Source organism: Mastigoproctus giganteus, chromosome 14 (assembly GCF_048544385.1).
Source record: "Mastigoproctus giganteus isolate SK-2022 chromosome 14, ASM4854438v1, whole genome shotgun sequence".
Classification (NCBI taxonomy): domain Eukaryota; kingdom Metazoa; phylum Arthropoda; class Arachnida; order Uropygi; family Thelyphonidae; genus Mastigoproctus; species Mastigoproctus giganteus.
Window position 1 is genome coordinate 92515306 of NC_143588.1, and position 72089 is coordinate 92587394.

The 72089-nt window shown below is 37.0% G+C and overlaps 1 protein-coding gene across 1 annotated transcript; it reads left to right on the forward strand.

The window, feature by feature from the left end:
- The first annotated feature begins 2337 nt into the window (after positions 1-2337).
- LOC150075362 (nose resistant to fluoxetine protein 6-like) lies at positions 2338-51909 on the forward strand. The gene is made up of 15 exons (XM_090388302.1): positions 2338-2830; positions 18411-18664; positions 21002-21116; positions 21656-21743; positions 21873-21982; positions 22497-22682; positions 26025-26118; positions 27202-27288; positions 32426-32591; positions 32705-32784; positions 36189-36311; positions 42172-42295; positions 42584-42776; positions 42939-43081; positions 51471-51909. Exons 1-15 carry the CDS (start codon positions 2521-2523, stop codon positions 51699-51701), a joined length of 2304 nt encoding a protein of 767 aa, XP_090244428.1. The 5' UTR covers positions 2338-2520; the 3' UTR covers positions 51702-51909.
- Positions 51910-72089: the final 20180 nt, after the last annotated feature.

Sequence of the window (72089 nt, forward strand, 5' to 3'; positions counted from 1 at the left end):
AAACAGTAATAAATTGTGTTTATTAATCGGTATTTCGTCTCTGACGTTTGTCACAGACATTCTCCAAATTATAACATCTTGGGATTGCTATTTGGGAGTCTAAAACATTGATGGAACTGTCAGGTCCCATTTGTGATTCAAATGGATCCAATTTTGACGAAGTCCGGTCAATCCACTACAAACATATCTCCCGCTTCCACCATGTGTGTAGTATCTCTTCTCCATGCAAGATCTGAACTCACCTACAGTACTAGATGATATTCTGTCCTGTTCTGTTTCATCTTCTACACTTTCTTATTCCGTTGGTATTTACCCTTCTGTTTCGAAATTTATTTATGTCCAGCTAGTTCCTAAAAAGGTGGACAAGCGCTCCCCCTAAAATTATCGTTCATTGCACTTACATCTATTCTATTCAAAGTTATAAAGAAATACTTAACCGCCAACTCTTAAACTATCTCGGAACTTTCCATTTGATCAACGATTGCCAATATGGATTCCTTCAGGGTCGCTCCAATATTGATAAATGGCATATGCCATTCATCTTTGGACAAATTCGATGGAAAAGTTCGATGAAACTCAATCAGCTGCTCTTGATATTTTAAAGGCGTCCATCTTATGGATTGACGATTGTTTTTTGTAATTGGGTATCCAGTTTTCTCTCTGATCGCTCACTGAGGGTGATGGTAGATGGCTCTATGTCTTCTAACTTCTTCACTAATACTGGTGTTCTCCAAGGTTCAGTTCTTTCTCTCACTCTTTTCCTCTTGTATATTAATGACCTTCTTCCATTGACCAGAAATGCTATCAATATTTTTTCTGATGACTCCAGTCAGAAGAGGGCAGTGGTTAATTAAGGATCCAACTCATACAAAGACTCTCCACTCTCTGTCTCATAGACGTCCAGTTTCTACTACATGCCTTTCTACAGATATTTCCATGAGCACTGTTCTTCTGAATTGGCATCTGTAATTCCCCCATTCTTTTCCTCATTTATCCCTTACACTTATGTTTTTTGGAACAACCGTCCTTCCCACATACTTTTCGTGTTCGGGGTTTTCATGAAAAAAATAAAATTCAAGCCAAAATGTGTTTGTCTAATCGGATGTGTCAACTACTTGTGTTCTAAATGTTAGTTTGTCTGTTTCGTTTCTTAGGATCTGGTCTCTACAGAAGGACAGTGGCTACATCTCTTACAGTGGGTATAAAAATGTCGGGATTCGAACCAGGGTTGAAAATCTTCCTACTTTTTCATTTCAGATAGACTGAATAGCCTTAAAACGCACCATTTAGAGAAATAATACACTAACGAATTGCTCTCCATATAATTACTCCACCCCTTGACATGACTGCAACATTTCTTGAATTAGCATTCAGCCCTCTACCTGATCGGATCATTAAGCCCCCTTCCTCTGCACCGCCCCCTTCATTTTGATTCTCTATATCTGGAAGAATAAAATTAGTCCACCAGAAAACCATTTTAGAATTCTTTCTTAGCACCTTAGCACACGACAGTATTTAAAATGTACATTAAAATCTCTTGTATTTCAAAATAAATGGAAAAAGTCAGCGAAATGACTGAAATATGTTGTATTTTTTTGATTGAGTTGGGTTGTTTCAGAGTAAGTTCTAAGACAACAGAGGAACCATGTATGTAAAGATTGTACGTATTCTTTAATCGGTTTTCGACTTTGCTGGATGAAAAACACAGTTTCGAGACCATCAGAACTCGGTCTTCATGTTTTTGGAGGAAGGGGTTAATAATAGGAAGTAAATATTTAAGAACGTGCCTCTTGGAACGTTCTTGTGTGGGTGTGGGGGAGGAAACGGCACTAAATACACCCCGTGGGTCAGTCCTTATTCCGGGAGAGTGGAGGATTGCCAAGTAAGCCTCTACTAACCCGGCCATAGTGTGAAAATCCCCTCAATAGTCCCGGACTTTGAACCCGGTTTCGAATTCTTGACGGGATTCGAATCCGGGCTTTTATCACCGGTGTTGAAACGCAATTATAAGACATATTGCTACATACCATTACACTCTTTGGCGGATTTTCTTTCTTAATTTCATTCTACGTTGCTGGGTTGGTTTTCTGCTCCTGCATTGTTTTCTTTCCACGTATTACAAATTAAAGTGGTCCGATGGTTTCACCACAGTCAGTTGAATTAAAACAACTCACGTCCAATGCCTACTCACGTCATTTTTTCTTTGATTTTCCTCTTACACCTTGTAATCTGTTGCTTAAGCCAGCTATTTTCTTCATTTGCATTTGTCTGAGTTTCTCTAGCTCCTTTCGAGCAGATGCGATGTTCTCTTCTCAAGCACTGCTTGGACGTAAGAAATTAGACTCAGGACCAGATGTTCGTGGATGCTCGGATTATCGGCGAGCTAATAAAATATCTATGAATGAGCACGCATGCGTAAAAGAGAACGAGACAGTGTGGCCTTGGAGAATAAGTGCAAGAGGTAATATAAAGCGTTCGTAAGAGGTGGAATTTAACAAGTGATCCTTGACTGGAAAGAAAATGTGTGCGAGGAAGGTGTACTGGTTGTTTCTATGCTTAGCGTGCTTCGGACTGGGACTCAGCTACGATGACAGCAATTTCACCCAAGATGTTGAAGATGAAATGGAGACTTTCCGAAGGAAACCACCCCCTCTTGATTCTCTGGCTGCAGTGGAAAAGAGAATGAAAACGTCAATAGAACGGCTTATTAAATTAGCCCTACCGCATATTATTCGGGGTTCGGCTAGGGTCAACATCTCGGACAGATGCATGGACTCACTTTTTCGAGTGGTTATTGGGCTTCAGCAGCTGCAAGACTGGGCTGTGGCGTGTAAGTAAAACAAACCTTTTTTTATTTATTTGTTTTAGTTTTGATGTTGATAGTGTTCCAATTCTGGCCGCGAAACAGGTTTCCTATTAAAAGTGGGACAAAAAGGAAAGTAATTTTCATTGAGTAGATATTTACTTTTATTTTCACAAGTACTGGTTCTTGTTGGTTTTTTTCAGCAACTTAGGCCATATTGCACCGTATATAATTATATATCTGTAAATTGCTTGTGTTTTGTGGTCGTTTTGCTGTTTATTTGATGAAAAACTCGAGTTTCCAGAAGAAGAAGAAACAACTCTATTCTCGCCTGAGACCGACTAACTCGGCCATGCTGTGAAAAAATACCCGTAAAAATTTCTCAGGTTATTGAGAGGATTCGAACTCAGGTCTTTTCCACCCCGTGTGGGTGGGACGGTGTTTATACCAGCTGTGCCACCTACGAGGGCGTCTCAAAATATATTTGATTCAAAATGTTTAGCCTTCAGGTGTTTTACAATCATAACATTAGGAAGAGTTCCATCTATCTCATCTAAAGAATGATACAAATATAATTTATAATATTGTTATTAAAGATCTTTGTTATACGAACAAAATTATACAGACACGTAAGTTCTTGTCCTTTACATAACATGAGAAAAATTTCCACGAGGATATCCATCCAGCTATGTGATATACTTGTTTTGTACAAGAAGTTCAAAGGTTGCTCAAAAAGTAGTAGAGCACTGCCAGGTACAGTCTCTAGTGAACCGGTATCACGTTGCTAGTTATAAAAGAAGACATCACTTGCGCAGCAATGATGTCTTCTTAAGAAATTTAGATCCCTGAACTCTAAATCCAACATGATGCGCCTCTTATAGCCGATGAAATACATATTTTTATCTCTCAATTCTCCATTAACAGACTTTGACACTTGATATTTTGTGCATTTGCCATCATCATCTATCATCGTTTGCATGTTCCACAGGTCGACGTAAGAATCCTCTCCACCGTACCCTGTCCATGAGTTTCTCTACATTGATTTCGCTCCAGTTTGCTCATCTCGTAATAACATCGGTCTTTATTATGTCTTTCCACCTCATTCTTGGTCTCCCTCTTGGTCTTTTGTCATTTAATTGCAATTCGAAAGGAACTATCTATTGTAGGTGTCCAAAAATTTTGCAGCTGAGATGATGTTAATGATTTGGTGGATTATTAAAGCCAGTGTTTTTCGTGTGAGTGTTAAATGCCAAAGAAACAGGCTATGAGACGTCAATATGTTGTGTCTGTAAGTCGCATGTATTGTGTGGTCGATTTGATGGAATAAAAACCAAACCTTGCTTCTGGGAACAAACTATCGCTTAAAAATGACTAACCCAGCTACTCTGTCTAGGCCATAAAAGTTCCTGATTCGAACCTGGGCCTTTTCCATCCGTTGTGGAGAAGACGGTGATCGTATCTACTCTGCTACCAGCAAGGGCCTTAAATTCAGTAGAGTATAGCATAGTGTGTATCCTTGCAGTGGGAAGTTCTTTGGGACAGTGGCGTTTATAGAAGATTTTCCAGACGAGTCAATATTTACTTGATAAGATGGGCTTTATTGCTGATAGTGAAACAGAAGGGCATAGTTTTTATGCTGGTAAACATTGATAATGGATCATTTACTAGACTTAATTATTCCAAAGTTCTTGTGAAATAAAATACTGTTTTGCAATCTATTACACATAAATTTCGAGTTTTGTATCATCGATTTAGTGATGGAATTGTCATTTTTGCATCGAATTTTACTGGAAGGCGAGAATGTATTTGAACTGTGGTGGGTTTAACTCTGAACATATCTTGTTGGATATCAGCTGGATTATGTTTTAAACAAAAAAGCATTTATGTATGTTTTAAAGAATTTGTGGCGTGAGAACTGTTGATAGTAATTGGCAAGGTGAATTGGTAGTTTCCGCAACTTAATATTGTCTGTATTCCTAATAATGAGGAGCAGAAGGTCAGTGAAGAGGTGGCCAGAAAGACCACCTCCTTTGAGAATTCTCTTTTCGTATGTTACAAAAAGGTGTTGAGGTCTATTGAAGTTGGTTCAATCTTTCAGGAAGCAGTGATGTATGTAATTCGGAAATGATACCTTTTATAAAGTAGTAAGATTTAAATAGGTGCACGATTACATAGATGTTAGCGGTATCAGTTTTAAGATCTTCATAGATAATTGTCATATCAGTATAGACGCGAAACCTCTTTATTAGGAAGGTTGGTAATAGTTGAGTTGTTCTTTAAAGCATAGTCGATCCTGGTAGGCTATTGGGGAATCAGGGGATGGCAGTGCTTTCACTTTTAGAAGGCATGATAATTCTGTAGTAAATAGAAAATCTGTGATTATTGTAGGCATGAACTTTTGGCGCTTTGTACTCTATATGCTTTCCACTATGTTTGAAATAATTTTCTTGAACCATTTTTACAAAAATTGTGGAACTTGATTCAATCCAGTAGAGCTTTCGGGAGGAATAGTATAGCTAAAACAAAATACTAGTATACGTATCACTGCGGGTAGGTGAATTCAGTTAGCTCTTGAGGTCATCAAGATCTCTTAAGGTAGTCTAAAGAGGGTAGAAGGCTATTGTAGTCCTGTCGTTGAACCTTCTAATGAAGGCAAGCTACTCGTCAGGCTTCAGATTTTGAGGTTCTGTGTGAATGGTTGGTTATGACAAGTGACCTCTGTTAAGAGTGAAATTCGGATAATTTTTAATTGCAAAGGCATTGGCCTATTCAAGCTCTAGAGGATGCCATTCTGTCTTATTATACAGAGGCTAGCACCACTGCATAGACGTTTTTGTTTGTTTTTTTTAGAACAAGATTGTCTATGAGACTTTGAGTCCCGGCTATGGTGCTAAACCAGTATATCAAGAGATGAACTGACGACCCTATGTTGCAGTCATCAAGCATATTCCATGAGATCATTGATGCTGTAAACATATTTTTGGAACTTCAGATATTATGGACCGATAATTGTTTTTGTTGAAGCATTCCTTTGTATGTCATTAAGTCAGGATTAGGGATAATGAAAACGAAATTTATTTGGGTGCAATCAGAATCAAAGGCTGCATCATGATGAGCAGAAAGTCACATAAAGTAAATGAGATCTAGACAATTCTGATTTTCATTCATGCTCTTGCTATTTATATTCGGCACTTAATTTTTAGGCGCATTCACAAATCTGTAAAACGCTATTACCATAGGTCCTCACAATGAAGGGATTTTAATGAAATTTTATATTTGAATCTGTTCGAAAGATTTTTAGAGCTGTCCCAAATTTAATTAAAATTGGGCCAATAGAAATTTATCATTTATATTCTTACATAACTCGAGTTGTCTATGTATAGACTATATCAGGGGTGGACACAATAATAAAAATGCATTAATAAAAAGTATAAAATTTAACGAAGACCTTTGGTCAAATCTTTGAAATTTGGCGTAAAATTTGTTAAAGCCGTTCGCAGCAATTCAGTGAGATGATGATGATTGGTCAACTGTGAACGATATTTCGACTTCATTGTGGAGTACAAAGATTCACAGCAATATGTTGTACCAAAAATTGAAGACGGCAAGCAGCTTTCTTTAAATGTGGATATTTTTATTCTGGCACGAGTTTCCAAAATTCAATTATAGAAGTAGATTTGTGCTGCATTTGCAATGCCTGATCCTCTTTCATCTCTAATAACTCCAATTCCCCAGCCGCTTTTTCAACAAGTATTATTTCAGAAATTGGAAATCCATCTTCTTCTTCTTCAATTCTTCTTCAATAATATCACAAATAAATGGGTTCACAAAATATGCAAATGTAGGTTTCCAATCTTCAAACCTATGTTTGAAATCTGCTCGCAATTCTTCCAATTTTTCTTTGTATTCGTCTAACTTTTCTTCTTTGATATTAATTATATTTGCTTTTACTCGTGGAAAATGATTAAATATTTTGTTCTTAAGATCGTACACAAAAAGCCAAAGTTTAGCTTCAAAACTAAATACTGTACAGTTTGTGACAAATCAATAATAATTTTTTCATTTCCTTGTAAAGCCAAATTAAATGTTTGCAAATGTTCTATAATGTCTGTAAGGAACATTAAGTCAGAAAGCCATGTTTCATTTTCTAATTCTGGGTATTTTTTTCCTTTTTCTTTTGTAAATGTTATGATAGGATTTAGGAGTTCGACAAAACGGCTGAAAACATTGTAAGTTGACAGCCATCTTACAACACACCATAGGGATAAATCACTGGGCAATTCATCTGCTTCGTCATTCACTCGCAACTCTTCTAAAAAGTTCTTAAATTGACGATGTGTTTTGGCATTTGTTCTAATTAAATTCACAATCTGCAAAACAATCTTCCACACATTTTCGTATTTGAAGTACTTCGCTATGAGATGCTCGCGGTGAATTATTCAGTGAAGAGGTAAGAAACGTGGAGTTTTAGGATCGTTGTTTAAAAGACCAATGAGACCTTGGTTTTTCCCTATCATTGCAGGCGCTCCGTCAGTCGCAACACAAGTTTATCACGAGGCAATTCAAACCTGTTCATTACTTCATCAAGCGCATTTCTAACATTGAGTTGTTTCGATAAGAGCTACTAGGTCTAACATTTCTTCCTTCACATTTACGTCTGCAGATACATAGAGGACAAAAACGGCCAATTGTGGAACATCCTGAATGTCTGTAGACTCGTCGAGAGCTAAACTAAAAGCTGTACAATTTTTCAAATCACACATCAAACTATTTTCAACATTTTTACTAATTGCACCAATACGACGCTCAGTTGTAGGCGTGACATAGGAACCTGTGCGATCAATTTATGCAGTTTTGTATTATCTGGATCCAAAACTTTAACCACTTCTTCCAAGTTTCTTTTAATAAATTCTCCTTCTCCATATGGACGTTTGGCACCAGCAATATTCCAAGCTATCAAAAAACCAGCTTCGTTTGCTCTGTCATCTTCGCGACTAAAAGAAGACAAGAGTCCTCGTTGCTTATGGAGACCAGATTGCAAGGACTTAAGTTTCTCTGTTCGCAATTTTGAATTGAGTGAATATTGAGTTGAAAAGTGGAGATGACTTACTTCGTAATGTCGACGTAAATTGCTTACTTTGTAGTTTGCAATTGTAACTTTACAAATAAGACACAACGACTTTCCATTATCTCAATAAAAGCAAAATTTTCTACCCATTCTTCTTGAAAGATTCTATTTTCTTGTTCGTATTTTCGTTTTTTGATATTTTCTGAGGTTATGTTATCAAAAAATTTAAATAAATTTAATTCCAAAGTCTGAAATTGAAACTTTTATGGGAGGTTTGGTCACATTTTCTACCCACTCCCGGTGTAGCGCAAGTCCGCTGATGGTGTAAATGCGCGCGGATTTATTTATAATCAAAATAAAAATAGCAAAATATCTAGACATAAAAAAAAAATAAACACAACATAAAATCCGTATAACAAAATATTAGTTACTTAGTTAATTCAACAAGATTCAGTGAAAAAAGTTCTGAAATAATAAAAAAAAAAAGGATTTAAATTTTCAATGGGAGCCGCACTTAACTCAACGAAGAGCCGCATTTGCCCACCGTTGGACTATATAAAAATGAAAGTTTGTTTCGGAAGTTCAGGTCTGACCGGTGAAGAGTTGGCAAGAAGATACCGCCTAATTCAAAAACAGATATAAAATGTACAAAACTCGACAGTGACTATATCGGATTAAGTTTATCAATTCTTTTTTGGAAAACTTGATCCGATCTTAAATGCAAGAAGCATTTGCTTTTTTCTGACTGATATTAGCATTGCTACTATCAGAATGCTTCTCAATCCCACTAGACAGGCTTTCTCCCGGTTTCCACATTACGGTGGAGCATTCGTTAAGGCAAAATGACAGACTAGAATTTCATGTATACGTTAAAATACTAAGAAATCACACCATATCGTGGACGGTGTTGAATGGAGAAATTGTTTGGATTGGAAAAAATGAAACCCAATATTACTTCTTTGGCCTGATGAAATATAAATAAAAAAGGGGAAAAAATTAAAAATATGTAACGATTAACAAAGAAAATTTGGGGGAAAATCCAAAGAAAAATGGCTGACTGAAAGGAACATATCTCATTGGCCTCGGAGAGCCTTATTCGAGAATCTGATTTTGTTGCTACCAACTTTTTATTCTTCGAGGTCTCTTCCTAGTATGTATCACAGATATTAATAGCAATTAGTAAAAAATCTCCTTGCATTTTAAATCCTGCACATAGCCCCTCTTAATGTGTTGGCCTTAATGATGGCAACCTTGCTGATAAGGCAGAAGTAGCCTTGTATTAAGAAAAAAAAAAAAAAAACCACTTTCAGTGGATTTTATTCATGATGGCCATTCTAGTGTATGATGGAGTATAATACCATATATTTTTTTTGTCATTGCATATCTAGTTAATGATCTTAAGCACCCTAATTATTACTTACAGGACGAATTCAGTAGACTGGTTTCCATTTGGAGCCAGAAATGACATTCTGTTTAAGTGTGTCAGGGCGATGACTTTTGTTGGTTTTGTTTATTGCCACGGCTACTAAGGTTACAAGACATTCTGTACTCTAAATTGTGTTGTTTATACGAGGGATAAAAATGTGCAAAATATGTTACACTCAGCCTTCTACCTACTATTATTCTACTTTACTTGAAAAAGCCACAATAAATTTTCTGTATTTTTCTTCATAGTAGGATCAGACTGGAAGGAAAAATTCCCCTGGCCCTCCAGGACAGAAAAAATATTGTAATAGCATTATTTATAATCTGTCATTTTAAAACTATTGCTATAATGCACCCACTAGTGCATCACTGACGTCTAAAGATCCGCCATAAGCTAGATAATCACACGGGGTATGCAAGAAAAGGAGGGAATTCCTCATAAATTAAAGTGAGTCATTTGTTTTATGTTTAATGATCCCTCTGATCTCCCCCCCTTCTGACTTATGCAATTTGTGAATGTATTTTTGCCGTACATTCATTCTAAAACTTCCAACATTTTAAATTACATATAGAAGCATAAAGTTAAGTTGTACATAATAATTTCTCTGCTGTATTTGTGACTCTGATGTCAAAACCTTAGTGTAACATAACGAGATATATTTCTCAACTATAGCACGGTATTGACACGTGATCTTAGAAAGGTTACACGAGCATTTATTATTTTTTTCTCTTACTTTTTTTTTCTTCTTTATTTCAACACGATAAAACTGGTAATACTTAGTTTCCAAAACCATAATTTTAAAATAAAGAGTTGGATGAATACCTAGATGACACAGACCCTGACCGTAATGTAGATTTAGGCTTACAAGCAATGAGGTCAGTAGTATAAACAAACAGCACGAAGACAGCACAGCAAATCAAAAAAACTTCTAGTTTAGCCTTGGTGCTTTGAAAGGTGTGGGCAAGATGATTGAGCAAACATTATTCTTGGGTTCTTTTTAATTATGCCCTAACACACAGTTTAATCCAGTAAAAATATACTTAATATCATTTGGATATACACCATAATACGTATAGTTCTATTATTCTTAAAAGAAACAAATTTGTCATTAAAAATAATTGATGCTTTTATTAATAATTAATATTAAATAGTAAGGAATATTATTAAATATTACTTAAAATTAAGCCCGCATTTTTAGAGAATCGCGCATAAATTATTTAATATAAATAGTAATAGTAGGTTTTAATACGATATAATATTTTAATTTTATTATTATTATTATTGCATTGTATGGTCTGTAAACGTGGCTACTATTGGGCTATAAAAGATAAACAAATATAATTTCCGTGCACATTACACAAGCAGATGAAATATTTATTGACGTCACGGTCATGCGCAGATCTCTACGTTGCTAATGTTTATTCTTTCATCTGAATAAATTTTAAATTTTCCTTAACCAGAATTGCGTTATGCATTACGTGGGCTTATTAACCAAAATAGAAACAAATCCGAAGGATAAATATTATCAAATGCTTAAGTATTCAAATATTTTACAGTTCAATTTTCCTTTTCTATTAATAAACGCATCCATTATTTATATTTTTAACTAAATAATTCTTTAAGTATAATAACTGCTTTATATGGTTTCTTAGTTATTTATCTTCTTATATAGAAAGAATCTTGTCACTAATACTACAAATATGACCTTCTTTGGTCATATTTGAAGTATTAGTATTACAATATTATTTGTAAAATATTCTTCGCTGCATGCATTCTATATCTACGATGACAAATTTGTTTGCATATTAAATGATATATAAGACCAGAAAAAAGAAAGTAGTTTTAACCATAAAAAAAGAAAGAAAGAAAGGAAAGTGGTTGAACAGCAAGATATCAGATTGGACTCTTTTCTATTTTTACTTACAAGGTCAGTCAGGTAAAATGCTATTTTTGAGTTGTTTGTTTGTTTATTAAAAAATATTTATCCTTCTTTTAAGGCCCTTAGGCATTAAAGTAAACTTTAATTTCATAGTTACCATCGTATTCTTTCAGATGTGAGGCAGTTTGCTAATTAAAAGGAATACATTACATTAATAATCTAAAAGCGTTTTCGTGAAGTGCTGAAAGTAGTCGAGTATTCTCCTTACCTTCAGAATGGCTGACAGGGATAAACAAATTCAAGTTTGTGACATCATGCTACTGCCCAGTACCACGTGACTGAAGACACCAACTTCCTGCTTATACTGTATATAAGAAACTGTGTATATATTTTTAGACCAGGTAAAAAAGAAGTTCAAGTTGATTGTTTTATTGAAAGCAACGTTAATCAGTCTCAGGCGAGGGTAGCATGGTTTTTTTCTCCCGGAAACTCGAGTTTTTCGTCCTGCAAACAGAAAATATACCACAGAACACGCAATTTACAGACAGCATATATGGAGCAATATGGCCTTAGTCGCTGATACTCCTAAAATCCTACAACAACAGTCTCACTGTCACGATCTGCTCATCCATACTTCCTCTGCAGTGACATACAGTTCTCGACTTACACCTTTTCCAAAAGCCAATGAATTTCTGCTGGATATATCCCTTCCTTCGTTGTCAGAAATTGAATTAACTCTGCATTGGGCTGGCTCGGACGCACTAGTTACGTATTTGGGTATAGGGGAAACCCTGGAGCCCGCAGAAAATAATAAAATACTTTGAATACTTTGTAATGGGGGAAATCCTGGGGTCCACCATCAACAAATGAATGTATGTTGTGCAAGTAAGTGCTTAACTCTTGATCACAGGCTCCATGTTGTTCGTTTTTTGCAGCAAAATACTAACTGTCCTATTGCAAAATCTATCCCATTCTTCGAATAATATCAAGTAGCCTTTCAAGGGATTTTTGAATATACTGTTAAACCCTCTGTACTGCCAACTATTTTTAGTACTGTATTTACTAGAAAATATATAACACTTTTTTTTAAGTGCATTAATAGTGTACATTTAAACTTATAAGTTAGTGTTACCACACTTTAATTGTACTATGTTTCACGCTAACTATGATATTTTGGTATTAGCTTTAGCCCTTGAGGCTGTCACCAAATTTTCTCTCAAGTATGTCAAGCTGGGCTTGCTACCTGGGAGTCTAAAATGCTGATGGAACTGACATTCAGGTGGCACTCGAGTCAAGTGGACCAAATTTCGGCAAAATCCGGTCATTCTGCAACAATCAGATCCTCTGCTGCTAACAGTCCCACTATCACGATAGTGGAACTGTTAGTAATCCTGTGTATTACCCCCGTGTGCAAGTCATGAAGTAGACTAGAGGTGAAAACCTAGGTGCGAACCAACGTAAGCAGGGATTGAGGTGCGGTGTACACATCATACGGAGGAATGCCGCCCTTCTGTGTTACCAGGCAATACTAGGTGGTTGTTGACTCTTATCAACCGATGAAATACCACCACTTTGCTTAGTGGAAGCTTGAAGTGGTGGAACCCATGTTTAGTCTCCAGAGCAAAGCTTGAACAATCCGTCCCATTTCTTCCATCTTCAGAATGTTTGATGTCTTTTGAAGTTATGGTGGACATCATGGCGAGGTCAAATCTTCCTTACATTTCGAGGGTACAGCTCTAAAACGGCGTTCGTAGGCCGGCCTCTAGCTAGTCCACCGGATTAAACCTAACAGCAGAGGCTTCCGGAGCAACTAATGTGAAATCTCTCTCTCTGCCTCTACTTTGTCAGATCGGGACCAGAGGGAATCCGAATAGTGTGAATGCGCGGCGGGGGGGGGATATTGACGAGGCCACGTTATGCCAAGGAACTGGATATATTTTTACCATGTGTACGCCATTTCCAAAAACTTCATTACTTCATACAACATATCCTCCCCACCTTTTCTTACTACCGAATACATCATGATAGTCCAACTATTAGAAAAAAACATCTGCAAAAAAATCTAAACCTCCCAAACACTTCCTCGTTTATTGCGCAGATATACGTAGTATCAGTTCTAATCTGAACGATGTCCATTCCCACTTGCAGTCTGCCAAACCACATGTACTTTTTCTGACAGAATCTCAGTTATCGGTTGATTCAACTACTGCTCATTTCAGTTGTCCTAATTATTCACTGTATGAATCCTTTCGTTTCAAAGGTGGCACTTGTACATATGTCCATTCTGATATTCCTTGTGAGAGACTTGGTAATGTGGAATCTCCTCTTTTCGATCTTCTCTGGCTTAAAATCTCTCTAGCACATTCTGTCCAATTCATCTGTTGCCTCTATCGTTCTCCCAACTGCACTAATCACTTCCAACGCTTTGACTTCCTCTTTGAAACTTGACTTTCTCCAGTTCAACTTTCCTAACAGTGAAGTCATTTTCCTTGGTGATTTTAATGTTCACAACTCCACCTGGCTTCTGATTTCTAGTCACATGGACGCAACTGTTCGAGATGTTGAGGCTTTTGATATGACTAATGCCCTCGCACAGACTGTTTATTTACCTACCAAAATAACAGACAATCCTCACTACCCAGCCAACAGTCTGGATCTTTTTTCTAACAGATAACCGTTCTAATTACACGGTCGAGGTGAGTGGTCCAGTAGGCACCTCAAACCACAGCTTGGTGATGGTCCCAGTCCCTTCTCCAATGGAGCCTTTCTCTTGTGGCCATTCTCAACCACTTGTTGTTTGGCATTATAAGAATGCAAAATGGGATGATCTGCGAGATTACTTTCTTCTTTTCCTAGGTCGGATTACTGTTTCAAATCTTCTGATGTCATTGCTCAGATCGTGTCACTGAAATTATTCTCGTAGGGTTGAAATCCTTTATTCCGCATTGCAATTTAAAATCTCATCCGTTATCTAAACATTGGCTTTCCAATAAATGCCCTAAGGCTGTTGAAGATAAGAATTTTGCAAATCCCAATTGGCTTGCGTCCAAATCTCCAGGTTCATTTTCTGCTTACACGAAAGCTCGCAACAATTATAATAAACCAATTGTTAATCAATCAGTACAAACTAGATTTTGAACAGGCTAAGAGTAGAAAACTTGCTTCTTGTTCAAATGGTAGTCGAGAATTATAGTGTCATGCCAAAGTTATTGGCCGCAATTTTTGCTCTTCTCTGTTCTCACCTCTGTCAAAACGAGATAGTTCTATTGCTACCTCAGCTAATGATAAAGCTGATCTGCTAATATCCTACTTTTTTTTCTAACTTGTGTCTTGATGGTCTTGGTTAAACGCCTCCTGCTATTGCCAGTACACCCCATTCAATGCCTTTCGTGGCCTTCCATCAAAAGATGTCAGGAGAATTTTGAACAGTCTTGATGCCAAGATAGCACCAGATCCTGATGGTATTTCTCCACTTTTTCTCAAAACCTGTGCTCTTGAGCTTACCTCCATTCTGCTTTGCCTTTTTACCCTTTATTATTCCATAGGTGTTTTCCCTTCTGCTTGGAAATTGGCTCATATTCAGCCAGTTCTTAAAAAGGATGACAAATATCATTCATCCAATTATCTTCCCATTGCACTTACTTCTACTCTTTCTTAAGCTATTATATTAGAGTCACCTGGAATGTTATTTCAACTATCCGTGTCTGTAGATTGCGGGTGTTCTCTGGTCGATTTGCCTGCTTTGCTGGACGAAAAACCCCAGTTTTTTGCAGGGGAAAAACCATGCTATCTACGCCTAAGACCGGATAACTCAGCCACGGAGTGAAAAAAGCCCATAAAAGTTCCTCGCAACATTGACGGATTCTACTCTTTCTTAGATCACCATTTACACATTGTAATACTTTAATCGTATTCACCATCAGCGGCTATTTATTGTTGTTATTGTGTTTAAGGACCATCAGCGACTAAAGCCATATTGCTCCGTGTATATTATCTGTAAATTGCGTGTTTTCTGTGGTCGATTTTCTGATTGCTGGACGAAAAACCCGAGTTTCCGGGAGAAAAAAACTATTCTACCCTCGCCTGAGACCGACTAGTTCAGTCACGTTGTGAAAAAGGCCTTGAAAATTCTTCACATCATCAACAGGACTTGAACTCAGATCTCTTCCACCCGTTGTAGGGAGGACGGTGATCCTACCAACTGTGCTACCCACCCTCGTGGGTAGCGCAGTTGGTAGGATTGTATTTATGGCTTTGGCTTCATATTGACGTATTGTTTATGCATGACATTCATAACATCACTAGGAAGCGAATACCCTTTGTCTCGTATTGCCTATCTTATAAAATTACTTCTTGAAATTGCATTTATAGAGAATTCATCAACGGCAACAAGTTTGCTAACAGTTTCTTCTAGGATATCTTTTTCCTTGTTAGCATAATACGTTAATAATGTTTGCTTTCGCTTGTCAGTAGAAGTGTTTTCTTCACTGTCTGTTTACTCAGTCAATTTACTTATTGAGTGCCCCTTTTGTAAATTCTCAATTAACTCACCTCGGCGCAGTAATGTGGAACCACACATTGCCAAACAAAAAGCTTTGGATCAGATATTGAGGAATTCAAAATAAAAAAATAATAATAAAGCAGTGAATATACCTTACAATATGGATGATAGGTGGCAACTGAGAAATGAATCCGTGGGAAGTGTTGCCAGAATATCAAAGCTTAAATATTGTACCATGATAGTAAAAAATATTATTCTTTATTCAAAAATATCTTACTCAGGAAATAAGTATGATTTTAATGATTCAATGAGTAACATTATCATGCCTTCTTATTTGGACACACAAAAAAAATTAAAATTCAAGGATTTCCCGGGATATTGAAATTCATTAAAGCAGTCGGGATCCCGGGAAAGAAACCTTGCTTCATATGCATTTTCTGAAAATTACAGTCTACAGAAATCCAAGTCTAATGTCAGAGTATCTTCTCCAATCTTCTCAAACTTCAGCCCATGCACGGTATTAAATGTATATGTTCTAATACGTCTCGTGCTTGGGGTTTTCATAAAAGAAATAAATATATATATATATATTTATGTATATATATATATATATACAGTGCGCTGTAATAAACTTCGTGGTCAATGTCTCCTGGCTATGTCGTGTGCTTATTTCATCTCTTTAAGACTTACGGCACACCAGAATACCTCTACTCCATTGTCTTGACAATATCTGTGGTCATGGTACTCAGAAACAATAAGAGCAGAAACAGGACGAGTGTTTTGGTCAATCTAGGTTTGTAAAATTGAAGGAATCGCTGTCAAGACTCCATTGGCTTTCGAGCTGCCTTTTGGCAATTGCTTCGTCGCAATTGCCTTCGAGAATTTAAAGAAATATACTGAGAAATTCTTGCCCATATTACGAAATTTGTTGACGTACATACCAAGGAAATGGCAACTAAAAATTAGCCAAGGATTTTTCCTCTAAGGAATAATGGACCCGAATAACCTTCACGTCTCTCTTTAATGGCTTAGGGAGCAGCAGGAAAAAAAAAAAAAAAAAAAATTCGTGCTTTTACTTATGGCAGCGATGTCTCTGTAGATTACCGCAGAGTCTTTATTCCACAAGAAGAGTTTCTAATATGAGAAAATTCAAAAAACTATTTAAAGGACGAAAAAAAAACGAAGTAGATGGTATAAACACCATACAAACAACAACTTTAATTATCAACATTACTGAAACGTTTATTCTTTTCAATTTAAAGTATTCTTGTGTTGTAAATTATAATACTCTGTGTGAGTCGAACATTGAGAGGACAGAAGATACTCATTGATATCTAGGCTCCAAAATCTGTAGATCGTTGTTTAATGGATACAGGAGGAAAAGTTGGTTCTGTGAGTGTAGTTGGACATTGAATAGAGGTTGGCTAATTTAGGCACGTGTTCGAGCTTGTTTGGAAGAAAAGCGGAATTACCTACCAGGTCAGAAGAAACTGTCCCACAGAAATATCTGTAGAAAAGGCATCAGTAGAACTTGAACTGTATGATAAAGAGTGGAGAAGCTGGGTCATTGATTCAAACAGGTCTTTTGAACAGGGGCTAGGAACTTAAGTAAGGCACTCATTATATTATCCCAAAATCAAAAATCTAAGAATTTAAGATGAATTTAAGGTACGGGTCCTTTTCTTGGTTTACTGAACGAATTGGTTTTATCATCAGCCGAAGAAATTACAAACAAAAATTGGACAAATAATATATCCAATTCTTCTTTAAAGTTATTCAAATTATCTACTTCCACAACACAGTAAAATTTATTCGAACAATCAGTTATCCTCTGGCTGAATGCAAATTTCCGCACATCTATTCTGTAGCTATCTTTTCCCAATTTAAATATATGCCCCCTCATTTCTAAAAAAGTAAAGATATCATTAGTTAGTTTACGTAATCCTTTTAATGCCTTGTACACTTCAATGAGGTCACCATGCAGATGCTTGGTTTGCAGAAACACAATTTACAGATACCCACTTTTTTTTTTGGTAAAAAATTCTTTTGTGCCCTAAACTAATCTCAATGCCCTTCTCTGCACTGGTTCCAACAGATCCACATCCTTCCTAAAATAAGGTTTTTCCAAACCTGTCTGGTTCTGGCGCATTACAGCCTTAGTCGCGAAATATAAAATCCATTGTGCCAAATATAAAAGTTCCATTGTTGGTGAAAGATGAATCTGCCCCCATTGAACACCAATATTAGGTGACATACACGTTCGAAAGGTTGGCAATTGAGGCCCACATTTTTGCTTCACACAGTATGGCAGGGTAGATTGTAGGGAAGATGAATCTTTCAAAAATGGTAGAGCCTCTAACTTGTAGTTAGGTAATGTTAAACGCCAAGACAACTAAGACTATGGCATCGGCAATATATTGTGGTTGTAATTGCGTGTATTTCTTCGATCGGATCGTTTGTTGGACAAAAAACCCCATTGAGGATCTTGGGGTGGACTAACTAATATAAGGTCACCATTTGAAGACCCTGAGCCTCTTCTTTACTTGTGGGCATATTTTTGTCTTTAAATTCGATAGGATTTAAAGACATTAACTCCACACTGCCGAATTCCAAACAAGTTTTTAGATGTGCAAAAATCCTTCTCAATCAATATCAATTTTCATAAACAACTCCTAACTTTGTTGATGATGCATATACAGCGTTTTAATGTGTATATTCTTTTATATTTTCTAGTGATTGATGCTACTGGCAAGCCTCCAGCGGGTCTTTTGACCGGTACTGTCATGGCTCTTGGATCGTACGATCAATGTCTGGATATCACCGTCTTCAAGAAAAATCTCTTTCAGCTGTCAGTAAAAGAAGAGATATTTCGAGGTCAGTACTGTACCTTGGAACTGAAGTTGCCAGAGATACTAATTAACGCCACTAAAGAATATTACAACAATCCAAAAAACCGGAGTGAACTGGCATTAGGGAAGACAGAAAGCGTAAGTAGATTCTCGAATCAGAAATCGAATCATACTCCATTAAGTTAGTGTACAATATGTAACTGAATCAACTCTTTTTTCTTCTTATATCCGGAAACCTGTCTGTTGACCTGATTTGTTCTCCAAGGACGCGATAAAACTTAAACGAACAGGGTCGTTTTAGTACATGCCATCCGGCGCAAATTACTTTTTGTCAATTCTGACCAATATATAAATGGTATGAATGACCTGGGAGCATGATATAAAGGATAATGATGATTTTTCTATTGTGATTATTTGTACATCGCATTGGGAGGCCAAGGCAAGCAACACTTAGTTGTAAATGTTGCAAAAAAACCCGTTTTCAAATTTCATTTGTGACCACTAGACAGATACGTGACCTGGGGTAAATGCCCAGTACCTTGGCCAAATCTTCTCCAAAACCGAAATAATCAAGTGTTCACCCTTCTTCTCTTTGTTGTTGGCATCAGTTGTCGAGGTCGTGAATACAAGGTCATAAGCTGTGTCGGAGACCGCTTACACGTGCGGCTTCGAGCAAGGTAATCTAGTACGATGAGGCACCCAAAAGGATCTCGAAAACTACATCAGCAGCCATTGGACACAAGGCGGAAGACAACCTTGCCTGGATTGAATAGTTTGATGGTATTTTTCTTATGAATAACCCACCGACTTTTACGGCATCTCCAAGGTGACATCATAAAAATCGAAATTGCCAGTCACGTGATCAGTAGAGTAAATGAAATTAAATGAAAATAGCTGATGGAGCAAAAAATCTTTTTAAATGTCCAGTTATATCTCAAGAAAACCACCAATTGTTTTAATTTTAAGAAAATTCATTCAATTTACAGAACCAGCAGTATTGTGTTCTATTAGAATTTAAGTCCATTGAGGGGTTGTCTTTATCATAATTCTTTGCTTATTCAAAACATAAAACTTCTTCACAGACGCAATATAACCAGACTCAACAAGTCAAGGACGACACTCTTTGACTGTTTGGTTTAAGTCGCATGATCCTGTACCATGTGGTTTCACTTCAATAACTGGTTTGCATTCGTGTTTTATTCATTAGATTTTATTTTCCTCTTTCATCAACGGTTTATTCAACAGCATTTTTCCTGTTGTTTGTCGAACTGGTGATTCACGTTTTTAAAGTAAATGCGCCTCTAGTCAGAGAGGAGGGAAGGAACTCTACTCAAAACGCGAAGTCAAAGGTCGATTCATAAACATTTATGTACTGTAATGCTATTTGAAATGAGTGTAGCCTTTCGGTAGCAGAAACTTTCGAAAAAATGACAAAACTTCGTCTTGAAACAAGGAAGTAAACATTGTTGATCATAAAAGTTAAATCCGATAAAAAAAAAATATAATGAAATGTGGTGTTTTCGTAGAGGAGGAATATCCCTTTGGAGATAGTTTTAGATTATGTTTAAAACTTAATTGCTAAAACAAATTGCCACAATTGCTAAAACAAATGAAATCATTGGTGTGTCGAAAGCAACCATCTAAACGGGCAAAGTGTGGCGTGAGCCTCATGAAGCCCTGCATCCAGACTATGTCGTGTCCAGCTGGAGGCAGTTAGAAGGTCGTGTTACATGCAATGAATATCTTTCTGTCACATCGGGCAAACTTCACATTGCAAAGCTTCATTTTTACCCGGATTGTGATGGATTCTTTCAAGAAGACAACGCAACTATCCACAGTGCAAATATTGTTGAATAATTCGAGGAACATTCCCAATATTTCCAACATCTACCGTGGCCGCCTAATTCTTCAGATCTGAATCCAATTGAGTGAGATGTGTTGGAAATGGCTGTTCGGCTTCGTAGTTTCCCACAGACCACAATACAGCAGCTGAAAAATATCCTGAAGGAAAAATGATCAAATCTGCAGCTAGACACCCAGTGGAATCTACTGTACGAAGGGTACGCGCTGTACTTTGGGCATCTTACCAAAAGTCATGGGATACTTGTCCCTAGTGTCTCATGACATTTAGTAGGATAGTATATTTGATCAAAGCAAAAGTATTTGGTCTCCAAATTTGTAAAAACGCGAGTTTTAATGAAGAAATTGTTTGCTTTCTGAAGTCTGTTACTGCTGAATTCTATCCCTACTTTTGTACCTGTGTCCTTCGTACCTTTCACTAAATTAGGAGTAATTTCAGTAGGGAAGTGTATTATAATTAAGCTCGATCTGTGACAAATTAATAATTAAAGGATGCTTTAAAGCCACTTGACAAATACGCTTTTAAAAACTACGTAAAAACTGAATAAATCATTTGCATCTGAATAACAGTTTTACATTATTATATGAATAATTTCTTTTCTTATTGTCTTTTAGTTTCTGAAATTTTTAAGAAAACTTGGTCCCACTATTGACATAGCAGCCTTCCGATATGGCATATGCATACCATCTTTGTGTTCGAAGGAAGATATGCAGCAGATAACAAATATATGTAAGTGTTGTTGTTGTTGTTGTAGGGATTTACGAAATCAGAAACTTAAGACATATTGCACCGTATATAATATGTCTGTAAATTGTGTGCGTATTCTGTGGTCTGTGCTGGATGAAAAACCCGAGTTTCCAGGAGAAAAAACCATGCTACCTTACCTGAGACCGACTAACTCAGCCACTGAAAGAGAGACCCATAAAACTTCCTCGCGTCATCGACCGAATTCAAATCTTTTTCACCCGATGTGGGGTGGAAAAGGTGAAAAAATATAAATGTAATAAAATATAAAGTAAATATAATTTGAATCTCATTTTTTGTAGGATTTTTCATCCTGAAATTTGGGTTTTTCATCCAGTTTACTTCGCAAAAACTCGACCGAAAAATACACGCAATTAAAGCTACTTTGTGTTTTAGATCTTTTATTTAAAAATTTTTAGATTTTTATATTTTTATCTACATTCAGTTTATCTTATATCCTGTATTTTATATTAAATTTAAATTACATTATGTTTTAATTGCTTGATCTTTCCACATATTTGCAGTTACAGACATAATTCTTCTGCCAGCTACTGTACTCAGATGTGAGAAGAAAACAAAAACGAAATTAGGACCGGAACATAAAGTGATAATGTAGGTAAATATTGTGATTAAAATATGAATGATTTTTTTTTAGAATCTCTGTATTTTTTTATATACTTTGATATTCGATATATTTACATTTTATCTGAAAAAACCATAACTGAATATCCTTTTTTTTAGAGCTTTTTCAGTGGCTTTAATAATTTGTGTAATATCAGGGACCATCATCGATGCTTTGCTGAGAATACAGGGTGGAGTCACAGATGACATCGAATATCTCAAGAATCAAAGTAAGAAAATGAAAGTAATTTTGTTCTAAAAATATACTGATAGTTTTTTTTAAAAAAAGCAATAGATTGAAACAAATTTAATAATGACATTAAATTATTTTAATTTAAAACTGAATTTGTAAAAATCCGTTCTAATTAAATAAAAAAAAATTATTTTAATAAACTGATTTAAACTAATTTAAGAGTACGTTTTAATAATAATTAAAAGATTAATCATCTTTTAATTATTATTAAATATTTAAAATGTTTTAATTTATTTTAATATTGTTTTAATTTTAGTGTAATTTAATTAATTAAATTAAATTTAAAAAAAATAGAGCTTTAATTTATTTTTTTATAAAAATTACGTTTGGTAATTTTTGTAATTTTTGCCTCACTGCACATGCGCAGTAAATCAGTTCTGGCTACTTGCAACTTTTAGCAACTTCATTAATAGCTTCTTCTTTTTAGGTATAATAATAATAATAATTATGATGGAATAATAAAGTATTACAGAGATTTCGTCTCTTTTCAGATGAATTCATGAGACTCATTCTATCCTTCTCTATATACACTAACACCAAAAAACTTATGTATGTTAGTCCTGAGGAAGAAAGGAGTGAAGCAGCCCCACTGAAGGGGTTTTTGGTAATCAGCTTGTTGTGTGGAATTCTGGGATCCACTTACGTCATATACCATCCTCTCCACTTTCTGAGATACAGTAAGTTCTTGATGATATCGAATGTACATACGGGCTACTACACACGAAGTTTATTCTGTATTTTCGCTTAACTGCGCATGCGTAGTAAATTAGGTTCTTTTGCAACGAGTTGGCTTGATATTGCACTGCTTTCAAACGGATTGCTTCCCCAAAAGGCCGTTTGTTTAAAATATGAGACACAGCTAGGACAGCACCTTTCAGGACCAACTGGTGCCTCATCAAAGAGCAGGTGATTTCTAATGACAACACGCAGACATTTGTAACAAAGTTGTTTATTGTGAGCTGCCATGCGGTATACCAAATCAAAGTTGCAATATGGCTAAAGATATTTATTTTGTCTGGGTTTTGTTGCTAGATACTACCTTCCATCTGATGAGGACCTTAAATAGTCTCATCTGTTCTAAAGTAGTGCAATACAGGGCAACTCTTTGCAAAGACAAGTTTGTTCTGCTATTAAAATCAAGACCATTTGCATTATTAATGCAGTTTAAATACTTCTTTGGGCAAAAGCATAAGAAAGGACAAGATAATCGTGCAAAACATCTTACAATTTCTTTGAGGCATGGAGCTTTTTAACTACACTGCTGGACAAAATTAATGTAGAAAATGTAACAATCGGTGTAACTCGTGCAAGATGCGATGAAGCGAGATGAAATTTGACGTGGTGTACCACAGAATACCGATGAATTGAGGAGACATCGAGAAACTTGAAAAAAGTATAAGGGACATTTATATAGGAGTTGTGTACGAATTGCCAAAAGGTCACATTACAGAAGTAGATACAAGATGCTCGAAACTTTGGTCACATGACATAAGTACGGCGTATGATTCTTCCAATGGCTACACAGGCCCGACAACGATGAACCATGGTCGATATAAGGGTGTCCATATGATTATGTGGCAACAAATTCCATTCATCCACCAGCGCAAACCTTAGCCCACCAAGTGACTGAGGAGTTGGCTGTCGGCGTGCAATGCGACGCCCAAGGACGTCCCACACATGTTCGATAGGATTTAAGTGTGATGATCGTGCTGGCCACGGCAGTCATTGGATATCCTCAATTTCAAGATATATTCGTCCACCACTTGAGCTCTACGTGCAGTGGCGTTGTTGTGCATGAAAAGAAAATCTGGCCAACCGTACCCCTAAAAAACTATTATATTAGGGCCACCCTTTATTTCTAATATATACCCACATATGTATTTTTTCTGTGAATTGCGTGTGTTCGCTGGTCGATTTGCCTGTTTTGCTGGACGAAAAAAAATCCAGTTTCTGGGGGGAAACCTTTCTAAGCCTGAGACCGACTAACTCAGTCACGGAGTGAAAAAAGCCCATTAAAGTTCCTCGCGTCATCGACGGGATTTGAACCCGGGCCTTTTCCAACTGGTGTGGGGAGGACGGTGACGATATCACTGTGCTACCCGCGCAGACTTCCCCTCCCCCTAAAACGTCTCACATAGGGTTCGAGATCTGTTCTCGATACCTGCGCAGCTACGGTACCCTACCAAAAACATGAAGAGGTGCTCCAGTGATCATTAGATCATTATTCCGCCTCACACGAGAACACCGCCTCCAATGTCAGTGATGTTGGTGGGATGGTACCGTACTCCTTTGTCTCCAGATGAAAAACATCTCGAATCTGTTTGTAGGCTAAAACGGGACTCATCAGAAACAGAACTGTACCCCATTTGTCCTAAAAACCAAAACAACAACAACAACAACCCCATTTGTCAGGGCTCCAAGTTCACGGCACCAGTTTCGACCAGCTCTGCGGAGGGTTGGGGTTAGTGGGATACAAACCACTGGCCACCTTGCGTAGAGTCCACTTGAATTGAACCTTCTTAGCGCAGTCCGGTAGAAATGTTTTCACATGCTTTCACCATAGCAACCACAAGAGTCATTTGATGACAGTATCGTAGGATTCCATCTTGCTGTTAAAGCCAGATAGCAGTCCGGTCTGGATGGTGTAGCCGCAGGCGACCTTGACCAGCTCTTTTTGTAATGGTTCCTGTCTCCTGAAACTGCTTCCATAGTGCCGAGATGACACTGCGTGACATATTAAGCCAACGTTCAACCTCCATCTGTAAATGCCCTGCTTCAAGTCGTCCAACAGTCTGCGATCACAAAGCATCATCCTGGGTACTGAAGATGTGGCTATCCCACTGAGCAAGCCAAAAAAAACAGGAATGAAGTGATGTGGTCACAATCCGTGTTTTTATAAGCATGACTAATTTGCATAATATGCGTAGTATTTTGTAAATATTTTAAATATCTGTATAGTTTGCAAATATTTTAGTACTGCTCTTTCAGATGCAACAATATTGCTCATGCATTACATAGGTCATTTCCTGATTAGATATCGATCAGTGCGTTTCGACAGGTGTGTCTGGAATCCGTGACGTTTGATTTGCTAATTATGCGTACTAACGTAAGTAATTAACACAATGCCGTGACCTAGATTTGACAATCACCAATTCCAAGAGAAAATGACGCTGTCATGAGTCTTCACGGAAATATAGAGAGAAACATGCCGAAAGGTTACGAACTAATCATAGAATAAGTTCAATGACGACGAGGAAAGTGGAAAATCAACGCTACAGGAAGCCAGTATCTAAAATGGACACAATAAAACTCAATGAAGTATCATATTACGATTTTGGCGATATGGTAGATGAATTGAGGTGGATTATCTTTTCATGGCGCACTCAGAAAAGCCGCACATTTGTGTTGTCACGGGGGGGCAAGGCATGTTTGCCTACAGCAGATACCTATCCAGACGCTTTAAAGACTTTGTTGTTTCAGAACACCGAAAAAGGCAGACACTTCCCAGAAAACGTTTGAGTCTACATCAGCGGGGGTTGGCGAGCGAAGCGAGCAGGGGGCTGAGACCCCTAGTAAATATTATAACGATATTAAGTTATAATAGTATAACTTAATAGATTCATTAGCGTTCTCTCTGAAATTGCTTCACATGCATTTGCATCCACGTGACATTTTCTGTAAATTAGTTTAAATTTTGCAAATTGAACTACTACACTTGTGGCTGAACCTCTCGTTTTCACTCTTATAATTTACAGTTGTAAAATCCATTTTTAACTATTACGTTTCGCTGATATTTTTTTTCGCAGCCTGTACATTGACAAAGTCCTTGAATTCTTGGAACACCTCGCTAATCCGTACTGTCAAAGCATAGTGCAACAACGTATAAATTAAATAAGTCAGAAAATAAAGATTTTACATTTTATAAATTTAATGCCTCTAACACTCTTTTAATCAAAGTTATTTGCATAAATTAGTAACACATTCCTACTGCGCATTACAGATACTCCTTTGATTTCTAGGTAATCTGGTGAATATGTACAAGCTGTTAGATAACTTCATGTTTGCGGTCATGATGAATGGCTCTGTAGGAGTCGAGAATTTCTTCTTTTTAATGTAAGTACTTTCTTCAAGTGATTAACTAGATATAGAAATAAATACAAGCGTGATTTTATGGTTGGGGAAGGAGTTAGAAGGAACTTTATTTTTTCCTAATTTTTCTTTCATCAAAAGAGATGAATTTACTTTCAAATTTTATTGGTGGTAGGTTTTAGGACCATCAGCGACCAATTTTCTGTTTGCTAGTCGAAAAACCCGAATTTTCGGGAGAAAAAACCATGCTATCCTCGCCTGAGACTGACTAACTCAGCCACGTTGTGAAAAAGGCCCATAAAAATTCCTTGAGTTCGAGTCATCGACAGGACTCGAACTCAAGTCTTTTCCACCAGGTGTGAGGAGGACAACGATCCTACCAATCTATGAGGATGGATTTTATTGAATTAATTAATGTTAAACCTGATTGATAATATTAAACTAATATAAATAAATAATTTACACGTTAAGATTTTTAATTTATTTAATTTATACTTTATTGAACTATTTTTTTTTCTTATTTTCTTATAGCTGCTTTAAGTTTCGAAACAAAATTGAAATTTATATTTATATATTTATCTTTCTATCTATTATATCTCTTTATATGTTTTTTCTAATTTTTGTTTGAAGTCTCTTGATAAAATATATATTAACAAAAGTAAGATGTGAAACTGAAAGAAATAAAATATAATTTAAAATTATTTATCTAATTTTTATATATTAATTTTTACATAAATACGTGCGTTTTTAGAAAATATGTTTATTTTATTTACTATATATTTTTATACACATTTTTTTCTCCCTTTAAGGATTATAATTATAAAAAAGGCATGTTTATATAAATTTGGTCCTTGTATTTTCCTGAGAAAGGGATTAGGAATCCATTTAATAAAACTAATTCTTTCTTCGACTTGATCTTCTGGCTCAATTTGACTGTAAAGAATAATTTTCAAATTTTTAAATTATTCCTTCCTGATTTATTTAAATATATTTAGTTAAATTTATATCTTAAAAGCTATTAATTAAATTTATTTTTGAATGATGAAACGTGTATTTTTTAATTAAACTATCATCAGAAGTCTTTTTTTTCTTTTTTTTTTTGTATAGTGGAATGTGGATAACTTATACTCGGTGGAGGAAAACGGACAAGCCACGAATAAACATGGCCGAACTAATTCTGCGTCCATTTATCAGGTAAAATGTTGTAGAATTAATGTGAAATAAGAATGATAATTAATTAATTAAACCACATGAGTTGTTATAAAGCGAATTTTACTGTAGAGAAGTGGCCTAAGTGACCTAATAATTATCAGAGCATCCTTCGATTCAGGGGAGGTCCCTACGGACTGCAGATGTGTAAATGTATCCCCAATTCACGAAGGGATCAAAGTCAAATCAAAGGGTGATGCAAACAATTACAGACCAGTTAGTTTAACTTTTGTTCCGGGTTAAATAATGGAGTCACTGGTTAAAGATGCATTGCAGGATCATCTAGACAAGATTGCAGCAATAATTCAGACACAGCATGGGTTTGTTAAGGGAAAGTCTTGTCTGACAAAAGTATTTAAAAAATAATTGATATCATATACTGTACTTGGATTTCAGGAAAGCTTTTGACACTGTTGCGCATGAAAGATTACTGTACAAATTGGAGGAGAAAGGTGTTAAGGATAAATTGCTACAATGGATAAAGGGATGGTTGAGTGGGAGAAGACAGAGGGTGGTAATTAATGAGTGCTGCTCTTCGTGGACTAATGTTATTGGTGGAGTCCCACAGGGTTCGGTGTTGGGCCCATCGTTGTTTTGTATATTTATCAATGATATTGATGAAGGTATATCAGGCTTAGTGTCGAAGTTTGCAGATGATAGAAAGGTTGGCAGGGCTGTTAATGACAGTACTGGCAGTGTGCTACTGCAACAGGATCTAGATAATTTGGGCATATGGGCTGAGAAGTGGCAACTGAAGTTTCACCTTGACAAATGCAAAGTACTGCATATGGGTAGAAGTAACCCCAGAGAAACGTACCAACTGTGTGGTACTACACTCAAGGCGGTAGAAAATGAAAAAGACCTGGGAGTAATTGCGCAGTCAGATATGAAATTTTTCTGAGAAATGCGGCAGGCTGCTAGGGCAGGTCATGGGTTTTGTCAATGATATACAGGAACTTTGCTAGCAGGGAAAAGGAGGTGATTATCCCTCTGTATAAGGCAATGGTCAGGCCACGCCTTGAGTACTGCGTACAGGTCTGGAGGCCTCATTTTAGGAAGGATGTAGATTTGCTTGAGAGTGTACAGAGAAGGGCAACAAATTGGTGAGGGGAATGAAGGGATCCTCTTACCAAGAGAGGCTTAAGTTCTGCAAATTGCAGCGGCTGGAGACTAGGCACCTGCGAGGTGATATGATTGAAGTGTAAAAGCCCTTGAATGGGTTGAGCACACTGAATTCTGATGGGATCCTTCCACTTGTTCAGATTAAGAACCTAAGGGGGTATAAATTGAAATTAAGGAAAGATGTAGAATAGATGTTCGGAAATTTGCCTTTAGCCAGCGGGTGGTAAATTTCTGGAACAAACTTCCATCTGTCGTTGTGGAAGTTGATAGGTTGAATAAATTTAAGGAGGAACTGAAGAGGCATTTGGAGAGAATGGTGTTTTTTTTTTTTTTTAGCTGATGCTGCATAAGCTCATACACTTGCTTTCTTGCATCACATGCCACTACTACTACTACTACCAACCTCATGCACGTGAGTCACTTTCTAACATTAGGTGGTTCCATTGTAACGCTTTTTGTATATATTAATGAATATTGTATATTTGTAAATATTACAGTTTAATATTTTGTAAATATTTTAAATATTTGTGTAGTTTGTAAATATTTCAGTTAAATGTTTTAGTCCTGCTCTTTTGGATGCAACAATATTCTTCATGTATTATGGAACCCGAAGCAAAAGACCTTTTCCTAAGTGACCTAAGTGACGCAGGTAAATAATTACATTGTGATATTGGCTGAAGTCCAGTATAGTATACATCGGCAGGTACTTCGGTGAAAGGGAAGAAGACGGCGATAATTGACAGGTAAGGCAGCTCCCTTTTCTGATTATTTTGTATCATCGAGGAGGAGGGGCTTAGCTTAGGTAGGGTGCTTATCCCTCCATCCCGCTGTTTTAAAATGAGAAAAGGAGTTCCCGATTGAAAAACAGTGGCAAATGTGTGGAAAAACACCTTAGGCATATCAACCTAGGAGGGCAGTGGGCAAGGAAAGCAGTGGCATCTGCAAATCACTCCTTTGTTCCTCTCTGTTTGTCGAAATATTGGAGTCACAACTTGTCTATCACTGCTTTCCCACTGTTTTGCTTGCCGCCATGGTGGAGAGTGTACACTGTTCTGGATTTTACAGTAATATTTATTCGACCTTGAGAATGCTCCGCTCTACAAATGCACAGGTAAATAATTACATAGGTCATTTCCTCATTAGATATTGACCAGTGCGTTTCGACAGGTGTGTCTTTTACATAGAAAAGATTAGACTTACTCCGTATACCTCTACATTTTACGCAGAAAAGCGTGCACAGGAGTGGGCGAAGTCCCCTAGTTATTATTATTTTTATTAGCGTATAGTGCAAGGAAGCCTGAGGCTTATGCAGCACCAGAGAAAAATGATGATATGCAGCTCAGCACTCTGGGCGTCCCAAGCCCATAATCACCAGATGTGAGCCCCTGCTGGTGTACACATTGAGCAATATTATTTTTATTAAAACAACACATTTATAACGAAATCGGTATAATAACTTTCTTTGTAATTGAAAGTGGAATTTGAATCGACACATAGTTCCTTAAAACTAGATTGAAATGTGACTAATTACCGTAAAATGCTGTCGATTCAGTCCTACTGATCTCGCATTCAAACCCCATGATGGTTGAGTGAAAAAGACATAACCAAGAGTATTTTTCACACTTTGTAGTAGTAGTAATAGTGACATGTGATGCCAGAAAGCAACAGTATGAGCTTATGCAGCATCAGAAAAAAATTAACAAAACAATTCCCTCTAAATGTTTGTCCAGTTCCTCCTTAAATTTATTCAACCTATCAACTTCCACAACGACAGATGGAAGTTTGTTCCAGCAATTAACCACCCGCTGGCTAAAGGCAAATTTCCGTACATCTATTCTACATCTGTCTTTTCTTAATTTGAATTTATGCCCCCTTAGGTTCGTAATCTGAACAAGTGGAAGGATCCCATCAGAATTCAGCGTGCTCAACCCATTTAAGGCCTTATACACCTCAGTCAGATCACCGCACAGGTGCCTAGTCTCCAGCCACTGCAATTTGCAGAACTTAAGCCTCCCTTGGTAAGAAGAACCCTTCATTCTCCTCACCAATTTTGTTGCCCTTCAAGCAAATCTACATCTTTTCTAAAACGAGGCCTCCAGATCTGTACAGAGTACTCAAGGCGTGTTCTGACTGCCTTATACAGAGGGACAATCACCTCCTTTTCCCTGCTAGCAAAATTCCTGTATATCATTGACAAAACCCCATGACCTGCCCTGGCAACCTGTCTGCATTGCTCAAAAAAACTTTATATCTGCCTGCACAATTACTCCCAGGTCTTTTTCATTTTCTACCACTTTAAGTGTAGTACCACACAGTTGGTACGTTTCTCTGGAGTTACTTCTAACCATATGCAGTACTTTGCATTTGTCAATGTTAAACTTCAGTTGCCACCTCTCAGCCCATCTTCGCAAATTTTATAGATCCTGTTGCAGTAGCACACTGCCATTACTGTCATTAACAACCCTGCCAACCTTTGTATCATCTGCAAACTTCGACACTAAGCCTGGTATACCTTCATCAATATCATTGATAAATATACAAAACAACAGTGGACCCAACACCGAACCCTGTGATACTCCACTAATAACATTAGTCCACGAAGAGCAGCACCCATTAATTACCACTCTCTGTCTTCTCCCACTCAACCATCCTTTTATCTATTGTAGTAACTTACCCTTAATACCATTCTGCTTCAATTTGTACAGTAGTCTTCCATGCGCAGCAGTGTCAAAAGTTTTCCTGAAATCCAAGTATATGATATCAAAACTATTTTTTGCATCCAGTTCCTTTGTAACCACATCATAATATCCAATCAAAATCTCGCATTCAAACCCCATGATGGTTGAGTAAAAAAGGCATAACCAAGAGTATTTTTCACACTTTGTATAAAGGAAGAAATTGATTTTCTTCTAACTCATCCACTACAGGGGCAAGTTGCGGTTAAATATTAATGAGATAAGATGTATGTGTACCTATGTGAAGAAAACGATTTCCATGAGTCAAAAATTTTCGTCTGTGATGGAAAAAATAATAATAGGAAACTCTTTACTCTTCCGCCAGTTCTGTTCAAAGGGTCAGCACTTTAACTAACTAAAGAAGGCAGTTTTTATTTTGACCAGTGATGCTCAGAAGGCAAAGGATATCGAATTGAAAAATGCGAAAAGATAGCAATTGTTTACACTTAATTTTCAAGTTTAACCAGTAGTATCATAGTACACTTTAAGTTCGCTCCCCCTTCCCCGGGAAGAAGTGAGCCTTGGGAACTACCTCGGTTGCACCCCTCCCCCCTTGCTCCACTACTGGGACCAGATGAACTGTACTGGATAAATCAGACGTCGCAAATTCATGTAGAGGTTATTGCATCAATTACTGTATTTCAGCTCTTTAGAATAAGAAAAACTGATGTTTTATTTTATTTTCCCCCCTTTCAATAATAATGCCTAATATAAATTAACCTATTCTGAAAATCGAGACGTAATACACACATTTAAAGTTGCACATTGAAGTGTTATAGCGGTTTTTTTTTTTTTTTTTCTTGGCTGAAAAACAAACAAAACAAATTTTGTTAACTGAAAATTGAATATTTTCTTTAATATATTCCTAAAATGATTAAAAACACATTGTAGCATTTTAATTCATATTTATTTACTTATTTATTAAAACATAGATGCGTGTATAAATTCCTTTTTTTATTGCATGTGAATGTTCTGTAATTGTCATTGCTGTAATTATTAATTTCACAATTCTGAAAGGATGACGTTGCATTTAACATGCAGCGCCCTCTACAAATACGTGTAGAATTTTGTTAATATCTGTAATTTATTTATTATTACGTCATTAGGAATATAGAAATCTTATCATGACGTAAATTTCCAAATCGGTTGACTACAATGATTATCGTACATCCAAAATAAATAAATAAATTAATTAATATTATTTATATTTTTATTCAATAAATGAAAATTCTCAAGTTTTATTCTTTTTCTGATTCATTATCTAGAATGACAGCAGCCCAAATACTTGTAATCGGCATGTTCATGTTGTGTTCCTTATTGGGATCTGGACCAATTTGGGGAGAATTCATGGACACTCCGATTCACAACTGTAAAATGAGGTGGTGGACCAATTTGTTGTATATAGTCAACTTCTGGGAGTCTCCAGATGCAGTAAGTATGAAATACTCCTTTTTATATCTCTCTCTAAAATAATCTTAATAAGAATAGTTGTTTTATTCTAAAACCCCACGTTTCAGGATTCATGTGATTAATTGTTTTTCCAGTGCCTTTATCATACGTGGATTTTGTCAGTGTTCATGCAATTTTTTATCATCAGTGTCTTCATTCTATGGTTTCTCATCAGGTGAGTGCTTTACTTTTATATTACAGAGTATATAAATTTTCTCCATTAATATGCAGATGTTTCTTTATTAAAAGTCAGTTTTAAAAAATTAATCGATTCCATAGAATTATAAAAAAACTTTTATTCTTTCTTTCTTTCTGTACTTTATGTTTTCTTTCATTCGACGATTAATATCAGAGACTTAATGTGATATTTGAAAAAAATTAAATTAAAATTAAAATTTCGCAACCAAATCTTTAAGGATAAAGGGATTTTGTACTTGTTAAGGATAAGGGGATTTTCTTTTCAGAAATTATTATTATTATTATTAATATCAATTTATTTCCGAAGAAATGTCCTTTTACAGCTATGCAGCTAGAGGACATGAGTAATATACAGAGAAAAAACATAAAATACAGACATATGCATTGCATACAGAGCCAGATACAATATACGGCCTTAAACAGCCACTGGTGAAGATACAAAAATAAAGTTACAACAAATACAAAAACATAAAGTTACAACAAGTACAAAAACATAAAGTTACAACAAATAAAAGTGCATCCGGATACATCGAAGCGTGGATATTGCGGTATCACAGAGAGTCCACCTAGAGCATGACTAAGGCATACATGTCTGCAAGAATGGAAGATCTGTAGGTTCTGTCCTTGCAAAGTTTCTCAGCGTCTATGGCTAATCTGTTAAATATTTGGAAGGAGTTGTGTGGAAACATGTTGTCCAAGGAGGACATGCTACGCAGCTTCGATCTGTATGGGGAGGTGTTGGACTGGCATCTTCTCCTGTCGGACGGTCTGGCGATGATATCCCAAATATCGGGTGACCTCAGTTTTCCGGATAGAAGCTGAGAGAGGGTGAGAAGGTTCCTAGAGATGATGTGATACCTCCAAGGAAGCGTATTAAGATTGGTGACCAGAACAGATTTTGAGATTGTAGGTGTTAGCCCGGCAACCCTATTTAGCCATTTCAAGACCCAGAATTCCAGGGAGAGGAACCTGGCTTGGTATGATGAGGGTGCTTCTGCTGACAGTAAAACAAACTCTGCCTTCACAATGAGTTGCGTTGGATATGCACTACTTACAAACAAATTACATCCTTTTTGTTGTAAGGTTAATCTGCCAGTTATTTAAAAGATGACACAATGGCTAATTAACCTTTTAATGGCAGACTGACCTTTTAGAGGTTATATTACATCGCGATAAGGTTAATCTTCCACTTTCACTATCCATTAGTTTCAAACAAATGCGTTAAAAAGTAATGCAATGCCGGGGCAACTAGTTATGGAGTGAAAGTTTCTTCTGCGGTTCGAAGCCTCGTCGACAATGAACTGGTCAACGAGGACACTGCTAAGTAGTGTCCTCGTTGACCAGTTGACAAGTTCATGGATTTTGTTATTTAATGTACAGAATATTGACCTGGAAAGAGTAGGCTTTAGTATGTAATGTTCTGCAGTTCTTGAAATCATCTTTCCAGGAACACATTCTAAAAACCAGTGACATTCCAGGGTAATGTGGTAACCAACCCTAACTTAAACAGTACAACAAAGTATTCAAAGTATTTTATTATTTTTTTGGCGGGTTCGAGGAGGACTCCTATCCGCCGCTGAAAATAATCTATACATTGTGCACAATTTATAACAACTATGTACAATGATTAATGATACATAAAAGACAACTCCACAACATCCTGATAACAAAACTGACCTGCTCACCCAGAGGATAGGAACACCACCTGCTAGACACAAGGGAGGAATATTTGGCATTCTCCGACTTCGCCCAGGAGCTCTTCACGAGACGGAGGACATTTACTGTCGTGGAACGCCACCGTCATACCCCCATAAATGTGACAACTTCACTGGAATGGACATAAGCCGTATGTATGACAATACTACTGGACTTGACATCCATCTGGATCTGACACTAATGGGTGCTCAAGATCACGAACGATTTGATATCAACCACTGGAGCATGACGGACGGCAGATGGACAGCACAGTCGGACCTGACACTGATGGACTCCAACCAACGTGACACTGACCTCACCACAGACCTGGACACCTACCAGGACCAGATGTTAACCAACTGACGATGACATGAGGCGGTTTGTCCCTGTCTCGCCACGTGGGCGATCTGCTCCGCGCTCCCTTGCGTAGTGCCTTTACTCCTGTTCCCTGGGGGATGAGAGAAAACGGTTCTCTTTCCCCTACCTCCCCCTCTTTCTTCCTGGTGGGGCCTGGGCCAGCCTCTCTGATATTGGAGTCGCCTTCTCTATCGTCCCCACATTTCTACCTCTCACCCCCCAGTCTTCGATCTCCCTCCCCTACTCTACCTATATGCCCCCACAATTTCCAAAGTTTATTGCGTCCAAATTACATCGTTTATAATCCTTTTGGCTTTTCCAATCCTAGCGCTCACCCCCATGATTTTTTTTTTTTTTTTTTTTTGTACATAGGCCCTTGCCACTGAAATCTCAGGAAACTAGGTGGCAGGGCCTACCAGAGTAAAATATAGAGCTACTGGGTACCTGGTCTGCCTCCACGAGGCCAAGTGTGGGCAACGGTGGGTCCCAATAAGGGCCCAACGGCTAAATGGCCAGAAGACCGGTACATAACACGTTTAAATCCCTGGCCTTAATAGTGAATGTGACACCCACAGTGAAAGCTACGCGGAGATGGGGGAAACCCCTGGTGCCGTTAGACACGAAAACACTTTACATAAAAGACTTTATAAAATGATGATACATAAATAATACTGTGCTTCGGAGTCCAGTAGACTGATCAATATATCAGCTAAGAGTAATCCAAGAAACAGAAACAGTCTAGCATTTTACTGAACCTGAGGAGTAAGAATTCTTTTTCTCCGTTTAAACAATTTCTCTGCATAAGTGGAGAAGGCAGTATGATACTCAGAACAGTTAACCAATCTTGGCAGTTCAGAGCAGTCAAATACATTTGTGAGAAGTTGAAAGTCCAGTCTTAAATCATCGTACAGGGGACAATGAAAGACGAGGTGCTCAACAGTTTCCTGAGCACCACAACTACAGAGAGGAGTGTTACTTAATCCTAGTGAGAACAATTTAAAGTTAAGACTTCCATGACCGGTATATAAAAACGTAACATATAAGCCAGGATTGAACCAGTCCATTTTCTTATCGTAATTAACAACCTCGGGAAAAAAGTTAAGTCTCCCTACCCAAGTTACAGGTAGACTAGATATTTTGACAAGTATCTTTCGGTAGATCTCCGGCATGTCTCTTTGGAAATGTCCTCTAAATATTTCTAAAGAATAATGTCAGAGATCGGGATTACGCGAATGACAATTATTTAGATAATCTGTTACTTTGGCTTATCAATGTTTTTTAACATTGCATATTCAATTCCTAGTATGATTTTTCGCTTCTTTCCTTCAGGTGGCCGACTGTCGGGTTTATAATTAATATCCTGTTGATTGCCGGAGGTGCAATAGCTGTTGGAGTTATAATTGTCATCAACAAACTTCCCGGTGCTTTCGCTGCTTATCTCATAGACTCAAGGTGAGTGAGTATCAACCTACACGTGTAGCTTCCTCGAACTTTTTTTTTCCCAGTATTCATTTACAAGGTAATTTCATAACGCACGGAATGTGTATTATACGAAACACAATAAAGTATATAAAAATACAGCATTTGTTTCGGTTATTTATAAGTTCTTGGGCACAATAGACCATAACAGACACGAGTGTCCACTTTTTCGTTGAATCTCTTTAAGCTATCAACTTCCACAACAACAGATGGAAGTCTGTTCCAGCAATCAACTATCCGCTGGCCAAAGGCAAATTTCCGCACATCTATTCTACAAACTTTTCTCAATTTGAATCTGAGCAAGAGGAAGAATTCCATCAGCGCTGAGTTTGCTCAACCCATTCAAGGCCTTATATACCTCAATCAGATCACCTCGCAGGTGCCTACTCTCCAGACACTGCAATGCCTTTCTTGGTAAGAGAAACCCATTTTATCACTATTCAGAGGTGGCAGTGATAAAATGAACCTTGATTAATTATCTTTTAAACAAAAATAATTATTCAAGGAACTGATTAAAATTTATGAATAATAATTTAGAAATCAATATTAAAAATTATAATTAGTATTCGGTTTTCTTTATCAATGTTATCATCATAGAATAAATCGGATATTGAATAGAATAAGTGTAGTTATTTAATTGGTTGCACTTATTTAGAAAATAGGAAAGGTGTTCAAATAAATTTGTATTTATTACTTAAAAACCTCAAGAAAATTAATCTAATATTTTAATAAACTTATTCGCTTAAAGCGACAACTTTTGTTATTCTAAAATGTTTTCACATTCTAAAAGGAATAATGAATTTTTAGTCAAAGCGAGTGACTCCGGTTGCCTGCAGGGTTTTGAAGGGGGGCATTTGTTAATAAGGAGGGGGAGTTAAGCTTGTCAGGAGCCATGGTGTGTAACAACAGCGTAAAATTAATACGAATTCCAGACACTACGTTGTCTCCTAAAGTTAATTGATAATTTACAATGACGTTTCATGGACTTATGTAAAAAGCTTCCGCAGAGTGGAAACCGCAATTTCAAACCATTATTATTAATTACACATTGGCTTTTAAATTATATAACTTTTATATTAATGTGCAATACAATGAACAAGCTAAAGTTTCGCCGACTATGAATTTCGATTTAATTAATGGCTACCGAAGGAAGTACTCGTGGTTAATGAAACGTGAGAAGTAAAGGAATCTGTACAAGTATATGTTAACAAATATTATGAGGTAATCAAAATTTGCTGAGTTTTGGATTGTCGCTTCTTGGGTACAGGAGAAACAAAGCATGTTTTCCCTATACTTTGGGTATCTATCTTGTCTTGAGTAACAGGTTGAAACCTCAGTCATTCAGGAAAATTTTTGAAACTATACACCGTCCATCGCAGTCCAGTTGTTTGCAGCTGACCTGGAATCCAGTCTTCGTTTTACAAAAATACCTATATGAAGGCTCTTATTAGCATATGATGCAAGAAAGGAAGCTTATGAAGCATTAGCGAAAAAAAAAACCTCATTTTACCCATCCATTCGCTCCAGAAGTTTGTCCAGTTCTTCCTTGAATTTATTTAAGCTATCACCTTCCACAACAACAGATGGAAGTTTGTTTGTTCCAGCAATTAACCACCCGCTGGCTAAAGGCAAATTTCCACACATTTCTTCTACAACTATTTTTCCTCAATTTGAATTTATGCCCCCTCAGATATGTAATCAGAGCAAGAGAAAGAATCCCATTAGCATTGAGCTTGCTCAAACCATTCAAGGGCTTATACAGCTCAATTACGAACCTAAGGAGGCATAAATTCAAATTGAGGAAAGACAACTGTAGAATAGTTGTGCCGAAATTTGCCTTTAGCCAGCGGGTGGTTAATTGCTGGAACAAACTTCTATCTGTCGTTGTGGAAGTTGGTAGCTTAAATAAATTCAAGGAGGAATTGGACAAACTTTTAGAGGGTGAGCATGCCCAGTGATTAGGAATGATGTCTCAAGAGTTAGAGAGAGCCACTTCTGCGCTGACTTAGAGCATAATCAGATCAAGAGTGTTACTCCTCCCTCTAGTTGCCTCCCGACCATGCTGCTGTAGAAAACAATCATCCAATAAATTGACAAAAGTCTTGCTAGTGTGCGAATGACCAAGCGAAAGTTTCAATCAATATCCGGAAAGTTAAAATCCTCCATTATAAGACATTCTGATTTACTGGCCCATTCTATTTCTCTGTACAATTGTTCATTCATTGCAATGATTTTTACTCGGTACGCACTGTTCGCATTTTTGGCTTTCAGGCAATTTGTGCTGCTGCGCGAATTAAGAGGGCTAAAGGGATTACCATTCTACAACTTAGTGGTACCTGGTAAAACCTATCCAACCACCTGTCCCACATACGGAGAAGTCGCGCTGGTCGGCAGTGAGCAGATCAAGTTGTATTCCCAATGGGCTCTGGTCCACTTTCTACTGCAGTGGTGTCCAAACTTTTCCCGTATAGAAATCTAACTTCGAATTTTTGGAATATGAAAATAAAATTCACAAAGAGCTGCTCTTCGTGGACTAATGTTATTAGTCCACGAAGTTATTAGGTCCGTAGTCTAACGAAGGACCCTTATAATGTCACTCGGTTGTATGTCTGTCTGTCTGTCCGTCCATCTGTCACAGTATTGTATCTCTGGAACCACTCAACCTATTGACTTGAAATTTTGCATGGATTTGTACATCATGTGGGCCAACATAACGCCATATTGATCGTTGTTGAAAAAAATTTGTCTGAGAAATGGGGGGGGGACAAAAATGTCGTTTGTTTATTTACTTTTACTTTTTGTGTTAAAATTAAAAAAGCAATTTTTTATTGCACTTCGACAGCGCGCTTCTTTGAACTAATCAACTTTCCTTTTGGTGATAAAAAGGTTGCTAAATAGTTAGTTAATAATTCTATAAAGGTCATTTATAAATTTTGCGACGAGAAGTATTTTTTTAACAATTTTCAAAGCTAGAGTTGTTCCGGTAAGGAGGTACTCAGAGAGCCAGTGTTGAGGCGGCGGTGGTGAGGAGACGCCTGCCAGGAGTCTTGCACGGCCAGTCGCTTCTCCCCCAAGACTTTAATCGCTTCCCCAGGAAGAAGTCGGAGTCACTTCTCCCACCCTTGTCATTCACAAGAACTGCAAAGACTCAAATAGACAACGTTTTCGTTAGTTCCTCAGTTTTAGGCCAAGCCGGGGTACTAGAAACGTTTTCAGTTACTATAAAGCTCGCTATTTAAGATACTACACTAACGACCATTCGTGACTGCGGACCCATCATCTTGAGTGTCCGGCACTCAGTAATTGCCAGTTTTATTTACTTATTTTTTTGATATACTTGAATAATAAATTTATGCTTAATAAATTGTGTTAATATACTAAATTTGTTGTTCTTATTCCAAAAACATTACTACGAAAGTATCAATATCAGGAAAAAAAAACTCTTAGAGTACTTTTCATATCCTTTTAATTTTCAATTTTCCCTGATAGCAAAAAATGAGTTCTGGCACCTATTTTTTTACAAAAAAAGCACTGGTTCATTGTACTCATCAGAGTCATTAGGCCTATAACACACCCCTTCCCTCATTTTTTGCTTTCCCAGTGCTTATGTCACACCACACTGACTCAACATTGCATTTTCCACCAATGTCAATTGGATGCACTTCTTAGATTTTAATGTGGTTCTTAATTAACAGAATAACCCCTCATAACTTCCTACCCAGTGAAGTATTAGTGCCAACGTGTGCAACAATATCAGCATTTGTGCACTTTAAAGATGATATCTGCTCTACAACGTCATCAACTTTTGTCCCTGGCAGACATACCCTGGTCCTATTCGACAGTATATTTCTGTCTCCTGGACAATAGAGTCACCGACAATAACTAGCTCCTGTATGACCAATGCGCATGGTCTCTGACGTTGGGCAGCTGAGAGCTTATTGGGGACCCTCATTTTATTTCCTTCGAGGGCATCTACCCTGCTCTTCAAACGTCAATCACTATATAACGCTCTCTACATCCTAGCACACACACAGAAAGAAACACATAAATTGGTGATTCTGTTTCATGAAGATCCACCACCATTTGAAATTTTTTTTCGATGCATGATTATATTAAGTGTTGTATCAGTAATTATTTTTGGTTTATTTATCTTATATAACTTTATACGCTTCATTTCATATAAAATAACGTTATAATTAACTTATTTTTTATTTATAAATTATGTTATATATATAATTAAATAATGAATTCAATGGCAGTAGCATGGCAAAGCAATAAAGCAAATATCATAAGATAACACAAACGGAGGAGGAGGAGGGGGGGGAATCAGAAAAGATTCCCTGACCATTATTGATCTTGTAGTGCTCCGTTGAGATGGGGCATAATGGTCTTCCATTTAGTTTTTATTTTATTTGGTCCAGTATTATTTATTTGGTGCAGTATATGATTTTATTTGGTCCAGTATTGTAGTTGGCTTTCGTTTTTATTTTTAAGTGATATTTCACATAATTCAGACTGGGTGCGTGTCTGGGTGCGCCATTAAATTTCTTTTAATTGGCATTCTAAATTATATTTCGATACTTGATTTTGTAACTTTTCGCTCTTACTGAATTATTTTAAAAACATTTTCTTCTGCAATAGCCTTCCTGATTCTCACCGCCCCCTTTTTGTGTTATCTTATGATATATATATATATATATATATATATATATATATATATTGTATAGTTTAAGTACAATTAGTAAAATAGGTAAGATATAGAATAAATATATTTCATATTGGATAAGCTGGTAGCTACTTAACCCTATAATAGCCATAACTGGTCCACGAGGCCAAACCTAGTAAAGGATGATCATTAGTCAAAGTAAAAGTAAATATAAAACAATTAATAAACAATAATAATATATATCAAGTATATATTATTATATATACTTGATATATATGATTATATATATTATTATATATTATATTTCTGATGCGTTTGCACTATAATTATACATAGTTAAATGTATGCTCATTAATCGATATAAAACAATTCTCATTTATATTTGCATAAATGGAAGTACAGTAATTAAACTTCGCTTACCCTTTTAGGCATATTTTAAAAAAATACAAGTATCTACTTAAAAAATATTAAAACTAAATTTTAATTTGTTTTGAGTACAAAACATAGGAAAACAACTTGAAAGCCGAGAAGCTAACCCTATTTATCCTAATCTCGTAGTTTATCAACCACGCCACCAAGCGGCGAGACTATTTATTAACTTTTATTAAAATTTATAGAGCCATCGTAGCACGTAATAACATTTTATAAACAATTAAACGTTTGTTCTTGATAATTTTTGAATTATATTTGGATTTTATTTTATTGTTATTATTAACACCCTAAGGCACAATCGCGAGTAATTATGAGCAGCTACTACGCTATACAATATTAATGTTGAGCTTAAAAAAAATTAAAAGGCCCCCAAAAAAATGCAAGGTTTCTTCATCAGAGTGCAGTTCCTGAAGGTAACGCGCATACCTCACAGACACACCACTGCTAATACAATGGAATTAGGACAAGGGCACGCAATAAATCTTATTGAAGAACGCTTATAAGGAAGGAACCAGAGGGAAAAATAAAAAAAATTAAAGGAAATTCAAACGATAATAATATCAAGAGGAGAAATAGGATTAACATTAGGAACTGTTCACCAACAGCAATGAATGAATCTTCGGAACTGTTCACCAATAAAAATTCCAAAATTTAGGATTCATAAAATTAAGTGGAGTTTATATTTGGGATAAACTTATTTCAGCGACTAATGGAGTTATTTCGTGTCTTTTACAGAACGGGGCCACTTCAATGGAATCTCTTGTGCATCCAGGCTTATGACCATGTTGGTCCTTACTGTATAGGGTTGCTAGTGGGTTATTTCGTGGCCAAGCACAAAGATACCATCCACTTAAAGAGGGTGAGTTAGTGATAGTTCGTCTTTCATTAAAAAAAATTCAGTAATTTATGAAAAAAAATCATGAATATTAATGAAAAACTATATGAATTATTTTATGAAATAGTTATGAGAGTTAGATCTCAATTTTTTGAAGTTAACTGGAGATGAAAAAACCGAGCTTAATCAAAGTCAGAAACTTAAAAGAATCGAAGTATTTATTTACAAAATAATGATTTTTTAATGAACTATAAATCTAAAAACTAAGTTAATTCTTATTACAACCGGATGTAATATTTCTTTCCTTTTTAGATATGGGTTTTGGTAGGTTGGTGTGTCGCCATCGCCTTACAAATAGCAGTTCTCGCAGGATTCTACGACTACCGTCAAGGCGACAAACCCCTTAACGACGTAAACATCTCTGTCTTGTACGGAATCACAAATCGTAATGTTTACACTTTAGGAATAGCGTGGATGACGTTCGCCTGCATCACAGGCTATGGAGGTGAGCAAATTTCATCCTCTGTTACTCCTATATTTGATTTATTAAATTGAGATTTTAACCTACCCTTTTTTCGAATAATTTACTCTAAATTAAATTAAACTTTTATGTTTTAGTACTCTGACACTTATCAGTCCCTTCTTATTTTTTTCTCTCTTTAAATAGGAGCATTTAATTCCATTCTATCGTGGAAAGGCCTCATCCCTCTGTATCGCCTCAGCTTTATGGTTTATCTCATCCACATACCCATCATGTATTATTTTACAGGCATCCAACGCGAACGAATATACATGAACCACGAGGAACATGTAAGTGTAAAATTAAGAATATATATATTTATTGGTAGTAGTTTATTCATCCTGTAACAGCCTGTATATTTTAACACTGAGTTGGCTTTACGTTAGGAACACCCCCTCCCTTGTGTAGGAATGGACTAGTCTCGGACGCCGGTGAAGGTTCGAAGTTGGGAACGGCTGATATAAGATTGTAGTTCGCATACGTGATGAAGTTTTGGAGTGTCTGCAAAGAGTAATGGTAGGAGTCCAGATCTTTGTGACTTCGAAAGTCGAATGATTTTGGGGGCAACACGTGCAGGTACTAGTACCTTGATAACGGCCGACATGTTTAAGTGCTTCCGTTCTGTGGTGTCATGAGTCTACTGTAATTAGCTCAACATCTGTCGAACAACCAGATAAAGGTCACAGGTGGTACAGTCACGTGTGATCGACGCCCGTAGTGAGCAATGATGCAGCACAGTGGCCGAACTAACCAACAAGTACAACGTAGGAATGGCAAGGCCAATATCCACATGAACTAACGCCGGACATTAGTTCGTATAGGCTACGGCAGTCACGGGTACTTATGCCCACTGCGAGACACAAGAAATTGCGCCTTGGGCACATCACCACCAAAAGTGGACCACCGGCTTGTGGAAATCTGTTGCCCTGATCTGATGAATCCCTTTTCCAACTCTTTTGTGCTGATGGACTTATCAGCAACATGAGGCCATAGCACCTTTTGCACTGTTGGTATTGGGCAAGCTGGAGGCGATGCTCTTATGGTTTGGGGACTGTTTTCTTTCGTGGCATACCCTGGTTCCTCTGATCACCGTAAATCAATGGCTGGACGGGAAGGCCTACGTTTCTATCATCATATCCATGGAATCTATCAACAAGTCAACACGCCATGCCACAAGGCCTGACAGGTTGATAACTAGTTTCAGGAACATAACTCCCTAACTCATCGAATCTCAAGCCATGTGTGGGGCCTACTGGAAAAGGATATTCGATATCACCCACTTCACAATGTGTGGGAATTATTGGACACACTTTGCAACCCATTGGCAACGAAACTTTGGTAACATTACTGTAGGACACTCTGCAAAACCCTTGTGGAATCTATGCCAAGACATGTACGGGCTGTATTACGGGCAAAAAGTGGTCCCACGAGGTATTAGAGAAATGTTGCCAATGCGGATCCAACTCAGTGTACATTTAACGTCGCAATACATGATTCAAATTTATTTTAGAAAATTTATTGATTTCCTAAATCATCAGATCAGAATTTAACAAATTGATAGTGGATATTTGAGAAGTTGAAACCGTTGGGGCTGGGCATTTCACTTCGGGCATCATTTACAAATCTCATACATGACACTTACAAATCTTCCATATAATAGAGAAAGGTGTTTTGAGGAAATTCAAATTATTTAATTATATCCTATAAAATAAATAAATAAATAAAGTTTATTTTATTTTATATTAAGGTTACAATAGTATTTTAAAGTAATAATTAAAATATTATGGAAATAATTTTATTTAAGTGTAACAAATCTTACCGCCTTCCCTAATGTAATCAGTTTTCTTTTATTTGCTTGCATACAGTACGGGAAGTCACGCAGATCAAAATTGATTTGTTTATTAAAGTAAAGAATCACTAAGTTATGTGATTTTCCCGTAAAACGACCCTGCTTTGTCCTTTATTTTTTGTTTTACTTATGAATAATATCTTTATTTGTAATATGTATGTCACATAACCCCTAAATACGAAGCATGATGAGCAGATTTTGCCTTCACAACGAGGTGCCCTGATATTGCACTACTTTCAACAACTTATTATTCCATCTCAGAACCCTGGGTGTGTCAAGCACATACTCACCAGATGTGAGCCCCCTAAGCAAGCATCATCCATTACAACTTTAGAACGTGTTTTAGCTTCTCTTCTGACTTTAATTATCGTAGCTTCTTTTATATATCATTGATTTTCGTAAAAATGACAATTTTTACTAAAATCTGTAATCAGAAGAGTTGCCTTGTTTCTATATGCAAATATAAAACATACTCGACTGTAGTGAATCCCCTCATCCCTCAATAAAAAAAGCATTGTAAAATTTGTTTAGATTGTACAATAAACAAAAATGTCCTCTCAACTGAGTTGTTGATGACTTCTGCAATTTCTAAAATCCTCTTCAATCGAGGTTGGATGATCTCAGCAGTACGATTTTCCTTCTGAATTATTCCAGTTTTTCAGCCGTTTAAAATGAACTCAGTCCATGATGATGACACACATTTATTGTCATCATGGGCTGATGACAAACACCTGCAGTGGTGGATCCAGAACGAATTTTACATTTGACTATTTAAAAAAAAAATTGTCGAGCCATCCCAAAATGAGCAATCCATTAAAACCGGACCATTATTTCTTTGCTTATATAATTAATAATAATTATAGTAATACTAAATTGACTTTGATTAAAAATTAATATAAAAATTTCCTGAAAACAAACAAAACCAATTCACAGAATCGATTATCATTTTTTTTTTTTTTTTTTCAAAATCGATATCTGGTTATACTGCAGCCAAGTCGTATGATGTGCTCAAATGGTCACTTTGGTTAAGGCCAAAGTGACGCTATCAAAAATTATTATCACAAAAATATAATTTTCTAATGAAAATTAAACGACTGTTTTTTATAAAATATGCACGCATTTCAAATTTGAATGAAAAAAACTTAAAAACTCCGAATAATATTTTAAAATAAAATTATTCTGGCAATTTTAATTTATACGGAAATTCGTTTTCGGAATAATTCTTATCTTTGCTAAAATGTCCACGAGATCGATTTACCGACCATAGGATTCACGCCAAAATTGCTGTCTAGGAAGAGTGTGGATCCAATCCAATCCATACTCCTTAACTGTTAAGAACTGGATTCAATTCGCTCCACTCCATAAGATGAGTTCTAAAGGGACAGGAGGTTTAGAACTTCACAATGGAAAATGACTTAAGAGTACGAAGTATTAACTACACGAATAAAAAGGAAAAGATACACAATGTGTACATGAGTTAAGGATCACTTTTAAGTACTCTTTCAGAATTTAAAAATGGGAAACATTTTTTAACTGAAGGTTTCTAATTGTTCAATATTCTCTTCATTGAACTCATTACCAAGTTGGAAGTATGAGCTGCTTTGGAGTTTCAACATACCTTAAAAGGTCACAATTACAATAAGACACTAACAATCCACTAACAATTCTGAACTCTTCACAACCATCAGAACTTAACGTGATCTACGTATCCAATTATGGATATCGATGAAAACAATTGCAATAAAAATTTGTTCCACTTCAAGGAACTTCAAATGACGCATTCAAAGAACTAATCGCGGAAGCTACTAGGCTTTTCATACCGATTAAGAAATATTGTTCAAGGTTTAGGCCTAAATGGATGTCAGGTGAACTAATGAGATTCGTGGCAGAGAAGAAAAATGCATGGGATGCATATAAATTATCAGGCCACACAGAAGCCTACTACAGATATAAGGTAGTCTGTAAAAAGTCACAAAGGAGGTTAGGCAGGTGAAGGCAGATTACGAGAAATCTCTGGCAAAGGATGCAAAGAAAAACAGCAAAGACTTCTTTACTTATGTAAACTCTAGAAGGAAGGGGATGAATCTGATTGGTCCACTTGACATCGATGGTTCGACTGTTGATGATCCTGCTCAGGTAGCTAACAAACTGAATGAGTATTCTGCATCTGCATCACACATGAGGAGTTATTCAGGGAGGGGAATGCCAGAGGTTAGTTAAACTCTGGCAGTGAGCTAAATGATTTTGTAATAACTGAGAGGAAAGTGGAGGAGAAATTGTTGAAGATAAGCATAAGACTCATGGGGCGGATGGGATCTATCCAGTTATATTGAAGGAGGCAGTGTAGGTTAGCAAACCCTTAGTCATAATTATGAGAGTATCCTTAGAGTCAGGGGAGGTCCCCATGGACTGAAGGTGTGCAAATGTATCCCCAATTTACAGAGGGGGTTCAAAGGGTGACACAAATAATTTTAAACCTGTTACTTTAACTTCTGTTAAATAATGGAGTCACTGGTTAAAGATGCATTGCAGCATCATCTAGACAAGACTGCAGCAATAATTCAGACACAGCATGGGTTTGTTAAGGGAAAGTCTTGTCTGACAAATTTCATTAGATATTATGATGCGGTTACAAAGGAACTGAATGCCAAAAATAACTTTGATATCATATACTTGGATTTCAGGAAAGCTTTTGACACTGTTGCACATGGAAGACTACTGTACAAATTGGAGCAGAATGGTATTAAGGGTAAGTTGCTACAATGGATAAAAGGGTGGTTGAGTGGGAGAAGACACAGTGGTAAGCAATGGATGCTGCTCTTCGTGGAATAATGTTATTAGTGGAGTCCCACAGGGTTCGGTGTTGGGTCCACTGTTGTTTTGTATATTTATCAATGATATTGATGAAGGTATATCACGCTTAATGTCCAAGTTTGCAGATGATATAAACGTTAGCAGGGTTGTTAATGACAGTAATGGCATGGCAGTATTATACTGCAACAGGATCTAGAAAATTTGGGCAGATGGGCTGAGAAGTGGCAATTGAAGTTTAACCTTAACAAATGCAAAGTACTGCATATGTGTAGAAGTAACCCCTGAAGATAGAAAATGAAAAGACCTGGGAGTAATTGTGTAGTCAGATATGAAGTTTTCTGAGCAATGCAGACAGGCTGCCAGAGCAGGTCATGGTGTCTTGTTTATTATATATTCAGAAATATTTTTAGAATGGATAAGGAGGTAATTATCCCCTTGTATAAGGCAATGGTCAGGTCACACTTTGAGTACTGCGTACAGGTCTGGAGGCCTCATTTTAGGAAGGATATAGAGTTGCTAGATTGAGTACAAAGAAGGGCAACAAGTTTGGTGAGGTGGTATTACCAAGAAAGGTTTAAGTTCTGCAAATTGCAGTGTCTGGAGAGACTAGGCACCTGCGAGGAGATCTGATTCTGATTGAGGTGTATAAGTTTTTGAATGGGATGAGCTCGCTGAATTCCGATGTGATTCTTCTGCTTGCTCAGATTACGAACCTGGGGATGGGGATTCAAATTGAGGAAAGACAGATGTAGAATAGATGTGCGGAGTAGTTGATTCCCGAAACAAACTTCCAACTGTTGTTGTGGAAGTTGATAGCTTAAATAAATTCAAGGATGAACCGGATAAACTTTTAGAGGGAATGGATGTGTGAATTTTTTTTTTTTTTTTTTTTGCTGATGCTACATAAGCTCATACACTTGCTTTATTGCATCACATGCCTGTATTATTGCTACTACTACTTCCATTATATCAATATGTTTCTACTGAAAATGTTTTAGCGCTGAAAGCCTGAGACTACGGAAAATTCACTAATCGAACAAGTTAGTGCCAATATCATTTTAGTTCGTAGTAAATCACCAAGTAGATGAAATGGCATCGTTTTTTATAACTCATATTGTGATTGCCTTCACAACGAGTTGCCCTGATATTGAATTACCTCGAATAAGCACAGCTCCATCAATGAATTCTGGAAAAGGCAACACTTTGCCAATGGATTCTCGGCGGATATCATCACTCCACAACCCCTTGGTGGGTATCCGGCGAGAATAAGTAACATTAGTCTTCTCCACTGCGAAGCGTTGCTTATTAGAGATAGTGCAATATTAGGGCAACTCGCTGTGAAGGCATTCATAATGTGAGATGTAAAAAACGATGCCATTTCACCTACTTGTGGTTTACTACGAACTAAAATAATGCCTGGCATTAACTTGTTCGATTACCAAATGTTTATATTGTTTAATATTAAAAATAAATAATTTCTATATTTAAAAACGTATTAAGAGAGAAAACGTCATTGGGACTTAAGAAACCAAACCTAGTACACGGGAAAACTTCTTATGCGGGAATTTCTAATCTGGGTTCTACTGTATATAGCTAGTGCAATGATAATATTCTTTCTCTTAATATATTAATCTCTTAATGTGGCCTGTACTATCAGAAGACAAAACTTAAAATCGAAATATGTGCTGCATCAGTAATCATGATTAGAAATACCGTATTTTGCAGGCTATAAGATGTATCCAAGTTGTACAAGGCGAAATTTTGGCATTCTCCCCTCTAAACACCTCCTCATGCACAATTGCAGATATTTTTTGATAATAAGAAACAAGTTCTTGCGAGATATGGGTCATGAACCATCTAAAAAAAAAAAAAAAAAGATATCACTGTACGCACCAACTAAAATAAGAAGAGAAATTTCAGGCAACATTTCCATGAAGTGAATCTTATGGTTCGGAAAATACGGTAATTAGTTAATAGATATCATTTTAGACGAAAACCTATACTAAATAGGTTTTCGTCTAAAATCTGCAGAAATTATTTATTTATTTATTTATTTTATTTTTTTTTTTTTTTTGGTATCTGCAATACTGTATTGTGAATATTTACGAAAATATATATATTTAAAACCGTGTATGTTTATTTATTTATTATTTTTACCACTGTCCTTTATATGAACACCATGTAGAAGCAATTATCAATACAATTATCAGTACCTCATTTTCATGTCTTTAATGTCCTGGTGAGACTTCTCATCTGTTCTTCACTTATACTTCCTCAATTTTTGGGGAAAAGCCGATGTGGAAGTGTAAAAATTCACCAAAAAAAAATGTTGTATTCTTAGGTCCTTCTGGTAAGCTTATCTTAACATGCTGGAATGATCTGACCCGAGACATTGCTACATACAATTGGCTGTGACTAAATACAGAGTTAGTAAGCGAAATTCCGACTCTATAAAACGTTTGCCCTTGATTTTTATTTATAGTCATCGCAAAAGCCAGCCAAATAGGAAACTGCCTTCTCTTAAATGAAAATGGCAAAGTCGAATTGGATGGAGTCAAATCTACACGCGGTAAGAGTACCAGTTTTCTAGATCCAAACAATTCTGATGCATAACTTTGACTATAAGTCTTGTACCATTGATCAATCCTTCTGAAATGGCCATATTCCGCAGTAAAATAACAACTGCTCCTACCTTCAACTCTAAAATGTTTGGTGGTAAACCACTTAAACTGAGGCTGTCCAGGAATTCGGTTCGTGATATCTTGTAATAAGCAGTTAACAACTATGAGAGCATTACACGAAGCCATTGGCGCCTCATCTCATAGTATTAGTCGAGCAAACTTAATGAGTTCAGCTGCTAGACTACTTATTTTGAGAAAGGAAACAGACGATTTGGTTAAATTAATAGGTAATTTGAACCTGCTGTAAACTGTACGTCCCCCAGGGAGAAACATTGCAGCTATGCAAGTCCAAGCAACGGGAATAACAGGAATGTTATTTCCAAGGCAAATGTTTATTATACACTGATAAACATAGGTCTTGCCTGTGCCACCAGAACCATCTATAAAAAAAGCATTATTAACTGACGTATCATTACATTGTACTGCTGTCTGTGACATAATTGTTAATCCTTAAATAATTACTCACCTTAAAAAACGAATAACAACTCGAAGTTTATAACGATAATGAGTTCTGGACGTTTTAAAATGGCAATGAGTGTATGAGCTCGCATGCACAACGTGGCGACATATAGTGAGCGAGCAGTGCAGTGGAATCCTAACGATTAGTTCTGTCTTTTAAGGTAGCAGGGATAGTAGAGAATTATTATTATTTATTTTATTATTTTATTTTTTTGAACAAAGGACATGATTGTGCGAACGTGAAAATTGTTAATCAGAAAAAAAATACCTTAGACAACTGTTTGTTTAACAGTTAATATCTTCCCGTGGCTCCATCTTTTAACAACTTTATGCACATCTAGGAAGAAATGGCTTCAATTTGAGACCACTTCCAGCCCGATAGGTTAAGCCTATCGTTCACACTGACTGACGAAAGAAAACACCTTCCGTATTACATATATATAGATAAATAAATAAAATAAAATAAATAAATAACGAATAAATATAATAAAATAAAAAAGGGAGGAATATGCAACCCAGAGGATCGAACAGAGACGGAATATTCATGCAAACGGGAATAAAAGTAAATTTTATGAATAATATTAATTAATTGCTATTATGAGTTAAATATCGATAGATTATTGGTAACTTAAATTACCAATCTTGTGGCTTCGTGTTCAGGTGATGCTTGCAGCTTAGTTTCTTCACAACTAAGGAAATTTTTCTTTCCTTAATTCTTTTTATATGAATAAAAACAATTTAAGTATCCACTGACGTCATCAGGACAACATTAATGAAAATAATTTTGGGAAATAGAAAAACTTCGTTTTTTGCTTTCTGTTTTTATTGTATTAAACTCTCAAATTTATTTTACTTATTTCTTTTTTTTATTTACAGGTTATCAGATACTTAAGCTACACTAGTATGTCCTTCATCGGGGCCTTTTTAATATATATAACGTGCCAAGTGCCATTCCTCTACGTGGAATCTGTGCTGTTTCCTCAGCAGTCAACATCTACGCAAGATTCACGAACAAAAGCGATTTCTGAAAAGAAAAGTAAACAGGAATTACAGGAAGAAAAAGAAAGAGATATATCCACTATGTATATACATGTCTCCTATATGTAATTTTAAAACCGAGAATAAGTTATAAAAGTTGTTGGTGAAAAGCTCAGTGGAAATCTAAGTTGATTTATAGTAAGGCAAAATGGAGACTCGTAAAATGAACACAAATCATCTTTAGTGTTCTTGATGGAAGCGTTCCCTGTTTCTTTTTAGCTCAACTTAGACAGTAGTCTATGTCCACGTTCCTGTTGGATACAATTCGAGTAAATCTAAGGACATTTTTGCAATATTAACCGGTGTTTACCATACTTGTCTACATTTTAATAAATTAATATTAGGCAATTTGAAGATTAGAAATTGGCACGTTTATTTCCTTCATTTCCTCTTCATAATTATATCCTCTTCACAATCTGAAATTGGACAAACAGGGACTTGCGAACAAAAGTAATTTAAGTGACCACATCATTATTGTATTAAAAGTATTATTCTTGAGAAACCAAAAAAGAAAAAGAAATCGAAGATACTAATATCGACTACTTATTAAACTTTTGTTAGGTACTTCTTAACAATTCGTGTACAAAAATAACTTTCATTTAATTATCATCAAATTACACTAATTTGAAATTCGAAATAGTCTTCAAGCAATTTATTTAGTTTTAGTGTTAGCATTGGCGTTGTGGAAAATAATGCAAGGAAGCTTATAAAGAAAATATATTTATATAACCTTCCCACCCGCTCCGATAATTTTTTCCTTGAATTTATCCAAACCACCCACTGGCTGAAGGCAAACTTCCCCACATCTATCCTGTAAGTATCCTTCCCCAGCTTGAATTTATGCCCCCTCATGTGTGTACTCTCAGCAAGAGTAAGAATGTCATTCAAATTCAGCTTACTCAATCCATTCCAGGCCTCAAACACCTAAATCAGATTACCCCGCAGGTGCCTTGTCTCCAGAAGCTGCAATTTGCAGAACTCACTTCTCTGCATACGTTCCAGGAGACCTGCATACTTCCAAAAATGACGCCTCCGAACCGGTAGTCAAAGTGCAGCCTAAACTTTGCCTTCTACAATGTACCTTGTAATATCATTTCCTTATCTGTGCTAGAAAGGTTTCTGTATATCATTGACAAAACCCCTGAGCTGACCTGGCAGCCTGTCTGCATTGCTCGATTATCTCACGTCCATTTTTTTCATTTTGCACTACTTGAGTGTAGGACCACATAGTCGGTATATTAATGTAGGTTTACTGCTACCCATATGCAGTACTTTGCATTTGTCAATGTTAAACTTCAACTGACATTTCTCAATTTATCTGCCGTATTTTTATGGACCTTGTTGGAGTAGCTATTTAATATCTTCATTAACCACCCTGCCAACCTCTGTATCATCTGCAAACTTAGGCATTAAGCTGATATACCTTCATCAATATTATCTATAAATATAGAAAACAAAAGTGGGTGCAACACTGAGTCTTGGTGATCCACTAATAATGGTTGCACAACTCAACCATCTCTTTATCCATAGCAGTATTTTGCCCTTAATGCCGCATTGCTCCAGCAATCTTTTGCGTGCAACACTATCAAACCATTTTCTGGAATCGAAGTATATGATATCAAATTACTTTTTGCATCCAGCGCTTTTGTTACTACATCATAGTATGCAATCAGATTGGTCAGAAAGATTGCCCCTAAACAAATCCATTCTGTAACTAAAGTATAATTGCATTCCTCTCTAGATGATTGTGCATTACTTCTTTAATCAGTGACTCCATTATTTCCTCTAGAACAGAAGTTAAGCTAACAGGATCGTAAATACTCACGTTGCCTTTTGAGAACTGGGGATGCACTTGCACAACTCCAATCCGTGGTAACCTCCCATGAATCCAAGGAAGCCCTTCCATTTACATTTGAATTTGTAAATAATAACAGTTCTGCCCTTTAAATTTTTATTGCCAGTTTACTATATATTCAGATTATTCTCTTCCCTAGAATACATGTAAATATATATTATTTTGTGTTCATGGATAAGAATTATACTATAATAAAAGAATCCGATTATAGGCTTTCTATTCCATGCTTAGCTGTGGCGCCATCTAGTGCGTAAGCGAAATATATAAAATTTTCAGGAAAAATAAAAGCAAGGCATAAATTATAATAGAAATATTTTATAGCTCGTTCTTTTTTGCGTGATTATGTAAGTATTCACGCAAAATGTAAGTGAATATATCGCAAAATTCTATTTATTGAAATCATGTACATCTTATTATACATATCATAAATCAGTACACGTTTTTTTTACTATATAGATGTATAAAGGAGTATTTTATGGCTGTAGCTTCCAGTATTATTTTTATATAACATTTGTATTCACATTAATGTAATTTGCTGTCTTTCTAATCTACAGAGTAAATAAAAAAAATCTTTATCGCCAAATGTATACATACAAACAGAAAATTTAAAAAAAAAGCGATTTTCTAAAGTTAAAAGAATTTTCACGCTCATGCGATGAACTTTAACATTTTATTATATTGTTTACCCATTTTGTTGTTTTTCGCGCCATCTGGTAGCGAGATTTGAAACTACATTTTTTTTTAATAATTCCGTTTATAGCTTTAAGCTTAAATCGAACCAAACTCGGTTCAATAACCGACAAATACAAAGTGCAGGCTTATAAAGTGTATAAATTAAATTTTTACTACATATTAAAATCATTTTTTATTTATATTTTTTACGATTAATATTATAGATTTTTTTATTTTTATAAAAATAGCGATTTTGTCATGATATTCTCTGTATTCAATGTTTGGCCATAATATCCCAATTAAGGAAGAGAATTTTCTTGAATGAAGAATGCATGTTTTTATTAATTTGTCCAAACTAAAAGTAGATTGTTTTTCGAATATTACTGATAAATCAGTTCTTATTCAATTTTTTTTTCGAATAATTAATATATTATACTGAAAAACTGTAATAGAAGTTTAAAAAAAAGTATATAAAGTCACTCACAGACTGTTATTCAAAGCAAGTGACTGCAACCAGGGATGATCCTTGGAAAAGGGGATGCAATAAATCCTGATAAGTAGCCCTAATATTTGTACCTGGTCTCATGTACTCTATAATCGACCCTATCGTTAGATATACTGAATAAGTGCAATCATGTATTTTAGTACAAATTTTCTTTAGACGACATCTTATAAAGTAGGCCAAATATTCTGACACTCCCCTCCAAAGATTGTTTCCAAAAGAAAGAAAGAAAAACCATAATAAATAAATCACCATTCTCATTATGGCAATCTATTACTGATAATGTGTTAGATTGTTATAATGAAAGAAAATGTACTTACTGTTTTCACCACCCTGTAACTGAGAACATTAAATTTGCTTTTTTTAAACAACAAAGAACTATTTTTCTAAGCGAATTTTTTTTATCTCTCATTTATGTGATTTTTATACAGTGTATATTGCCAATCGTTTTGCACCATTTGTACTTATCATCGATACTTTTCGTAAATCATATCATAAAAATGTATAAATGTGTTCATGTCAATAAAAGTGCTTGTTTTAATTTCTTTTCCTTGTCTCAGAAGTTATTCAGCATTAAAGGTCAAATTTTCACATCTACACTAGCGCGCAAAAGTTAAGAACAAATGGAAAAACGCAAATATATATTTTTAAATGTAAGTAGACCCAAATATTCGTCATTTTAAGAAGAAAAACAACCTCCAAGCAGTAATCACTCACAATCCTGTTACAATATGCAATTATTTTCTTTTATTTTTATATAACGCATTAACATCTAAGATAAAACACATTAAAACGTTTTATTGCATCCATCTGTGTTAAACAAAGTCCAAAATACCACTGACGATGGAGCTACAGAAAATTTTTCTACTAAAGCATATCACTAAACTTACCATTTGAGAAAAATTTATCAAATATAGAAATTAATGTCTTAAAAACAAGAAAAAATACTACTTCCTTTAAGAATTAGTAGGATTGTCCTATTATGTTCTTTTTTAACAAAGCAGTTTAAATCCAGCATGATTTAAGCTGCTTATTTAATGCAATAAACAGGGTAATCAATAAGAAAGGTACTCTTTCAACGCAGGTATTGAAATAGTTTGAAACAATAACGTTGTTTTTCTGTCATGAGTGTTTGAGGGCACTGCTCAGAAACAGCTACATGAAATAGGCCTGCCCTGTCTTGGTTTACAAACCCTGAACCTGTTTTACTCTTAAGCAGTCCAGAATAGGTCCCCCACTAGACTAGATCATCACCACCACCATATAGCTCACTCCCACACAGTGTAAAAAACCACTGGCCTAACTCTTACACTAAAACTCTAAACCCACTAAAGCACTACCCCTATATATAAATTTAACAAATAATTAAAGTAACCTATTCTATCCCGCTTCATCCATAAATAGCGCTGAATCGAATATAATGTAGATCGCATTATACACTCAAAGTCTCCCTACAACAGAAAGTTAAGCTCTAAATTTTAAACTTTCTACTCAAATAAACGATATTATTTCTCGCTGCAGTACAAAATTTGCCTTCACAACGCGTTGCCTGGTATTGCACTACCTTCAAACAAATAGATTCGCCAAAATGTTAATCTGCCATTCATTTAAAATATGACAACTGGTTTCAGTACTTTCTGGTTCCTTTCTAAAGGTTTCTTTTAAATAAATCGCGCAAATCTTTTGGGGATGACACTTTTTAAAAAGTAGTGCAGTATTACGATAACTCGTTTTCGAAGCAAAGTTTATTCTGCTGTGAATATTAAGACCGTTGCATCTAACTAAACAGTTTAACTATCACATTAGTTAGCGCATCGAAAAACAGTGTCCCTAGTAATATCATCGACACTGTTTTTAACTTGAATCCGTTCTGAATTGGTGGCGTAAGCTAACTTAACCATTTTCGTCGACTACTGAAGTCTACTGAAAATAAAACTACACTTTGTAATCTTTCAACTAGCAGTGAGAGAAGCTAGATATGCCCATCACTTTCAGTTGCAAATATCTATGGTAAGCACCGCATTCTATACTTTAACCGACAGTAAATTCATTCTGTCAAATATCATGTAATTAAGTATTTCATAGTGTCGCATCAAATCTCACACATAGTAAACTATTTCTTAGTCAATACACACATAGTAAAAATATCGAAGGATTATAGAAATACGGTTATGCCCCCTCAGGTGCGTTATCCGAGCACGAGGGAGATTCCCAGCAGCATTGAGCTTGCTTAATCCATCCAAGCCTTATACAGCTCAATCAGATCACCTCACAAGTGCCTAGTCTCCAGCCGCTGCAATTTGCAAAACTTAAAGTTAAGCCTTTCATGGTAATAGAAACCTTTGGTCCACTTACCAGTCTCGTTCTCCTTCTCTGTACTACAGTCCATGGAGAGCTCCTCTGAATCGAAGGAATCTTTCATAATTTATGGCTAAGGGTCTGCTTACTTCCTTTGCTGCCCCTTTAATATAACTGGATAGATCCCATCCAGCCCAGGTGCCTTTTTTTATGTTTAGCATCAACAATTTCTCATCGACTTTACTCTTAGTTATTACACAATCATTTAGCTCCCATGTTAAAGTTTAATAAACTTCTGGCCTCCACTTCCCCACAGAATTGCTCGTGTGTGAATGTAGATGCAAAATGCTCATTTACTTTTTCAGCCACCTGAACAGGATCATCAACAGTCCAACCATCGATATCAAGTTGACCAATCTGATTCATCCCCTTCCTTCTAGAGTTTACATAGGTAAAGAACTCTTTGCTGTTTTTCTTAGCATCCTTTGCCAAAGAGTTCTCGTAATCTGCCTTCGCTTGCTTAACTTCCTTTGTGACTTGATCGCAGACTAATTTATATCTACCATAGGTTTCTGTGTCACCCCATAATTTATATGCATCCCATGCATTTGTGTTCTCTGCCACGAGTCTCATTAGCCCATCTGACATCCATTAGTCTGTGAATCCCCACCCCAAGCTGGCAGTTTTCTAACCCACCTAACACTGCCTAGAAAACATCAGCAAATATTCTTGTACCCCTTCCATTTAAGCGTATCCCATCCCTGTAAAAGCAGTTTCTCCAGTAAACAAGCACAGACCATGAGAAAAATTCTACCCATTGAGCTTTGCAGAATCCCTCCAGGGCCGAATTGATTGACAAGGATCTCATCATATACTCCCTCCTATCGTGTCTGGGCAGAATTGCAGACACTTTCAAATTTAAGCCTTCCCTTTTTTGAACATTGCTCTGTACTTGTTAAGTGAATCTTCAGATCTCCTACTTAATGTCAGTGCCACGTGTACAACCATATTACTTTGTGTGCCCTTAAAAAATGATATCTTCTCTACAAATCATTAACTTTTGTCCGTTGAAGACATATCAATACACACAGGCTTAGATTTTGTGTTACCAACACTAATGCTAATCAAAGGAATTTTGTTGTAAATAAAGGTATTTAGTACACGAATATCCTTCAAATATTAATTTATTAATGACGCTTACTGGTTATATATCAAAATCGTATGGTGTTATTTTTTTTTTATCACGGACTATTTCTTGTGGAAGGATATCTGGAGTTAGAGCGAATGCCGTTTACGTAACCAAGGCAACCATCATGCAGTTCGCAAGAGTGGTAAGTGTACCAATAAATGGTAATTTTAGCAGTTTAAAAGTTAATCAGATGTCTCGGTATAATTTTTACTAACAATTCTTTTAAAATATGGTTGTGTTCTGAACATTATTTTTTAGAAAATTAATAAAAAAATTTATTTTCTCAAAGTACATACAAATTTTCAAATTACCACTTAGTTTCTTAAAAGAGCGTTCTATAATCAGCCTAATAGAAGAATCTAGATGTGCTTAATAATATCAACATTTGGTACCCTGATTCGGTGTTCTTTACTAGGGAAGCGTGGCCTATTCGAGGAATATATGAGCTTTGAGTGTGAGTTGAAGGAGTAAGTCCCTTTCTTCCTGCATCTTTATTGCTTTTCTTAGTCTAATAGGGATAGTATGAGGATAACCGAGAACTATTATCCCATACCATATTTCAAAACGGTGTATCTACCTTACAATATAGACACTCAACATTCATATGCACACGATACCTCCTAAAGGAAGGTAAATACAAAGCTTGGAAAATCAGGAAAAGAAAAGAAGAAGGCTCTGCAGCGGAGGTGTCAAAATGCGCCCTTCGAATGATGCATGCTGCAATAAGATTCTTGGTACTAGAGTTACTGCAACTCGGAAGGCAAAGATTTTTAGAGTTATGATGCTTCCCCACACCTCTATGTCGACTAATAGATAATAACATATATGCGCAGCTTAGATGGTAATGATCAGTCTAGGCTAGGGGTGTTACATACCAACCAGATTAGCTTAGTTATTAGGGGATAGGGATCAAGTCAGCTGCAGGCATTTGGTCTCTCTCCTGTATGTACGGCGGCTAAGCTTTGAAAGCTACAGGTGGTAAAAGGAGTGTGTAAGAGGGGGATGACCCTAGAACCCATGTAGGGCAAGCCAACTCCAGGCGGCTGCCAACTTGGTAGTCACATGGACTGGGCCTTCCTCGGAGTGTGTCAGTGGATGAGTGAGCAGCCAATTGGGTTGAGTAGATAAGGGCGACTGTCCCTTTTCGTTTTTTTTTTTAAGCCATACAGGCCACTAGATAGTCCCAAAGCAGGACCAATAAAGGGTCCCTGAAGAATTAATTCCATAGAAATATCCGGAAACTGGAAAGCACGTCTGGTCTAACCAGTACGCCTATATACCCACTGATGAAGGCTAAAGAGCCAGAAACGGCACCAGAGGAAGATCTTAATCATCTTTGCAGGACTCTGACTGGGTAACAACAGTCCCCGTCAGGGGGCCGCATTGCCCAGCCGGGGCATGGAGCTCTGAGTTGGTACGAATTATAACTTACTATCCCTTTCATTCTTCTACGGCATCTTTTCCTCTCCCTCTCTTACTATCACTTTCCTACCTCTTTTTTCTTTGCTCAGTCTTATAGGGATATTGAGGATAGCTGATATCTTTATCCCATACAATATTTCAAAACGCTGTATAGATTCAGCCAGAGGGCTAATCCAAGGACTTTTTCAGATGTATAAACTCTGGAAATGTTGGAGAAGGAGAAAGAGGAAAAACGTTGTTGTAGAGATTCAGCACGTGTAAAAATGTGTTGAAAGGTACCTGCACTTTGTCTGACTGATATCGTTATACGGACTGATAACTATAGGCATATTAGTCATGTTAAAAGATAGATTTCTTTTTAGAATATAGTCTAAGGCAAAGATACTTTTTTTTCATGTAATCAAAAGATGAGATGGAGAAACAAGAGAGGTGTGTTTCATCCCGCGCTCCACAGCCCATGTAGCAGGACTAGAAAAAATAATACAGATAGTTGATCGGTTTCAGTTCGCTGCTGTCATCGATGTTGGCCACTGGGGGCCAGTTAATGCTTCGTCTGCGTTTAAAGACCAGCTGAGTAGGTTGGCAGTGCAGGGGAGGTTGCCAGGTTCTATAGGAAGATTACTAGATGCTCGGCAGAGATCTGCGTACAGCTGACCAGGTTGTGTCTGAGATCATCATACATAACTCCGGGAGCTCACATCTGGTGAGTATGGTCTTGGCAAACCCAGAGTCCTGAGCTGGATATCACCGTTCTTCTCTTTCTTGGTCATCCCTTTCTACTTCTCTCTTTCTCTCAGGGTGGCACGGGATTTTTTTTTTTTTTGACTGGTGCAGAATAAGGTCCAGGCTTCCTTGTACCATATGGCTAATAATAATAATAATGCTCTCGAATCGTATGTGCCCCCAGTTCTCTTTGGATCCACAATGGCAGAGAACTGTTGGATAGAGACCCAGATGGTGTAATTTTTCATTCATGGATCTCTGTCCGTTAATTAGGTACGACACTTACAGTGAAGAGGTAAACCAAGACTGTATAGATTTATAAGCCGGGTAGGTTACATCAGGTACGAATATTCTTGTGACAATACCGAGTGTTGAGGTATCCCATCGAGTTTCCCAAATGTTGAAGAACTCGTTGTAGTAATGGATCATCTCAGCCTTGGGGTTGGCATCCAGGTTAACCTCAATTCCAAGGATCCTCGTTGGGATATTCCTCGTATTTCGAAAGCACAACCCACGGAAGACGACATAGATAGAGCAGAAGAGCTCCCGCGATGATCTGAATGGCAGGAGTGGAGGCCCTTTTCCACACTCGGCAGATTGCCATTAATGGTAAAGAACTGGTAAACTCTATGAACTGGTGATATATATGGTACATAAATGCCTCGGATTTTTTGTATAGACTTCTTTACAAAGTAAAATTATTATGATTATTTGCCAGAAATTAAAGTGAAGATTAACCCGACGCCATTCGTTAGTTAATAGTTCAATACCAGTGAAACTCGTTATGCACGCAAAGTTAGTTACGAATTAGTTCAATATGAGTGCAATTTGTTGTGCAGGCAGTGTTTCTTCTGTGATCATAAAAAGTGGATTTAGACAGTCTATGGCAAAGAACTATCCCAGGAGATTAACATTTACGCATGAATTGTCCTAGAAGAGGTGTTTGAAGGATTCATTGCTTTTTTTAATTCCAAGGTCTGAAAAATGACCAGGGATTGACAAAATAGATAAATTAACTAGCAAGGAGAAAGCTGATTTTAAGATATGCACTATCCGCCATGGGATAACAGGAGTACTATTGAATGAGTTGGTCATTATTTTCTGTGCTTATGTCACACCAAACTGATTCAACATTGCGCTGTCCGCCCATATCGCACTACCTTCAATTTTATGTATCTGTGTGACACTACGTCTCTGATATCCTGACAATATCCACCTTTGATGTCCTGACCAGCACTTCAAATTCATCAATTTTTTTTACTATACTCCTAGTGTTGGTGTAAATGGAACTATACACGCACCTGTTCTTACTCTTACTGCATGATGACTCCCAGCAGTTCTTAAAATCCCCAGCAGGTTTTCCAGGTTTTGCTCATTTCAATAGAAGCAGTGCAAGAATCACTTTCACCTCTGCCTGCTACTACTGTTAATCTTTTAGTCTGTGAATCCCCACCCCAAGCTAGCAGTTTTCCAACCCGCCTAACACTGACTAGATAACATCAGCAAATATTCTTGCACCCCTTCCATTTAAGTGTATCCCATCCCTGTAGAAGCAGTTTCTCCTGTTAACAAGCACAGACCACGCTGAGAAATATTCTACCCCTTGAGCTTTGCAGAATCCCTCCAGGGCCGAATTGATTGACAAGGATCTCATCATATACTCCCTCCTATCGTGTCTGGGCAGAATTGCAGACACTTTCAAATTTAAGCCCCCTTTTCTGAACATTGCTCTGTACTTATTAAGTGAATCATCAGATCTCCTACTTAATTTCAGTGCCACGTGTACAACCATATTACTTTGTGTGCCCTTAAAAAATGATATCTTCTCTACAAATCATTAACTTTTGTCCGTTGAAGACATATCAATACACGCAGGCTTAGATTTTGTGTTACCAACACTAATACTAATCAAAGGAATTTTGTTGTAAAGAAAGATATTTAGTACACGAATATCCTTCAAATATTAATTTTAATTTATTAATGACGCTTACTGGTTATATATCAAAATTGTATGGTGTTATTATTTTTTTATCACGGACTATTTCTTGTGGAAGGATATCTGGAGTTAGAACGAATGCCGTTTATATAAGCAAAGGCAACCATCATGCAGTTCGCAAGAGTGGTAAGTGTACCAATAAATGGTAATTTTAGCAGTTTAAAAGATAATCGATGTCTTGATATAATTTTTACTAATAATCCTTTTAAAACATGCTTGTGTTCTGATCGTTATTTTTAGAAAATTATAAATAAATTTATTTTCTCAAATTGTTTTTTTATTTAATACATACAAATTTTCAAATTACCACTTAGTTTCTTAAAAAAGCGTTCTATAACTAGTCTAATAGTAGAAAAATTAATGATTGATGCGTAACGGCAACAATGCTTATTACTATCTAACAAGATGGGTTCAGATGTATGAACTCTGGAAATGTTGGAGAAGGAGAAAGAAGAGGGTTGTAGAGATTCAGCACGTGTAAAAATGTGTTGAAAGGTACCTGCACCTTGTGTGACTGATTTGGTTGTAGGGAATAAATGTATGACCTATATTTATTTATTCCCTATAAATCAAGTCAAGCCAAATGGTAAAAGATAGATTGCTTTTTAGAGAATATGGTCTAAGGCAAAGATACTTTTTTTCATGTCATCAAAACGAGAGATGGAGAAAAAGAAACAAGAGAGGTGTGTTTCATCCCGCGCTCCACAGCCCATCTAGCAGGACTAGAAAAAATAATGCAGATAGTTGATCGGTTTCAGTTCACTGCTGGGTCATCGATGTTGGCCACTGGGGGCCAGTTAATGCTTCGTCTGCGTTTAAAGACCAGCTGAGTACGTTGGCAGTGCAGGGAGGTTGCCAGGGTTCTGTAGGAAGATTACTAGATGCTCGAGAGAGATCTGAGTACAGCTGACCAGGTTGTGTCTGAGATCATCATACATAACTCCGGGAGCTCACATCTGGTGAGTATGGTCTTGGCAAACCCAGAGTCCTGAGCTGGATATCACTGTTCTTCTTTCTTGGTGATCCATTTCTACTTCTCTCTTTCTCTCAGGGTGGCGCAGGAATTTTTTTTTTTTTTTGGCTGGTGCATTATAATAATAATAATAATGCATTCGAATTGTATGTGCCCCCAGTTCTCTTTGGATCCACAATGGCAGAAAACTGTTGGGTGGAGACCCAGATGGCGTAATTTTTCATTCATGGATCCGTGTCTCTTAATTGGGTACGACGCTTTCAGTGAAGAGGTAAACCAAGACTGTACAGATTTATAAGCCGGGTAGGTTACATCAGGTACGAATATTCTTGTGACAATACCTAGTGTTGAGGTATCCCATCGAGTTTCCCAAATACTGAAGAGCTCTTTGTAGTAATGGGTCATCTCAGCCTTGGGGTTGGCATCCAGGTTAACCTCAATTCCAAGGATCCTTGTTGGGATATTCCTCGTATTTCGAAACCACAACCCACGGAAGACGACATAGATAGAGCAGAAGAGCTCCCGCGATGATCTGAATGGTAGGAGTGGAGGCCCTTTTCCACACTCGGCAGATTGCCATTAATGGTAAAGAACTGGTAAACTCTATGAACTGGTGATATATATGGCAAATAAATGTCTCAGACTTTCTGTATAGACTTCTTTACAAAGTAAAATTATTATGATTATTTGCCATAAATTAAAGTGAAAATTAACCGACACCATTCGTTAGTTAATAGTTCAATACCAGTGAAACTCGTTATGCAGGCAAAGTTAGTAACGAATTAGTTCAATATGAGTGCAACTTGTTGTGCAGGCAGTGTTTCTTCTGTGATCATAAAAAGTGGAATTAGACAGTCTGTGGCAAAGAACTATCCCAGGAGATTAACATTTACGCATGAATTGTGTTTGAAGGATTCATTGCTTTTTTTAAGTCCCATGTCTGAAAAATGACCACGGATTGGCATAATAGATAAACTAACTAGCAAGGAGAAAGCTGATATTAAGATATGCACCATCCTCCATGGGATAACAGGAGTACTATTGAGTGAGTTGGTCATGGTAATTGAAATAATAAATACCCTTCAACATACCCTGAACAGTAAATGCTATATTAACAGAATTAGCAAGTTTAAGGATCATTTAGTTACAGTTTGACTGAATTTGTAGAGCTAACTCTATTAGAGCTGCTCCACGAATAACAACTCTGTGGTTTAAGCTTTTCCCGCGATACTTTTTATTGGTAGCGAATGTTTAAAAGTCTACATCAAGGGACTGTGCGATCTTCAACTTTACCCGATGAGAAATCTGTCAGCGATGTGCAAGCTATTGGTAATTAGTGAAGAAATCGCCCGAAGGTACTGAGTTAAGCCACTTGTGAAATATTGCGCCTCCCAAATTTCAATTTTGAATTTTGGAAGTAAATAATGCTTTCTAAAATGTTATATAGTTTTTACTCTTATTGTAATACAAAATTTTGAATATATTAACGTTGTAGTGATGGCGCCACTAATTGTTACATAAACGATGGCGCTACGTTTGACAGGTGTGCAAAAACTTAAAACGTGCACGTGCGATCAGCTTATTATCTGTAAAATAGATTGTAATACTTTTAAAAACATTCAAACACTATACAACATTTTAGAAAGTATTACTCGCATCAATTTTCTAATACTTTTAAAGTTTATTTGAAATTGGTCACAATATAATCGTGCGAAATTTGAATGTTGTAAACGTCTATCCTATCCCCTTCTTTATTTTCGTCTTGATTATTCCAAATAATATAGAAAAAAAATATTAAGAAATCGTTCAAAAACACCTCTTGTAAGACTATTGATGTTTGTGGAACACTGATAGTTTTTACTACACATTAATCTATTCTACTATTTGTTTTATACTCGCAGCAGTAAAAACCTTACCTGCACAACGAGTTGTACTGGTATTGCACTACCGGCTTAAAAATAGAAATTAATCTGTAAAGAAAAAAGCATCTCTTTTAAGACTGTTGTTGTGGTGGTGGTGTTTTCAAGGGCTACTTAGGCCATATTGCGCCTCCCAAATTAATTGAGTTACTTATGATAACTGCACGGTGAGCAGTTAGAAACGGTCATACATTTTTATTTGTTTTATATAGAAAAATAATTCAGAGATTTGCTTCTTTACCTATTTCAGAGAGAGAGGTTGCTGTAGATCTGAAATGAAACTAAAAGACATTCGTAGGGCATTGCTGAACAAGTTACATTCAAGGAGTATACGTTCTTCGTATATTATGTTTATAATCAGGATATGGGACTAGGTCATTTGTTGAGGATATGATGGAAGGATACTTAGCAGCACTGTCTGCACATTCGTTTCCTGGAATACTACTGTGGCCAGGGATCCATGAAAAGATAACAGTTTTCTGATGCTCGTGAAGACGTATCAGCTTATGTCTTATGAGCTTTAATAAAGGATTTTTAGGTGGGGAAGTCCTTTTCAAAGCTAAAAGAGCACTCTGTGAATCAGTATATATTATACTTTTATTTATTGCCATTAGCGAGATGTTTTCCAGAGCAAGCTTAATGGCAGGGAGCTCAGCAGTGTAGCTGCTGCATTCGGTTGGAAGTGAAATTGAAACAGTTGTATTAAGGAAGATGGCAGCTGCACCCACTCGATTGTCAGACTTTGAACCATCAGTATAGATCTTGGTAAAGTGGGGATACTTTTGTGAGTGGGCAACATGTAGTTGTTGGATCTTAATATCTGCTATAGAGCCTTTACCCCATTGCTCAAAGTATTCATCAGAAGAAAGTGTGAAGTTATTCCACGGGAGATCGGGACCTTTTTTTTCACACTGATGATAGTATCAAGCTGAATATTCCAGCTTTCTGTTAGATTCTGCAGTCTGATACCAGAAGGTCGAATTGTTCTACGTTTATTTGCATAATGGGTTTTCGATTGAGGATTATGCAACAGTGGCCAAACCGGATGAGTAGGCAGGCTATTAATTTTAGCTGAGTAGTTCATCAGCAACATCTTTCTTCTGATGCTAAGTGGAGGTTCTTGAGCCTCAATATAAAGACTTTGAACTGGTGATGTTCTATATGCACCTAGGGCTATCCTAAGAGAAGAATGTTGGATGGGTGCAAGACGGGCCAAGGTGCTCTCCCTAGCTGAGTCATACACATGTGCTCCGTAGTCTAACCGAGATCTAATTAGAGATTTATATAAGTGGAGCAGGCTATAACGATCGGCGCCCCAAGATGTACTGGAGATGACCCGGAGTATATTCATTTTCTTTGCAAGTGGTTCTTAGATACTTGATGTGCTCCTGGAAGTTTAACTTCTTATCAAAAATTAGCCCTAGGAGGCGAATACTGTTCACATTTGGTAGTGGATGATCGGCCAAGTGCAACTCAGGTTCAGGATGCATTGCGCGCTTGGTGCAGAAATGTATAGCTGTAGATTTGTGGCTTGACAGTTTGTATCCATTTTGCGCAATCCATAATTCAATGTTATTAATGTATATTTGTAGATGTCTCTCAATATAGTTCATATTCGAGTCAACGGTATTTGGAATGCTTTTGGGATGTTGTTTCAAACATTGCTTCGTATTGCAAACAGAGTGGCACTAAGAACAGAGCCTTGTGGGACTCCTTCTTCTTGAATGTATGTTTGAGACAAAACCTGACGGTACCTCACTTGGAAAGATCTGTGCTGAAGGAAGCTTTGAATAAAATATGGTAAATGGCCTCTCATATGAATAGAATGGAGATCTCTTAGGATATTGTAGCGCCATGTGGTATCAAAGGCCTTCTCTATATCAAAGCATGTCATGACGAGATTTTGATTTCTGATGAATGCATTTCTTATGTTGAATTCGGCTTTGGTCATGAGGTCTAGGGAAGATCTATTCTTCCGAAAGCCAAACTGATTATTACTGATTATGTTTTCGGATTCAAGGTACCAGGTGAGTCGATGGTGAACCATTTTTTCCAAAGTCTTACTCAGGCAGCTGGTTAGAGAAATTGGTCTATAGTTGTTAGGAATCGAATGGTCTTTTCCAGGTTTAGGTATGGCTATTACGTAAGAATGTCGCCAGGAAGTAGGGAATATATGTTCTGAGAATATTCTATTGTAAAAGCTTAGCAATGAAATTAGTGATTTCTGATTGAGGTGTTGAATCATTATATTGTAGATTCCATCAGGGCCAGGAGAACTGTTTCTTGAGGTATATATAGATTCTTTCAGTTCAGATATTGTGAGTGGTTGGTTATAGGTAAAAAGACACGTAGTTTTGAAGTTTAGTTTCCTTTTCTCAGCTTCAGCTTTAATTTTTTAAAAAGATGGTTGATATGCAGTTGAGGTGGACAATTCACAGAACACCGTTCCTAGGGCATTGGCAATTTCATCAGCAGATGAGATCTCCTTCCCATTCCAATTAATAATAGGAGAAGGCAACTTATGATATTTACCATTTAGTTTCTTTATTTTATCCCAGATTATTCGGGTATCAGTATCTTTGTTGATTGAGGAGGCAAATTTTATCCAAGAGTCTTTTTTCGCCTTCCGCCGGATATAACGAGCTTTGGCTCTCAGTCTCTTGAAGTTAATAAGGTTGGCAGTGGTAGGATGTTTGCGGAAGGTATTCCATGCTTTGTTTTTTTTTTCTCTCTTCGCTTTATTACAATCACCATTCCACCAGTGATTGGTATGCCGATGGTTTCTTATTTGAGACTGTAGGATGGCGGCTTTTGCAGCTGTTAGTATCTGCATTTTGATATGATCGGTGTCATGTACTGCCCACTCTATAGTTGGAAAGAGGATCGGAGAGCAAATTGAGAGATCTATTGCACTGGTTGACCCAGTAGGAAAATGGATATATGTCGGTAAGCCATTATTCAATAGTGTCAAATTCTCTCGGTCAAGTAACATTTCAGTGAGTTCACCACGTTCGTCTGAGACCAGAGACCCCCATAATGGATGATGCCCATTAAAATCTCCTAGTAAACAAATAGGAGGTGGTAATTGAGAAATTACATTTAACAGTTGCTGAATTGTACATGATTGATTCGGCGGAAGATAAATCGAGGTTAGTGTCAGTGTGATACCGATTACTAATACGGGTAGCAACAGCCTCTAATGGTGTTTGCAATGGAATGTGCCTGGAGGGGACTCGTGATTCCACTAGTATAGCTACTCCTCCACGGGAGGAGTAGCTATACTAGTGGAATCAGATCGATCTTTTCTGAAGATTGTATAGTTTTTGACTGAAACGGATATTTTTGTTGTTGGATTTGTCTCTTGGAAGCATATGGCAGCAGGGTTGTAACAGTTAATTAGTTCATAGATATCATCAATATTGCTGCGAAAACCTCTGAAATTCCATTGTAAGATTTGTTCCATTATTTGGTTTTGTGAGCGGAAGAGGAGTCTGCTTTTTGTGAGTGGCTTGTTTATATCTGTCGTGTTTTGATTTTTCTTTTCTTGAAAAATTTGGGCGTCTTGAGTCATTGCCTTCTTCCATATCATCATCTGCATGTATTTCAAGCAGATCTTCTGAGTTGGTGGTATCATCGGTGTCCATGCTTGAGGGGCGAGATTGCTTCACCTCAACTGGATCTAATTTTTGCAAATTTTCCAATGCTTGACAATGGAGAAGTCTCTGGGACGGAACTGTCAGTGGCGTATTACTGCATTGATCGACTGCCTTTGATGGATGTTGGACCGAGAGGACTGATCGAGCCCAGTCTGAGATCGATGTATCTGGAGGAATGGATACTTCTGTCTGACATGCTACTGACTGGTGACTATAAGTAGCAGAGGCATAAGTGTATTTTTAATTATTTAATCTTACTTGTTTTCTTGCCTCTTGGTAGGAAACTTTATTTTCAACTTTATACTTTTGTATCTTTTTCCCCAACTTGCAATGTCGCAGTCTTTGGAGTATGGCGGATGGTTGCCCTTGCAATTTGGACACTGTGGGGTTGGTGCCTTACATTCTGTTTGTGTGTGTAAGTTTTACACCCACAGTTTGTACCTGTTGCGTCTCCACTAACTTCTGTTGTGAAGATAGTCCAGGACTATCTTCACAACAGAAGTGTTACAGTCAGAAATGCCTATCGACAAGTCTCCAGAAATGTCTACAGAGGATGCCCCCAGGGCTCTGTCCTTGGTCCTTTCCTATGGAATGTGGTCATGGACGAGTTCCTGAACCTAGACCTGGGGGATGTTTCCACCCAAGCCTTCGCAGACGACTTGATACTGACAGTCACTGGAAACTCCAGAGCTTCCCTGGAAACAACAGCCAACGGAGCCCTTACAAAGCTAGAAGAATGGGCCAGCCTACATAAACTCCATATATCCACTGAGAAAACTACTTCAATTCTACTCAGAGGAACCCTTCAAATAAGCAGGCCGCCGCAGATTAAAATTGCTGGTAGAACTATCAAACTGACAACTGAGATGAAGTACCTTGGGGTAATTCTCGACCCCAAGCTCACGTTTTACCCGCATATAGACTACCTTCATCGCAAAGTCAGGAACTACACGGCAATGGTAGTGAGGATCAGCAGGTCTGACTGGGGCCTAAATCGCCGCTCGCTGCACATGCTATACAAAGCTGTATTCATTCCCACTATAACCTACTGTGCAGGTGTCTGGTTTCATCGTGCACTCATTGTTCGTAACCAAAGGAAGCTCACCTCCATCCAGCGTAATATCCTTCTCACTATCACCCGTGCCTGCTGCACAGTAAGCAACCCAGCGCTCCAAGTCTTGGCAGGAGTTCTCCCTCTGGACCTGCAGATAATTCGCAAAGGTGTGCACTACCGGCTCGCAAAGGGACTCCCTACCACCATCCTGGATTTCACTACAAACCCAGCAAACACCATCAAAGAAGAAAAAAAGCGCCTTGCAGTCTACCTTCTTAACGCCTGGCAAAACAGATGGAATACCACCCCCAAAGGTTCCATCACTAAAAAATTCTTACCTGAAATAGCCCAGATCTACCCTAAAGCTCCAGCATGGTACAGCCCAGGGTTATATACCACTTTCCTGATTACAGGCCATGGATCTATAAATCACAAACTTGCCTCTATGAACATCGTGGATGATCCTCGCTGTCTTTGTGGTGAAAACGAAGACTGGGATCACCTATTCTATGTTTGCCCGCTCTACGAGGACCTGCGAACGTTGCTCATATCAAAAATACATGCCTTGCCTCGAGGAAATGAACATTTTCTGATCAATGAGGAAGACCAGTACCACGCTTTTTCTGCCTTCGCCCATGATCTCTTCACCAGAAGAAGATCACTGGTACAACGTCCTGGAACTGATGCACATTGATGAACACTCTTTCTCATATACTGAACATCTTCACCTAGATTGTGACCACTTCTAGCTACTGGACTTGACACTCAGGTCGCTTGAATTGTTTTATCCGTGTCTATCTTGATACGTGATTGCCTTCCCACCCTCTCGAGGGGCCTCTTCTTCCACTTCCGCTTAGGTGAGAGAATTCCCACCCAACCTGTGGAGGATGCCTTCCCTTACATCCTCCGTCGCTCTGTCTATACTTCCTTTCCTTTACCCTCTCCAGTACATCCTGTACTCCCTGTACCCTATTATTTTATTTTATTTTATATATATCTTTTTTTTTTTTTTTTTTTACTTGGTCTCTTTCCAGGAAGCTCAGATGACCTGGAGGAGACTAGCCAGAGAATTATGGGCAGCCTGGCTACCTCCTAGTGGTGTGTGCGGGCAACGTGGGGTCCCATCAGGGGCCCTGCGGCCAAAAGCCAGGACACCCAACAGAACCCAGCACAATACTTCATTTACAACACAAAAAATTTTTCTGGCTTTCACAGTGATACTGTTTGTCTCCACAGAGTATATATGGCGCAGATGTGGGAAACCACCGGAGGCGCCTTTCCCCCAAAACTATGCACACTATGCACCTGTTGCGTCTCCACGGCATGCTGTCTGGGAATGGCCAAATTTCTGGCATTTAAAACAGCTTAGGGAGTTCGGAATATATGGCCGAACGCGACAATTTAAATATCTTGCCTTGACTGAAGCTGGTAGGTTTGGAGAACTGAAAGTTAAAATTATACTCCGAGTAGGAACTAAACTGCCATCTTTTCGGATCATGATCCTCTTTGCCTGAGTGACTTTTTGTTCTTTAAGTTCCTGGGCTATTTCATCTTCAGGAACGTTCAATAGATCCCATTCGGTGATCACTCCCTTTGAAGAATTGAGGGTGGTATGTGGTGTGATTTGAACTGGGATTCCACTCAAGGATGTCAGACTTAATAATAGTTCAGAGTGTCGAGAATTGGTGGTCTCATTAATAAATCTCCAGATTGGAGACGTTTCACCATTTTTGGTGAACCTGCAGCATGTTCGAGGCATCTCTGAATGATAAAGGGTTGCCCACAGGTTGTGTTGACAGAGAATGTATTATCAGGAATGCTGGTAATTCCTGTCTGCCAATGTCTTTCTTCATTCTCTTCGAGAGAGAGAAGTCATGGTCAGTGTCGTGAATGTCATTTGCTTGAGAGCTCTTCGGCTCTAAGCGTGGAAAATCACTTGTTTCCATCTCTGCTCCTTTTAGCCCCGGGGATTGTCTTACTTCAACAACCAAGCGGTTGTTGAAGTAAGTAAAGGGTTAGTAATGAATATATAGAATAAAAAAGAAAGGTAGATTTCCTCTCTCGGTTCTTACTTTTGTCCTTTAAAGTACAGAATCTCTTCAAGTAAACAAAAGAACAGGTGACGCTAGAAAAGAAACAAAACTATAACACTTTGGGAGAGCACTATATATTCGCAGGAAGAAAATCACTTGTCATTA

What these genes read in the sequence shown, in the direction of transcription:
- LOC150075362 (XM_090388302.1), top strand. Translation starts at nt 2,521, where the DNA reads ATGTGTGCGAGGAAGGTGTACTGGTTGTTTCTATGCTTAGCGTGCTTC. An exon ending in CATTAGGGAAGACAGAAAGC is followed by an intron (nt 18,665 to 21,001) that starts GTAAGTAGATTC and finishes ATTGTCTTTTAG; the next exon opens with TTTCTGAAATTTTTAAGAAA. An exon ending in ATTCTGCGTCCATTTATCAG is followed by an intron (nt 27,289 to 32,425) that starts GTAAAATGTTGT and finishes TTCATTATCTAG; the next exon opens with AATGACAGCAGCCCAAATAC.